This window comes from Glandiceps talaboti, chromosome 5 (genome assembly GCF_964340395.1).
Source record: "Glandiceps talaboti chromosome 5, keGlaTala1.1, whole genome shotgun sequence".
In the NCBI taxonomy this organism is placed as follows: Eukaryota; Metazoa; Hemichordata; class Enteropneusta; family Spengelidae; genus Glandiceps; species Glandiceps talaboti.
The window spans coordinates 13,459,361-13,531,449 of NC_135553.1; the positions used below are offsets into that span (position 1 = coordinate 13,459,361).

Genomic DNA, 72,089 nt, shown 5'->3' on the forward strand with positions numbered 1-72,089 from the left:
TGTTTTTATTTTGACCATATCATTTTACTTAAAATTATAATACGACAACGTCTAAATTAATAAGTATATACTGAATTGTGGAGGTTGTAACTTACAGTGATTGTATATTCTGGAGAAGAGAGGGAGGTTAACGATCAGATTAATGAGTTTACTGTTATTTTGGGGTTATAACGTACAATGACAATGTTACGGAGAGGAAGGATGGGGGGAGGGGGGTAACGATTTAGATGTGAAATGTTCTGTGGTATCTTATCATGACTGAAAACTTCCAATTTCTTAAACAGCCACGAGATCTATTGAACAGTACCTATCAATGGCAATCATTGGTTAAATGTCAACAAGGGATATACGAGATTCGCATTTCGTTAGACATGTCACTGACGATGACTTCACTGACCACAATTCTCACGGTGTTGTTGGCAATTCAGTAGAGGAATCATTCAACTCTGAGATATATTTGACAACTTATGCCATGCCCGGGCCAAGTTGAACAAAATACGGAAAATACACTTTGATCGTTCTACGTTACGACAGCGCGCGCCAATGTCACGACAACGCGTGTCTACGTCACTGGTTCTGCTGGGTGAGCAAAAACGTTCAAATTGACATTACTTTCCCCGATCTCTGTTGATATTACTGACACTGGTATAATTATGTCATTCTCCAATATCCAATTATCTTAGTCGATTCTTGAGTTTTTTAGGCCCAAATAAATTTTAACTTTTATACATTTTCCCTACTTCATTTTTTTTACTAACAAATAATCTTTCTCACCCTACTTTTGTTGCTTTTGGTGACCACTCTATCTTATATTAGTGTGCTCCTGTATTGAACAATGAAGGTCAAACTTCAAATAATTGATAGTAAACCTTCGGGCTTATTTTACAGCTGATGTGCTATATGTAACTGAAGTTGTGATTGATGCGTACATGTACTTTGTATTCTGACTGTCTAGAAACTTCTTACTTGAAGGAATATTGAAAAAAAAACTATTTCAGCGAATATTGAAATCATAGCTTATTGCACATTGCTGACAATAAATATGGCATTGAAAAAAGGTTTCGTGATAATTTTGAATATATTTGTATATGATTCCTTTTTTTTTCTTAAAGTAATGTCCACATATTGATATAATTACCGATACATACATACATACATACATACATACATACATACATACATTTTGAAACTACTGTGCAATCTGTTTTACAATTGGGAACCGCTGAATACGCGAAACTTGAAACTCAAATTACAGACGCATCATAGCTTTGACTTAGGGTGTCGTCCTACCCTAAAAATATCATTACAAACTTTAAGTGACCCATGAAGAGATCTATTTGCCATGTGCATGGGAACAGAGACAAAGGTAATCTCATCGTAATCGCTCCGACCACACAGAGAATAACAACCACACGTGTATCGGAAATGCAAACATACAAGTTCTCTTTTTTTAAATACCGGTACCTAAGTGATCGGAAATGAGATTATCTGTTGTAAGACGGTCTAAGCCTATGATCTTTTAATAGGTACAGTTGACCGCAAACAGATCAATAATTCCGGGAGCGTCACATCAACGCTATAGATTAAGCGACAGACTAGAAGAGTGCACTGTTGCTAAGTATTCATATGACGTTACATGGCTTTTCGCGATGGCCATGTGCTCACCATTTATCCAATGATTTGCATATGTCCTGTGCAGCTATTTTTTCTAAATTGGTTTACCTTTTAAGGGTTTAACTGTACCATATTAGGGATATTGTGAGCCCTAACGTTCAGGCTGTGATGTTTTATTCAAAAAACAATATTCAATATTTTTTTCAGTTACACGCATTTGTTTTGCGGACAGAGGTTATACGATGGATGTCCCTACATTGAAAGGGCTCGTTTAATAAAATTAATTTGGACATTGTGCGGACAGTGTGCAAGTTGTTATTTAAAATTCCTCAGCTCACTGATAAAAATGCACCAATGGCATTAGGCACAACTGTACAGTTTATGAGTCATTTGAAAAATTAAAATGTTTATCTACTTACAAACCATCCCTGTTGTTATCTTTGCTGTAGTATATACAGCATCACATGGCTGTTGCTAGGCATATGTGCATTGACGTTCTGGATGTTTATCCACTTCTCTATCAATCCTGTTATCTTTGTAATATATACCATCATTTGACTGTTGCTATTGGTGTAGTCTTGGTGCTAGACATATATGTGATCATTTATTGGATGTTTATCCACTTATCTACCCATCCATGTTGTTATATTTGCTATGCACACACCAACATTTGAATGTTGCTATTGACTGGGTTTTGTTGCTATGCATATTTACTTACATTATGTGAAAATTATACTGGCATCTGACTTTTCCTACGGGCATGGTCTTGGTGGGTAGGGCAAGTTGTCGGACATCTATAGAATAGTTGTTCGAGCAGCATCCCTATCAGCCTCATCCACTAAGCCGTTTTCGAGATATGTTTAACGAAAATTCGTTTTTTTAGACCTAATTATTTGCATATCATTGATGGACTATTATGTATTGATTAATTCTTCATCTACACACCAGGAGAAACATGTCAAAAAATTTCGCCCAATCAGTCAGGTAGTTTTGAAATAAAAGATTTTTTTCAGGAAAAAGACACGTTTATAGACCTAATATGCATATAACTCATGGAATCATCATGTCATGAACAACCCTTTATCTACATGTTCCTAAGAACATCCCCACTAAATGTCATGCCAAATGTAAGCTCTCCAGTAGTTTGTGAGTGTTGTACTAATGGTCTTTGCCTAAAATCACACACCTACCTAAATGCGAACATATTTATTTGAACAATTTCCGAAGTAAACATCGAAATTAATATTCCCGCAAATTACAAAGGCCATTGGTCTAGCGGCTTTTGATTTTAAGTCGTTTACACATGCAAAAACATATATACATACATACATACATACACACATACACACACACACACACACACATACATACATACATACATACATACATACATACATACATATATACGGACAGACAGACAGACAGACGACAGACAGACAGACAGACAGACAGACAGACAGACAGACAGACAGACAGACAGACAGACAGACAGAGAAACACGTCAATCATTTTTCAAATAATGTGCATGGCGAAACTTAATCCTGTTTTAACATTGCTAAAATCACCGATTTCCAATAGTTCTGCCATTGATGACGCAGCGCAGATAATGACATTAGTATTTTTCATAACATGGTCTACAACATCATTGGAACCAATTACAATTTATGGGGTGATGAGAAATATCTTACACAATTAGGCCTAAAAAAATTGTGTGGTTCTGATTACGCTAAATTTTGTGGGTTAGATGGATTTTTTTAATGATTTTTTTTAATGCGTGAGTGTTTAGTTCAGATAATTATGCTTTCCGTTGTTTTCTATATGGTCTCTGTGTTATTGGTTTCTTCCCATCAGATGTACAGACATTACAGATTGGGAGAACAGTTTTATATTGTCTCTTAAGTTGATGTTAGTTTCTGCGATTTTATTTTTCTCGAATAAAAATGTTAGGGTCTACAGAGAAAAACTAGTTGGGTTCGGGTAACCGGACCGAAACATTTTAGGCCTTATAACAAGTATCTTCACTCACAATACTTTTCGTGGAAAATTACCAGGTATTTTAAAGGTTATTAATCACGACAGAGGTGAATATGTAACTCGGATAATCACTACTTATTTACTATAATTGGATGGTACAACATTTCTCAATGATTTATAACATATGCGACTATCGTCATTAAAAGTATGAATACACAAAGCATAATGGTAAGATCTTTCCCTGTTGCCACTTAAACCATGTACATCTGGTCCATTACAAAATTAATTCAGTTAAATAGAGAGTAAGCTGGATGAAAGAGTTTTTTTAACAAGCTATCCGTGGAGCAGAATTGCGTCAAATGTATCATTCATTCAATTTATTGTTACGAGTAGATGTAATATTAAATTTGTATACCTGTATTTGAGCGTACTTGCGTATTGTTCTGTACTGGACACGGCTCATGTCAGTGTATTACTCCTCACTGCAATTGGTTCTGTTATTCTTATAAGCATCTAGACGTATTTTCAGCCTTTAATATTGGAGTACGGAATCATCAATTCCAATTTCTCAATTTAGGATTCCTACTTCCTTCCCAATGGTTCATGTGTTTTTTTGAAAGTATTGAATTCAGTCAGTAATTTTAGGTATCAAGAGATACACAGATAGTGTAGAAATCAGTTGTAAATAATAAGGTCACTGACACTGTACTGTGGAGCATTCATACAAAGATTCAAGATTTCTCTTTAAGTGTAGCGGTAACGTCCTGAATCACTGCATAAGCATACTAGATTCCCGAAAACTATATAGTCTGGTCTGTCAAGACCTTCACGGTCACTCTAGATGGTTGTCATAGGTTTTCACTATATTTGTAGAGTTCTTTGTATCAATGTCGAATATTCTAAAATAAGAAAAAAAAATAAGAAAAATAAAAAAACAACAGCAAAATCTAATACTCGACAGCAATATACTAGACACATAAAGCAACACTAAAGTTAATGTTAACTTTGTCAGTAATTCTGGACTCATTTTAACAAAAGAATTTGTTTTTATCTTACCCTTTTGAAATATTTCTTTTTAACTTTTTATGGGCATCTGTGATACAATGTTGCGTATAATATGGCGATCTATTCACACTCTTCACTCTACAAGAACTCGCCCACTCATAATGTTTCAACTTGTGTGTTGTTGATATCAAATGGCACATATATTTGATGTACAGTACTGATTTTCAAAATAACCAGAAGCGACCCATACATTCTAAATAACCTGATGGGCAAACTTTTCTAAGACTCAGACAAACAGAAACCTGTCATGAAACTTTGGAGATTTGGTGTATCACTTTTAAATAATGAAATGCGGGTAATAGAATTGTTCTTACAGAATCTCTCTCCTTTAACTAGCTACTTTCTGCAATGTAAGAGAGGGTGGAGTCATTATGGATTTGAAGTAACAGCTGTCTTTTTCCATATCTGTGGAATACATGATCGTGACAATGCCCCTCAAGTTTGTTGTTACAATACAACAGGTGGCATTACCTTTAAGCAGACATCTTTTCTGCATTGATGCGAATTTAATTTACTAGTCACCAAATATTTGGCTATGGCATAATTATTATACTCTCACAACCATTTCCTGATATTATATACGTCTAGACAAGACTTTGATACTGTAGGTATAATACGTTTAAAAAATGACAAACACGATATTTATTGCAGTGGCAAGCATTTAGAGTTTTATTACAGTTTGTTTGTGTATCATCTCTTCAAGAGATGAGAATGACTTCATATATACATACAGCCTCTCCAGCTAATCTCCACGTAATATGTATAATGTATTATATTGACGATGTTTATCAATAACGACCTTCTGGGACAATCCAAACACCCTTGGTATGCTGGTGTGTAACCTTACAACAACAATTTAGCTAGTACGTGGTTTAACACATAACTGATGGTGGTGAGACTTTTCAAGGAAAGATTGTTCAAGATAAAAGATATCAGTTTATCATTTTTTCCTTATTATTAAGAAGACCCAAGGACTTGTACGTTAGAATTTTATATTTAAAATATGACAAATTGAATGATACTTGCATTAAAGGACAACTGGTATATTTTAAACAACCCCATTAAGAAGAAAATGGAAGTTACACTGTTCATGTTCATTCCTGGAGTTGTTCTGAACAAGAACACTTCAAAACACTCAGAAACGTATCTATTTGTTATACTATAACGGCTACAAGTGTAAAGGATTATTTCAATGCTTTAAGGCATTGTCGTCAGCATTGTTGATTTATTACTTTTAAATAATAAAATTAAATATATAAGGAATTATGTGACCAATTTCTGAAGTAGAAAGTGACTGACAGGGGAAGAATGATTGTTAAGCTCTAACGGTAACCGATACCATCCATCACAGATGAAAAAGTCAGTACACCAGAAACCGAAAAAAAAAAGATTGGGTACAAATTAAAACATTTTTATGTTAGCACTAATGTTAAAGCCGAGTAGACCCACTGGCAGCTGCAGCCTGTTGTGGTGATAGTGCCTCGCCTCCACTAGAGTCCCGGGGTGGACTCTGAAAGAAATAATACATGCCATAACAAATATTATCTCTTCATTAAATACATATTTGCTGTATAATTCGTCTATGCACAAACATAGAACCAAAATAGCGATGTGAGGACCAAACCAGTCAACAGTGGTTTCACTCCAATGCAAACACGCTGTCATGTTGGTAGGACAAGCACATAGGTGTTCAGCTGCTTAAACTATAAACACACTACTGTCCAAATATGTGCGAAACACAAATAGCTGCATGCAAAAACAACGTGCATACAAATTAGCTAACGTATGGTATATAAAGAGTATCACAGTTAACGAAATATTCATTACACGTATGTTTATTATTTATTAGTTCATTTGAATATGAAGTCGCGAACAGTTCAACAATACTAATAATTTTATAAGTGGTTACTTTGACAACTGGTTTTTCAACTGTTGAGTTAGACATTCCTATCAAATTGATTTCAATGAATACTTCCAATACCGAAACTGCATCCAAGGCAAAGATATTACGTTGAGCAATTTTCTATTGTACCAGACGTGTTTCTAGACGTACAATCCTACCGTGTACTTCCTCTTTGCGTGATCAGAATACCTGCTTATGCAACTGGGAGAATTTAGACTACCTATTCACTCACAAGAACCCAGCTACCATATGATTCGAATTGTTGTAAATTCTAATTGCTTTGACTGGATCAATGCACTTGACTACACATATGTGCATAACATCATGTACATGAAAGGTTTGTGATGACTTTTAACTAGTCAAAGTGGCATCAACTTATCTACGCAAGAGATTTCTGTCTGGTTTATCTAATAACTCGTTAATATTTAAGTAGGTTTCTTTTACCTTTGTATGTGATATAATGTATCTCAATACATGTGCATACAGTTGCAAGAAGTTTTACTAGATAAGGAATATCAGATACATGACATGTTAAATCACACAGACCACCGGAAAAGATACAGCCATTACCACATAATATAACTATGAATGTCAGGATTATAGTGTAGCTCAGTATGCAGATTGTGTTATTGTTTTGCATTCTGGATTTTAATATATGTTTCTTCACTTCTCAGAAAAATTGTGATCGTGTTTGTTGTCACTTCTTATTTTTTCATTTATTTGTCTTTTGACATATTATATAAAAACCAGTGTTTGCGCAATGTAGTCCGTAAATGCTGTGTACTTTCGATGCAAGACACTGTTTTGACAACAGAACAATAAGGCTACTGAGTAAATTTCCTTGGAAGATAATGAAGGAAGAAGATGGGAACGGAATATGATTTGGGAGCATAATTAATAGTTTTGTCACCTTGGGTATTTCATACATGATATTTATATCCATCATCCACGTTTCCTCGAGAGAAAAAAAAACACGTTTGAGTAACAACATAGTCAACAGTTCCATTTTTATATTACTCTCTCAACGACTACAGGCAAACACATAATACGGCTGTATCAGAGAGGAAATTGTGGGTACAAAACATCTGATAGCTTTACATGAGGAAGCATAATATATCATCAGAGCTTTGACCGTTTGGTTGTAAACACGTTAACGTTACACGTTACGTAGACTTGATTTGATCTTCTATTAATATTCTTAACATGCACAACACACAATAATAAAGGATGATCGTCCTCAAAACTAAAGGTAATATCAAATGACATTTGGTAAATCTGTATGTAAAGATCAAGTGCCGAGTTCAATTCAAGTACTGGTATATAGACATGAAACAAGTAAATGAATGTTTATGCATTAGAATGTTGTCATAATGTGGTAAATACCTTGTGAATATGGAAGAGATAGTTTGGTCTTATACAACCTTCGTGTTTGTCACTTTAAAGGATTTATGACACCGTCTGTATAGCTCATAATGATGAATCCCATTATATTCCTAAAAGTAAACATCTATAACATTTACACAGGAAAAGAAAGAAGTCCAATACACGTCAAATTAATCACTCTTTACGTTTTTTGTTTGTTTGCATAAGTTCGGCTTTAATTACCAAACCGTTTCGCTGTCACTTTGTGAAGTTGATGACACATTCGACAAGTGACGAGAAAGAAAATATCACAAAATTTAGCCATTGACACTAGGTTGTCTAACTTTCATCAAATCTAAACCCATTAGGTAATGGACATAAATGAAGTCCTTGACATTTATCAACACACGTCACGTGGAGAGTTGCCTAGAAAACTATTGGTCCATTCCTGTCAACAATTAGTGTGCAATTACATCTCCAGCAAGGAATGTTGGTGGTAGGCGTACTACTTTATATCGCCAATAATAACCTTTTCATATACACTTAACAAATAACAACTGGTTGCACATGATTGCACAAACACAAACATTCTCTTTCTATGACCATTATCACATTTAATTTATGGCGGTGCCTCTTCAACATCAGTTACATCCCTGTGTTATAAATACTATCGGTTTTACCATTTACAGTACTAGTAATGCTAATCTGTACGAATCTTTCTGATAGTAACTTTTTATTTATGCTGGGCAGTTTATATAAAATTATCTCTCAAGGGCTCTCATGACTTCAGTTTTAATGCAGGAGGAAGCTGGAGTGCCGTGGAAAAATCTGTATTTTTTTAAAGTAGAACCACACAGTATTGTAAATTTAATAAAATTCAGACCTAACCAGGTCTCAACCCCCAACCGCAGTAGTAGGAGCTCCTCGGACAACTCAGTCAACTGCCACTCAGATGAATGTCTAACTCGACATGTCGAAAGCAGGCAAATGTGTATCGCGGGGAGGGGGGGGGGGGCAACTCCCATAGACGGCAATATGCAGAGGGTCCGCGTGAAAGGGGTCGGGTTTGCATGCTGGTTGGTATCAGAAAGGGTATACTTTTCATGAGGTGGTGGTATGAGAAAGGGTCAGGTGAATCAAAACTGGCGTTAATTAACAGAGACTCGACTATGCAGTCCAAACTGGAAGCGTTTCAACCTGGTGTATCTACCTTCAAAACTTCCGTACTCTCGCCGTTCATGCCACGCTAGATCTACGGCTAGCTTCCACTGGGAGCCCTTGCTTTTAGTGACTTAGACTAATTACAATGCAACTTGGTATCAGAAAGTGTATATTTTTTGCGTTACTCATGGAGTTACCCCCGGGTGTGTATCCTTCGAAGTATGTATTGAACCCTTTAAACCACCCAATGGGGTTTGGTTATGTATACATACCTGTGATTGCACGCGATGAAGCAAATAACAAATGCATATTTAAATTTCAAATTTTACACAAAGTTGTCATGTATCATGAAGCATCCTATACACAACTCTTTTTCTTGATAGGTAACCTGTTTTCTGAATGAGCTCAGTAAATGTCACCCAGCATTATACACGGATAAACATCAGATATACCTTCCCACACAGACTATTTTAAACTTGATTACTTGTAATGTCATGTTGTTTCCTTCAAGTCATAACGCATCTCGTCATGAAAACATTCAGAAGTGCTTTTGCATTAATTCTTTAATCTCTTATAGGAAATTTTAATATATTACAATTTTCAGAAAATAGTCATTATAATATTCACAAACACTTTTCTACTGCCCTGTATACCTCTACCATACATCGTCATGTACAGCAAACTATTCTTTCAAAGAAAAATCCCGAAGATGAGGTTATATGTAACATTCTCCAAACCAACGGTAATGTTTGACAAGGTACACAATGATAGCTACCATACCCCTGATTGGAGAAGACGTTAACCATTTGTTTGCAAAAGTGTAGAAAATTAATCTCATCTGTCTGGGCTATACTGTAATGGTAGGGCTTCAAGTTGTCCAAAGATGTAAGTATATATACCTGGCTGCCCTTACTGTAAACGGAAGTTTCTCCAATTAATACATACTAAAAGCTTCACTATCTAGAATCTTGATAAACATTCATTGCATGATAACATAAGTTGATGATTAGCAAACCTGTAATTATAAATTCAGCTGGTACGTCATTCCCTACTTAATAATGAAGCAAATGCAATCTATCCTGCTTAACTTGCTGTTGTTTTGAATGGTAACATATTTGTAATTGCAATATATCTAATTATGACGTTCATACCTGGATGATTGAGAACATCATTACCTACTTCTTTTTTCAATTATTTCAGGGCTGATCCGTTTACCTTGTATCACTTCTTATTGCATGTGCATTTACCTTCAGTGTCTATGCCTATGATTATTGAATAAACCTCCTTGAACACAGAGACACTGTATATGTGCATATGTAAAGTTAACATCTGTGCATATGTGAAGTTAGAGGCACATTAAATACAACCAAAGTAGCTTTTATGGGCTTTTACTGTGCCAAAAAGGTTGAAAAGAAAATTGATCAAGGCAACAACCAGACAATTTCACTTTATATGCTGTATATGAGGTGCATGTGAGATACTGCTACTTATGGAACTACCTTCAAGGCATACAAGTCTGTGTTATCTATGTTAATAACATCACCAATGACCATCCATATATCTGTGCAATGTCTAAATGTCTAATTATTGATAACAATTATGCTTTAGGCTACAAACAAAACTTATCATAAATCCCACGAAATATTAATGATGTTTCACAAAATAACATTTATGGAAAAATATCTGACAATTGAAACAAATTTATTATTCATAACACCTTTCAGTAGATATAAAATATACATAAGAACTGCTGATTGAAATTACTCCGGAGTTCTTAATCTATGCATTATGATTTCTATCTACATGAAGTACAGCCATAGAAAATATTTTTTATTTGTACTTAACTTTTTCAGGTAATAAATGTTTAAAGTTGGTCATTTGAGTAATTTATGACTGTTTCAAACATACTATAGATTTCAATTTCGATGTAGCACTATAGGGCAGATGAGTCAATATAATCGGTGAAGCTAAATGCAGCTATTTACACAAATCGCTGATTTTCAGTACTTATCATGACTCTGAGCTATATACACAGTCATTTCTGAACTAGGCAGGTTTTGTGTAACCATGACAGGTTAACATGAACAAACGGCAAGGTTGAATGATTACAGTGACCAGTTTGTAATATTCGAATTGGTCGACCCAGCCTGGCCACTGCCATTTCTGAATAAAGTCTGTATGCAAGATTTGAACCACAACTATGCCCAAATTGACTCAGTTGTCTATTGAAAACTGTCTACAGTTTTTAGGTCAGTGTTAGGGGTAATAACAACTCAAAAAGAGCTGAATACCTATGAAGCATTATAGTCTAACTGAGGTTCATTGTTATCATTACAGATCAAATATAGACATTACGTACAGACATTGATTACGGATCAAATACAAGACAGTTAATCACAATCAACCTGAATTTACCACATGTTGAAATACTGTATTTTCATGATTTGTTCAACTTCCACAGCTACTTCACAGGATTAGTACATTTTGAAGCAGAATGAACCATTTCATCACATTTTACACCAACATATCAATTTTGCCTGAGGAGCATGCATCTGTTGTCAACTCATACATGTAATGAGAGTTGAAAATTGCTGGAATAAAACAATCTTCTGAATGGAAGATATATGTATTTCAAAGACTTGGTTATTTAGGGCTGTTGAGCAAACGTGCACGCTAGTTTCCTGGGGCTGCAATTATGCTATATTTGAAGTGAATGACTACAAGAGGTTGTGCACACTACTTTTCATACTACAAAGAGTATCAGCCAAATCAAAGTTGACATACTAATCTACATATCACATAGGTTCAATCTATCACAATAATCAGACCTTTTAAATTACACATTCTGTAATAAGCAATTCATAGTCACTTTTTGAAAACAGGAAACTTGAGATAACATTTGATCAACACTGATGTCAAGCTGAGCTTAAATTTTTTTATCCTAGAGTCTCAACAACCTCGAATGGTCCATCTTTATTATACTTGTTACTCGGTCAATCTTGCCTAAAGAAAGTAATACACAGAAGTGAGCCTTCATGATGACTTTAAGTCCATACAAATATCAGACATATAGATGAGACCATCTCTGTGTTCATTTCTCCCATTGGGGAGACAGTCAGTTGCTGGTGAAAAGAGCTGATTACATTGTGATTTTGCCTGTGAAACTGTAATCAGTTAGCAAATACCATGACCTGAGAACTTTCTGCACAATTTGAAGCTCATCAGCAGTTTACATTGACAAGCTATTTGTAGTCACAATAAGGTGAATCTAACCAAAAAACTACATTGAACCCCTTGTATGACCTAGTCGAGTGTAAACATCTGCTGATTTCACTCTCAACCCTATTATTGACACTTATTACTAATGTCAAACCTTTTACCTGTAGTTAAATGACCATGAAACTTCTTGCCATCTGATTTGTGGTTTTATGAAAACCGACAATATAGCCTCAAATTTGTTATGAATAATTTGAATATGTTTCTTTATCATGATCTCATGATAATCCAATTTATGTTACTAGATCAAGTATCGTGTAAAGACATTGTAATGAGGCCTCAACTATTTCATTGCTGGCAACCACAAAGAAATTGCTATAAGTGTAAAATGTCAAAAAGGTGTCATATCCTTGAACAGAAAAACTCCTTTCATGCAATACCTTCAATTCCATCTGGAATAGTTAATCTATTTTCTAGGTCACAGGTCTTCTCTAATACTCTAACAATTGGCAATTACGTGTTTGTACAGTTCAAACGCTCTTATAAGTAGACATCTCCCGACATGAATCATTTCCTAAGTTTTTTTTTCTTAAGAATACTGGTAGCAGTTTTAACCTATTTTCTCATTTGACCCCATTAGATGAACTGATCATTACCTAGGAAGATGATACCAGTATCATGGTTTTATGTGATGATGAAGCAAAAAAAACATAAAGTGAACTTTCTTTAAATTGAAAAGCTTTTAACCAGCATTTTCAATGATATAATGTACTATCTTGTCTAAATTGGTACTGTCACCAGTTTTGATTTAATTTGGATTTTAGATGTATTGATAGATATTACAATTACTGTATTACAAACCTGAGTGTTTTTGTTTCATCATAATGACAAGATAGAGTACACTGAACATTCTTGAACAGAGTAGAATTAACCTAGTTTTAAGGTTACTGTTCAGTGCACTCGTCAACATGTTCTATATAAATGTTCCACTCACTACATCCCTATAAGCAAAAAAATGTATTCAATATATACTTTACACTGGGCCTTGAGCCTGATCTAAACAATATATAAAATAAAAAATATCTATATCTATAAAAATCACATCTTTCAGGTGTTTTATGCTGTTGTATAAAATAGGCACGTTGGTAAAATTACCTGCAGGGGAAACACAACTCATGTGGTTGCCTGAACTTGAAGAGGATGTGGGCGTATACTATAGGAGATCTGCTGTTTCAAAGTCAGAGGTTATAACATTGTGCTAATAGACAGTGAATTGCAAGCAAGTTTAATAATTGAATAGCTGTACCAGAAAAGTACTTGGCAAATCTTACAATAATATCCAGGCCTGTCTGACTAATGCTCCTTTTTAAGCAGGTTATTTGAAAGGGCTTCCTTCCTTGTCAGAGTATATCCTCATAGATATTTCCAGTCACCAGCCATCATCATCCTAAGTTTTCAATATGACACACGCAGTTCAAACAGGAACTATAGAATGTTTTCCTTTTGTCGTTATGACAACCCACGGTTACACCAATGGTTTTGAGTCATAAATTGAAAATCACTGTTAATTTCCATTTCATTAAATTAAGTTTGCACAGGTAGACATATGTACTTATATCATGTATATGATTCTCTGATGTCTTTCTATATACAAGCTTAAAAAAAATTAATTAATTATTTAATAAACAATGTATGCACCTCCAAAGTAGAAGCCTTAATCTTTTTGTACATCATTTTGTTCTAAATATCTGAGAATGGGATGGAATTCCCTTAACATAGTGAGTTGTTTATTTTCCTCCAGAATTGAATTAGAAAGTCATAACAGGATATTACACCAATCTGATTGAACTATGATGTAGGAATACAACTCGATTCCTTTAATTACCTTTATTTCCTTCATATTGTCACTTGGTCATGATTTCTTAATTCTGGGAGTGATCACCTAAGAAGCGATGCCTGAAACTAATTATGAAAATGACATTAATATTCATAGGATGTTTACCAAAACCTAATCAGTTCTTTCCACTATCAAAAGAAAAATGTGTTGTAAATTTCATTAGAATTGATGCAGCAGTTTTGTAGATATCAACAGGCAAAGACAGACAGACAGACAGACAGACAGACAGACAGAGACAAACAGACAGACAGACAGACAGACAGACAGACAGACAGACAAACACAAACAAACAAACAAACAAACAAACCAAAGACAAACAAAACTTTCATTATCCTTCCAGTCAGAAGGATAAATAATGAGCAACACTAAGCAAAGACAATAAAGGTAAATGAAGGAATTGAGTCATATTTCTATATCAGATTTTAATCAGATTGAGAATGCATGAAAGTACAGTGCTCCCACTCCTTTGTTCAGTTAGTCTAAAGCTATACATGGTATCAAATCATCTCTAATCCCATCCAACTCAATGAGAAATCATAAATAAAGAATTCTTCATGAAATGAGTAAACCACCAACTGTTAGAATAATGCAAACAATGTATAAGTAGCATCCATGAGCTGACAAATATACATGTACCATAGTTTATTTGGACATCATATAACTGCCTCAATAAACACTAACTTATTATTGGGCAGAAATCTGTGATTGATTAACAAAGTTATGATGTTAATGGCTGTGTGGGTGGCTTTGTTTGAACTTGAAATTTCATCTCAGGACATCATTGAGCTAGACGTAAAGAGAGATCTTGAGATTTGATGCCACGGATAGCACTAGACTGATAAAGAGAGATCTTGAGGTTCAATGCCACAGATAGCACTAGATTATGAACTACTGATTGTGTTAATACTACTATAGGTTGAAGACTTTAATAACAAAATCTATAAAACTAAGTTTCAAAATTGACATGTCCTTTGACTCTTCCACTCTTTCCCTAATAATATCAACAGAAATCCTACTTATTGAAAAACAAAACTTAACTCCAAATGTCAATTCATTATAAAAAGAATTCAATTATAGCTTTCATATAAATAGTACAAGTTTTCTGTCTAATATGAAAAGTACTGGGGGTTAGTAAGTCAAAGATAAACGAAGTTCCATGCTGACATCTCGATAATCTAGTAAAAGGTTAATGGGGTAGAAGAAAGTAAATATATAATCCCAAAAAGTTATTATTTTATACATATAGCCAGGACAGTGAATAACAACACACAAAGACCTTTAATATTGAAGAGGTGTCAGAAATATATACCTCATAGAAATTTACAAATTGAAATTTTGAAGTTCCTTGGTTATTATCAATAACCTGATAGCTTTCAATTTGTAAATTTCTATGAATTTATGGATTATATCTTTTCATCACAAATATAATTTGCTCCTTAGCAAAACTGAATTAGAAGATAAAAGCAAATACTGTACGATGGATATTATTCTACCTGACCTTCTAAGTTATATATATATATAAATTATATATATTTAAGCCAAGGAATAAGGATGTTATAAGTCATTACTCAGAGCTTCATGCTTCCTCAGCGATCATCAGACGACCATGAGTAATATATATATATATATATATATATATATATATATATATATATATATATATATATATATATATATATATATATATATATATATATATATAAATTATATATATATATTATATATATATACTGTCTACAGTGTATATACCGTTGATGGTCACTTATGTTTCTTTTAAGATATCTTGACATCATCTGAACTACTATGATAACATCTTGAAACAAATCTCTCATCAGAAAACCATGCACAATTATGATAATATTTGTCAATATGACATCATTTTGAGGAAGTAAATAAATGAAAAGAAAATGTCAAAGTTAATTTCCTCTTTGGGCATTGCTGTTATACTGTGTTCTACCCAGATTCACTTCTGAATCAATATTAATATGTTAGCCTTTCCTGTGGCCATCTTACCTTTAGACACATTAGCTTAATATTTGAGGAGGGGTTAGATTTCAACTTCATTCCTGTACAAATTTGATGAAAGATTTTGTTTTCAAAATTCGTCAAAATAAATCATGGTATTCATGATTGTTCCTCTGTTGCAGCTACATCAAGACAACTCAAATTCAATTACTGTAACAGTAAATACAAAATAACTAAAAAGCCAGAATGACAACAATCTCTACTATAGGTAACAGTAATCATTCAATACAATACCTGTCAGGAATGTCAATATCATTCTTGTACACTTTCGCTTTGTGGAACAAGGTTTTGATCAACAGTCCCTGATGCCATTTACCTTATCAAGGTAACATACACTCAACTGCTTTTATTACTAATCAATTTGCCAATGATAGCAATGAAGATAGGCAGACCAAGATATACACTCTGAAGACATGATATTTAGGTTATATTCTACTATTGATCAAAGCCATAGAAAGTAAGTTCGATTTGTATATGTTTAAAGTTAACACTCGCATTGTCTTATGGATTCTTCTATTAGCTAAATGCACAATGGGCAGGAGTTAACCATAATAGAAAATTACACCGAAAATGGCCTACATATTAAGATTATCTGGAAAAAATATGGATTCCATATACCATTATAAAAACATTTCACCTTCACAGCAAGGTCAGACTGTAATTAATCATACACATAAATGGAACACTAAGAGGTATACAATCTGAGGAAACATACGACATCCACTGGGAAAACTGGTATTCACAAAAGAATTGATTTTACCTTAAGTATGCTTAAACTTGTTAACTTACATGTCGATTGACAAAGCTTCACTATATAACACCACTCAAACAGCCAGTACATATTAGGAACTGCTACAGCTGATTGAGCATGTTCTGACATTCAACTTACACAACTGAAGGTCATAAAGACAACAAGGGTTTGGTGTGCTCTTTGTTCAACTTATATTTTTATCCTGAACTGTATCCGACTAAAGTGGTATTTATGGAGTTAACACAACTCATATTCACTGAAGACGCATCGCATTAAAACCGTACTAAAATTAAGACTGTGCTACTTCTAAATATTTACACAATACAGTTACAGCTAGATTGACTTCAAGCTTTGTGCAAAGAGATGTGTAAGTGTATGTATAAATATACAGAGAGACAGACAGACAGACAGACAGACAGACAGACAGACAGACAGACATACATACATACATACATACATACATACATACATACATTAAATCAAAGAGATAAAATCCAGAATATTTTGGCTAATTTAATATTCAGTCTCAACTAATCAGCTTTTCACATTATTCTCCTCATTAAAACATTATCAATACTTGCAGAGTGCTGTCTCTTTCATTAATGACATTTTCATAATTGAGTTAAAATGTAATTTCTCATCTGTAAGATGAAGAAATCTGATTCTTTGAAGTAGTAAATATGCATGCTTCACAAAAACGATACAACAGACTTCACAATGTTAAGATCATCTACCACTAGGTATTGAAAATCACTGAAAATGTGTCAAACAATTTTCTCTGCGACAGATGAACACATTTAAAAGTTACATATTTCAATTTGGAATCCCCAAATGATAAGCCCACTGAGGCACAAAACTACACCGCATTTGTACCCATTTAATGCTGTAATATGTACAATGTATGTAATTACAGGTTTTGATCAATTTTGTTTCGGTAATATTAATATCTTTTCTATATTTTTATTTTTATTTTTTAATCAGTTTTGTAAATATTGAACACATTCCACTTTCTGAGTGTCCGTAAATGGGGTAATCCTGTAGACATCTCGAAAACATAAAAAAGGATAAGACGAAATCAAGAACATATTTAAGTTAATGGTGAAATTTGGTTCAAGGACAAAGTTTTATACATGACTTCCTTTTACATAAACCAGTCATTTCAGTCATTAGATGAATCACTTGCAATCTTAACACATACATGTATTTTTCATCTGAATTATTAAAATGACAATTGATGTAGAAATAGCTCTCTGTTAATATGCAATGCGTGCACCTAGAACTTTAAACATTAAAGTAAACCTGTGTACTGTACTATTGTCTAATAATCACAACTTCTCATTGAATGAATGAGTTACCTCTCCAGGGTATATCTCTTGATCATGAATTTTCCATGAAAATTGACAATCTATATAGAGCATCGTGAGATTTCATGTAAAGGTGTCTGTCAATTAACATGCTTGATCTGTCCTCGAACCACAATTCAACACATGATTATGGCAATGAGACATGCAATTGACTGTTCTGTGCACTACATAGAAGGTTAATTGGAATTTTTTGTTTTACTCTTCTGATTAAACTTGCTAATGTCTGTTTTAGTGATTTTTAACAAAACACATTTAGGTAATTTGAATACAAATTGGGAGAGTGAATTTTTTTCTGATTTGGTTTCTATGCCTTGCTTATCATAACACCATCCACATGGTACACATCAAGCAACTGACCAATGTGTGATCCTTTTTTTTATCCCTGACATGTTGGCACCACACTCTTGTAATGATATACATGTGTGATCTCAGTGTCTGTACACAATGTGTTATTGAAGGAACTGAACTCTAAAATTATATACCACACACTGTTAAATCATTTGTGAAATATTCATCTGGAGAAGTACAGTTCTGTGCTGAATTAAGGAGCTATTTATATTACATAACTTGAGTTTCTATCACAAATGTGGCCAAGTTACATTAAAAGGAGCAATTGAAAAGTAGTGACAATTAACGACAGAGATACAGATGTACATATTAACTTCAAGCTTCAACACATATCATGTATATTGTGTTTAGCTTCCTTTGTTCTATTCACTTTTTTAAGCATCAACTGGCAGTGCCTGAAGGTGGCTATAGAAATGGGCCCTGTCCATATCTCTGTGCTTCCGTGTACATCATTAAAATAACAATTCTGTTTCCCTGACATACACAATTTACAATGCAAGTATGACAAATATATTCAACAAAGTCAGGTCTTTTTTCAGGGAGTACTTCTAGAATTCGTGTATAAAATTCATCATCAGCCTATATCTGGGAGGCACACATGTTCTTGTAGTTTTGACATTTTAAATCAGCTAAAACACTATTCTCATTGTAGCGTACTCACCATTAATGCTGTAATGTTTTGAATCAATCAGTGAAGAATGTGCCTTTTTGTTACTTTCTAACAGGATTACTTACATTTCGACTCACTTCTTTTAGTAAGGTTTCATTTCCATTCCTAATCTTAATTACTTTTTAGACAAATATACACGGTTCATTGATTGTATTTATTCTATTCTATTCTATGAATACAAAAGGGAAATCCCAACTCAACACATGATTTACTTATCCATAGACAATCTATTCACTACAATGTACTAATTTCACATGCATGTAGGATTTAACAGATCTTTCTGATCATCACTAATTTAAGCGATGTCTGTCTGTTTGAAATAAATACATTTCAAGTAGTCTGTTAAGCTTCTTTCATTCAGTCTTTTTCATAACTCAATTCTCATGTCTACAAATTAATGAAACACCAAAAATGACTCTTTTCAGAGAATTTTCCATGGAATATATATGGCGCCAACACGGATTATATTAAAGTCCCCCTATGATTTCTTTGCTTCTTAAAAAGAGGAAAATTAATGACCATTACAGAAAAATCTAATCAACAAAACCTGTCCTTTGGTGTGCCTTGTGGATGACTCACAATAGAAAAAGGGTTCGGAAAACAGCAGTAATAGAAATGACAATGCAAGCAAGTAGTAGGATACACTAGGAACTCTGTTCTTTATATGCATGTGCACTCCAACTTGTAACTGAAACTTACATCACACAAGAATGCACGCACACTCCAACTTGTAACTGAAACTCATATCACACAAGCAATTTTGATTTGATCGTCTGCCTTATCGGCGGGCTGCGTGCTGATTGGTTGATTATGTATGACGTATGACTATATAATGAGTTCATCAGAAACGGCAACAATGTTAACAACAACAACGTATAACACAAATATGAATATGAATCAATAAATGTAATTCACGACATGCCTAAAGGATGGCTATAGACATTTACAAAAGGTAGGTTTCTTGATATTTCGAAGTGGAATAATTGATAAAAATCACTGTAGCAACAAGAAATAAATGTATGCCAGAGGCAAGTTCTGTATCAGTAAACCAACATGTAACATGTTTTTGCCAAACTACACACAAAAAACATGCATCAAGTCAAACTTCAAATGTTTGAATAAGTCTTCAAGAAAATTACTTATTTCATGACATTACTTTGCTATCTTTAAGTCTGTAGGTCTGATGGCACACATTTGCAATGCTTAATACACAAGGCAGGAAAGTGTGAGTTCTGTTGAAGTCGAGCATGTATCTGAGCAAAGTTATAATTTTTGGCTGCAGTTCTGGAAGTTTAATACAATGAATGGTTCACAGTTGCCATCTGACTTAAATTATCATTCAGACTGTTACAGTATGATTATAAAATTGAAAATACGAGCAACATGTACACATGCACTTCCTCTTTAAAAATGTATTAATTACTTTCTTTATTTGTAAATGACTGACTGACTGACCTGTTATTTTTGAGGTGTTGTGAGAAACACAACATAAAGTGTTAAAATAATTGTTCATAATTAATGGAAAATCTCAAAACCCAATGATACCAGACTGAGTACAGTAGTCGCAACATGGAAAACCAATTAAAGCGACAAAAACTGAGCTTACACATATTTTTTCACTTGGAGCATGGGAAAATACATGTTTTGCTTTATACTATACTCAGGCTAGTATAATGTTAAAGTTGATGTCAGCCTTTGATGCAATCAAAATGTCTTCTAGTGTTATTAGCACAGTTCTTGACATGATGGAAGTCACCTCAACATATATGTGACTGTAATTATTATGTTATTCAAAGTGTTTTTGAATTCACATTTATTTACCAGAAATATATCACACTAATATCACTCATATATATTGGCATGTATTTCAACACACATACATGTAGTGTTATATGAAATATATCAGGTTTGCATACAAATACATTATATCGGTGTACTTGTAACAATCCTCATGTAGATACCATCTGAATAATCCCACAAAAATTAATACATGAAGCCTCTGACTTTAATTTGAGTTGAAGGTTATTGACCAAAAACCACACTTTTAACTAATTTTCCAAACCTACAAAGTACATGTTCAATGCGAATACCATTTTGATTTGAACAAGTTCCTGGCTAGAGATCACAAGTGACATTCGAAGCCCATTTACTTTATTATAGTTTATACGTGCTGGTGAATGTCAATGATCTTGTGGCTTTAGATTCAAAAGTATTGAACATGTTGCTAACACCCACATACAGACTCTGCCATACACACACTGAACCACAGTTCAGTTGTGCTACAGAGAGCGACATGTAGATGTGTAGGTTGTATGCTTTGTCTAGTTTAACATTGACTTTCAATCACGACTGAGATTTTACCTCAAAGGCTATACACTGCAAAGAGCAAGTTGATGAGTACCTGCATAGAATGATTTCACCTGGAGGGGTTACTAGAACTGGGTGTATGAGTGCATTTGTTTGTAACATTTGTAACATCTCGTTTCCTGCAACTGAAGATAATTATCTCAATAGTTTTTTCAGAAACCTCATCCATGATATGACCTATGGACATCTTTAAGAAGTCATTTGTCAAAGGGAAGACCTGCATCAATGGACAATTACTACCTGTATTGTCAACCATTTCGTCTATTCAAATTTGAAACACTTTGATGTAGGCGTACATAGAATACAGAAACTAATACACTTCTTGCATGCAGCCTTGATTTTATTCTAAGAAAATGCTACTGACAAGTTAAATCTCAACTGGTGTTAACTGATACTACTTGGCTTCAAGCAGTAACAATCACGTTATTTCTGTTGTAATCCATTAGCTTTCTGATCATTACCAAAATCCCTTTCCCCAATTATCAACCACATTGTTGTGATAATTTCAGTTTTAGGTACCTTCTGATGATGTATACCTGCCGTGCTTTGATTTATTGAATTTGAATACACAGTATTTTTGCTGTAGGTTTTATCCACAATTATGCAAAAAAACAAACATATATGCTCAGAAAGCCTTTTAGTTCTATACGCCAGTACCAGTAACTTCTGCTATAGTTTGTTACCTTTTCTCCCTTGTAAACCAAACATTTACTGCAAATGGTTCAATCTAATATGTAATTAGCCTAATTACTTGTCACTGATTGTGTATGAACCAACAGACTGGACCATTTACCGTAATTGTTTGTGATAACATTATAGTTACATGGGAAGACACAGCATGACCATGGCATGGGCCGATTATGCTTCAGCATGTACAACGACCTAGAACTTGCACTTGACATTTACCAATCGCAATCAAGACTGACAGTCAACATTGTCATGATTACAAGATGGCAGACCAATATTCAAAAAATGGAAAAAAATGATAGCAAAATTATGTGAATTAAAACGTGAATGATCAGTTTGGTATCATTTTACCATAAAAATTATTCCAGTAAACAGTGTTCGAAAATGTTGAAGTTTATGAACTTGAAACCATAAGTGTATGTAGGGTGACCTTTTCTGTAAAAAAAAGCAAAAAAAACCTTGTTTACAGAAATGATATGAGATTAATCCAAATAAGTATGCAAATCAAATGTGCCATTATCATGTTTATCTTTCCTCAATTCAGACAGAGACCTGAAAATAGTTCACCACCAATATCTCTGATATATGCGTGAGCTAAAGATATGCACTTTGTGGAACTCAATGACAAACTCTAACAACACATGCATTAGAAACACAATGTCTGAAGTCACAGTATAAGAAAACATTTCAACTTGACCAGAAATAATTGCTACTGAGCTTTTCAAATACGCTCAGATAAAGTATAAATATGACATAACTTTGGATTGATAAATTTTTTATTCATTCTATTTCTCGGACATCACTATGTATTTGTACGACAAATCATTTGTCCATTTGTCAAATACACATTCAGTATATATATATGGGATCATAGCATGATTACTGTGTACGTGTATTGATCTACATTCAACTATCCATCCATTAGGATATTTGTTGACATCCATCTGTGTCCATACTTTCTTTATTAACAGATCAGTTTCTTTATACTTCTTACAGTATACTAGCAGTTCCACTTACTGAGAGTTCATTAAAGATTCTGATGGGTTTGGAACGACGAAAACACATGCTGTATCAGTCTATTTTGGACACAATGCTATATTCCTAAACCTTTTCTAAACCTTGTCATCTTTACATACGACTCTAAAGGAATGACAAACAGCTAGTTTGTAAGACATTGGTCTAGACTGTGCTTTGAAAGGAGTCTTGTCCATACTAATGCTATCACTAATCATTGCATTTTGTTTATATACTTTTGGTTTGTTGGAGTTAAATTTTGCTGCATATTGAACTTCTCAGCATCATTCAACACAAATACATGGGTGTATGGTTTTGGAGTCTGGTGATATATATATATATATATATATTCTTATGAATGATGGATTGATTGATTTTTTTCAGAGATAACAAATCTTCATAGAAGACACACACACATTTCACCATGCCTATAGCACTACTGAACCTTAGTTCAGTTGTGCTAAAAATGACATGTGATGGATGGATGGATGGATGGATGGACACAAGCACAGATGGACAGGTGGACGGAGCGGATTTTTTATTCAGACTGTTTACAAATGGAAATCAACTCTGACCTGTTAAGCTAATCAGAATGGGTGGTTCATTTCCATTAAATGTGTTATGTACATGCCAGGCAATAAAACAATGGAAAAGAGTTTAAAGTTACAGCTACAAAAAATTTTGGTTTTAAGCTTTTTGAAATGTTGACTTCTTGTCTACACACATGTACAGTTTCACTGTCCAGAATTTAAGTTCTAAATAACCATTTTATATATCCAAGAAGTTTATTGCAAGTTAGTACTCAATAATGCCAATATTAGTAAATTATTACTATACATCAATGTTCATGTACAGCTCTTACCAACATGAGTGCAGCTGTAGTTTGTGTTTGCTGGCCAATAGTTGTTCTGCCATTATAGTTGTAAATGTTTTGAGCCCAAACACAAAGTCCCTGACGTGAGATTAATTATGTACCTGTCTACTATCAACTTGTATACATCTATGTAAATTAGACTAAACAGGAGATTGTGACATCAAACAGACAAAGCCAATTAATATGTACATGCTACACTACATAAACTCATCTAACCTGTCTTGTCAAACACTCTCAAAACTAAAGTACCCTGTCTTGGTAAATTATGAATGCAAATTTTCACAATATCAGCAAGACTGAATGCATAAGACCTAGTATCTATTTATTTCATTATCAAACTTACTTTGTGGAAGGAACGGTTGAAATTCTGTAACTATGGTTTTTGGTGGTTATCTTTCAGTTTCATAATTGGAATATTCTTACTAGATGCTCTTCCAAGTATGGATACGGAGCTAGACAAAAGAAATTAGCTGCTATACATGTATACCACTTTCATCCATGGTCATTGACTTAATTGATAAATGTAAAATTGTGTCTGATGACTGATAACGGACTCATTAGTTATTCATGATATACAATCTACCCAGTAGAAATCAGACTGTTCATCACAAATCGCATTAATTTAGTCTACTATAAAAATTCCACTCATTTTAACATGCAATACTCTAATTATCAAATGGAAAAAAATTCCACTCATTTTAACATGCAATACTCTAATTATCAAATGGAAAAAAATACCACTCATTTTAACATGCAATACTCTAATTATCAAATGGGGAAAAAAAACTTTGTACTTTTGACATCTGGCACTTTCTGGAAACAGATTTCCATCAGAATCGAGGACCTAAATTGTTGAGTAATGTTTTGAAAATAATTCTTACCCACCTTTCGCATCGAAAAGTGGATTGATTCTCAGAGAGTTGAAATAGTTCTACTTTTATGCTTTCAATTAATGACATGTCTTCAGGATCTCCTTAAGTTCTTTGCCTGCATTTATTTGACGACGACTTCTGCTACATGCAAGTCACATTCACGATAACATTTTAGCCCTCATTTTGTTTAATCTGTGACACTCATGCTTGTTTCTCTCACAAATGCCTGCGAAGTAGGAACTAGAATACGGTGTATTTTACACCAAAAAATCTTGATCACAGAACACAGTGAAGCTACAAATATCATGATTCGGACCTTGTCCTACTAGGTAGGTGGTATCGAAAGTATAGGAAACTTAAAGAGATCATTTACTTAACAAACAGCTCCTGTACTCAATACAAGTCAGGTTGCTGATGCTATGTCAGTAATGAGTCTGACACCGACAACATATAGGTACACACAGATGATTATTACATATGACATTTACATGATTTTAAAACTACAGAAGCGAAAACAGGAGATTCTACTTAGTGCATGAAATTTTCTGTTTTGACATCCCAGTGTGTTGAGTACAGCCAGCTGTAGGCTAATTTACTTCAACCTAACTTCTTCTGAATCTAATGAACTTACCACAGATACAACTATATACTTGCCAAGCCATGCATGTGACAGGATGCATTTTCTTCTCGACACAAAATGTCATAAACATGGAGCGGGCATTGTTGGTTCAAAGAAATGCATTTCTCATAATCCACATAATGATGAGTATAAACGCCATCGCTTCAGGCCAAAAGATCCCTGCTTTTTTTGTTACAGGCAAATTAAACCCTTATCCATGTACACTATATGATTTTCTAAGATACATTACAAAATGTTCAGCTTTATATTTTATAGTCATGTGTCTGTGTTGTCCGCATTGTTATTACACTTCAGATCACATAGCAAAAAGAAGAAACCTCCTTGAACGACAAGGAATGTCTATAATATGGCACAGAATTGTAAAACTTGGTGGGAATCCCTTCAGGCAGTTGAGACCACATGTATCTAAAACCTGAGTGGAGACACTGAATCCTGATCAATAGCTACATGTACCTTTGAGGTATGATGGTTTTTAAATGTCGAAGTCGCATGGTACTCCACTTCAGGTCGTGATGCTATACTGCAAGTGATTAAACAGCTTTTTTCAAGTGGAATCATGCCCAGAAGGTTTCACTCCTTACGACAACAGATATATACCTTACACACAACATCTATTGCTGTTAAATAGAACATGTAGGTGGTGTTCAAAAGTACATTAACCATTACCTACCACATAGGTGGTGCACTGACATGTCAACATCCTCGCCCATCCTTAAAAGTTGTACATATAGTTTACTGTACTTAGGAGATACCGGTAGTCTTCTACAGTTAGAGGATGCATGTATGGTTTCCTATCACACACTTGCCATGCATGCCCAGCGAAAGAAAAAGCGAAAGGAAAAGCATTTTGTGCAAGCGTACAGTCAAAATTGTATATTTCTTATCATGTTATTCAACCAAATTTTGTTCTTCACACCACACCTTAGAATTGATAGTGCAACATCTAAGATTAGAGGGTGGCAAGTTTTGCATTTAGACTACAGAAGGAGATGAACATTTTATTCATCATTAAAGGGATCTCACCTCCATTACCTGTCAGGCAGGGAGCCCCCTAGGGTCAGGACAGCAGAGGAAAGAAAGAAGAAAGCTAATTATAGTAATAATGTTAGTTTGAATATCAGTGGACAGTCAACGAAGTAAACAGATTCACAACACAGTTATTTGACAAAGATAGATAAATTTGACGTCGATGAACAATAAGAGAGGCTATAGTCACCACTTTGATCACAACACACGACCAGTTACAGTTATAAAGTCACAAAGAAAGAGAGAGAGTATAGTTTGGAAACACTACAGATTACACCTAGATATCTATGCTCACTATACAATACTTGTCAACTGTAAGTAATGGGTATAAGATGAAATATAACCAAGATGACTCTTCTGTCCAAAGTACAGTCTACTCCACATCATTATCACTGACACAACGGTTGATTTTTTTTTCCATTTTCAAAATTCAACTACGAGAGGCTAGTCACTTGTTTATGAATTTGTAGTATTTGCATGTATTGGGTGTAACTGCAACACTGTTTTCTGAATGTGACAATCAATCAAAAGACACAACACTTACACTACCAGAAACATCTGGCATTTTTAAAGACAACCAACATAATGATGTTGAACAGACTATACTTTAGACAAAATAAAAAGTGATCTTGGTTGTGCTACACCTGTCCAGTGAAAGGTTTAATTTGACCTAATAAATGCACACTACTTTTTACAGTATGTGCAACACTCTATCAAAGCATGGAGATATGCAAAGTAAACACAAAGCAAACAAACAAACAAACAAACAAACAAAAAATAACAGTTTTAAACTACTTTTTTATTGCATGTATTCAGAAAAGCATGTTTTACTTAAAGAGACCTGAGTTAATTTCTCCTCTCTCTCTTCAAAAAGAAATAGCTATTTTGTCAGCAGATTGGATGAAACAATCAATGAACTGCAAAAAAATTACAATTCTGAATAAAACTTGTGCAAATTGTCAATACCTTGTTTGGTAGAAGCATAGACTTTGGAGAAAGTCTTTCTCCAATGTCTATAGTAGAAGAAATGACATATATATTGTACATATCCTGTATGTAGTCTAAACTGATTAATTTCACAGCTGACATAGAAAACAGACACTAAAACAGGCTACTCTGGGTGCCAATTTTACCTCCTTCATTTTCTAAAGTCACTACAAAAGGTTAAAAGCTTTTCATCTTTAGGTATTTTCCAAATGTGTGATATAATGTTTTCTATAAATCTGAATAGCTGCAAAGGTTGATTTCAAAACTGAAGACAATGAAATGATTACAAACTAATCTTACGTCCTTGTATAAAAACTTGAAAAAACATAATTAGATAGCTTCCCATATTTGGTATCCATGACCTCAGATGACACCAACTAGAGCCAATAAGACTCATTCTATCCATGATTACATTGACAAGTTTGTCCAATTTGCAACACTGGCTATGTTGACAATGTATGAACATGTGCAATCCATCGATGAAATGACGCCTTTATGTGCCAGGGGTTGTGGACAGGAGAGAACAAGTCTAAACTACATGTTTCCTTCTATATGCAAAGATGCAAATACACTTGAGGATGAAGCTCCTGTAACTGTCACAAATATATAATACAGGGGAGGGGGACAGTCTGTCTTTGTGTACTGGGAACAACATAACTCAAACAATGCATGCTAAGGCCTCCAGGCGGTGAAGTTTATGAAGTGGTACTTGCCTTCACGTGGATACCAGTCTTCAACATTGCTGATCTCAGAATCAGTGCCTGTGAAGGAACACAATCTGGTATCAAGTGGGGTTAAGATTCAAGGTTTGGGAGACAGGAACATTCAGTACACAATCAAAGGACAAGTCAAGTGGTATGAAGATACAAGCAAATGCAATGATAATGATATCCAATGAATGATATTCATAAATAACTAGAACATATTATGTTTGTAATCTCTCCATTGCCGACAGAACGTGTAACACGAGAGAGAGAGAGAGAGAGAGAGAGAGAGAGAGAGAGAGAGAGAGAGAGAGAGAGAGAGAGAGAGAGAGAGAGAGAACTACACAGAACTGTGACTGACCTACATTGCACTACACTCAGCAAAACTAATGATCATATAAAAATGTGAAAGCAAAAGATTGATTGAAGCTATTTAGTCCTCAATTCTTAGGCAATCATACTTTGTTGATATATGCACTTCAAAACCGATAATGAACTTTGTCGTTTTTGGAAATTGCAAAGAAAATTAGCTAAATTTCATCATCTATTCCTGTTACAAAAAAAAAGACAAATTGTCTTCTACATGTATTTCTTATGGCACTGACCAAAAACTAAGATGCTCCCCTTTTGAACTGTGACCTACATGTACTTATTAACCTAAACTGTGGCTGATTTTGACATTTCATCATTTTTCACAAGTGCTGGTTGTGGAATCACCTGAAGAAGATATTATGCAATCATCCATACTGTTCTTTTGAAAACGTTACTAGTTGGGCATAACAAACTATCATGTTTCAACTGTAAGGAGAAGTAGGTCATGTCCCTCGGCGTATGACATGTTATTTACACTAAACAATATAGCTACTTAACTTTAATCTTTCAAATGCACCTTAGTACATGTACTGCATAATCAGATGATAACTTCTTGTGGCACAACCGAGCTGATAACACATGGGAAATAGGTGTCATGACCTACCTTTGTTCTGCGTTTGTAAGCTTTGCCCATGGCCAACGACTTCTCAAAAGTGGTGCTACGCTGATCTACATCCCTGGCATACAGGATCTGCGGAGGGTAAAACAACGAAGGATATCTCATTTTATTTGGCAAATCCAAAGAATTCGGTTTGACTAGTCTAATTCATTGCAGTATTTATTTATTTTAATTCTATAATAATGTTAGTTTTATATAACACTTTCAAACACTGTGCTCAAAGCAATTTACAATTAAATGTATTACTTCTGGCACAACAGCCCTTTATACTTAAACTCCCTGGAGGGAATAACAATCCATGACATTGCATTCTGTGTGTAGTGTTAGATAGGGAAAATGAGATATTAAGTTTTTGAATATTTTTTTTGTTGAGGGCAGGAAAAAGGTGAAGAATATTCATACCTTAAATATAAAATATTGCTACGTACACTCAGAGAGTAAGCAAATTACTGACAATAATCCCATGTTTTCCAAACATCTTGTCAGCATCATCTGGGCTGTACTTTAAAAGACTGACAACACATGTTTCAATAGAGGCAAAAGAAACAAGTTGGAATAGCACAGCAGGGATCACTCTACCAGTGTTATGATTGGGGTCAACTTTCCTTTTTTTGGTTTCCTTTATGTAAGTGGTTTCACTTAACTTTTAACCATTGTAGTACACCCCTGACAATGCTGACAAGCTATCAGCAAAAACTTAGGATAATTCCCAAATTCTGATTCTAGGAGTAGCAATATTTTATGTTTAACATGAACCAGGAGTCAAAAAACATTCATTCTTTGACTTGTATTTGTACCTTGTTATGGGAATCAATCCTAGCACTTATCTGTCCATCTAGTATGAGCTGCATAAGTTCATCTTCTAATTCATTGACTGTTGTATTGAATGCTGTGGCCATCTTTCTCATATCTGCTGACATATATGGACTAAAGTACTGAAAGAGAAAATAATTGCTAAAATTTATCCTTGTTTTTTTTTGTTTGTTTGTTTGTTTGTTTGTTTGTTTTTTTTGGGGGGGGCAAATGATTTAGATTTATTCATTTGGCAATATAACACTGACATACAATAATACATATAAAAGTACTGCTCAGGATAAAGAAAAAAAAGCATATAAAACCGTTTTCCAACGCGGTCTTCATATAATACATTCTATAACATATTTCTGATACATTTCCAGGGTTCATAATATCCCACTTACAACAAAAATCATGAAACCTGAGACAAAATGTTTCCTGGATGGACAAAAAATCTTACTCTTAAACATTTTAACATCTTATCATCTGCGACAAAAAACTTAACCAACATTGCTACACTTTGTTTGCACTGACATGTCAGTGATGAGCTACCATTATCAGTTAAATGTATGAGGACAAAAATGAAGGTAAACCTAATGTAGGCGCATATATTTTCATATTTTTGAAACAGTCAATTGACTAAAAATGTAACAATTCTACTTCAATTCTTGTCATGCCAGATGATAACATGTGGAAATGTTAATTGGATTTTTTTGTTAAGACAGACTTTAACAACATCTCTGAGATATTTGTCTGGCCAGATGATAAAATGTAGCAATGTTGTCAAGATTTCTGTCGAGCATGACAACATTTTGTATCAGGTTTTATGATTTTCTTTGTAGAACTGTGATCAGATCCACTTCATCAAGGCCCCATTATCACCTATTTATTTAATGTACGACATGTAAAAATAACAGTTTCACTATATATATATAGTTCTCTATATATAACATCTATTCTGACAACACAAACAATGGAAATCTCTGAGGATGAGTAGTTTGCGTCAATCTTAACCTTGTGTAGAGAGTATCATATACCTACTTACCTGAATTAAAGCTCTATTTCTTATTTGAGTATACAGGGTAGATATGTGTTGTGCTAAGTACATATCCAACAGAAGGTTATCTTTGATTTCTTCAAGGAGAGTTAGACAGGATGCATACTTGGATTCATAAAATTTGAAGATGATGTCTCGTAACTGTGGTTCCAACTCAAGGAATAACTTAAAAGAACTGCAAGGGAAAGTAAATATATGATAAATAAAACAGAATGTCGAGTAAACCATACAATACTAACCGTTCTTCAAAATTGGTACCGTACATTGCCCAGAAACAAGCAATCTTGACATACAGGCTAGCATTTATATTTATTACATACAGGTAATTTAGTCAGAAATTGATGTCCACTGTCTATTTAATGTTCACAAGATATTTAAATGCCGACGTTGCAGAATGCTCTTTCCATCAAATATTACTTGTTGGGAATAATATCTGTTCCAAATGTTGTTGTACGGACAACGTGTTGTACTTAGTACTATGAGGTCTGATTTTTTTCATAAACGTGTTTGTGTTGTTAATTTGTTGTTACATCTACATAACACATTGTATGGGTCAGGTTGGGAATACGAACACTTTTTTTTTTATAAATCGTTGACCAAATTAATGAGATTACTTTGAATTCAAACACTGTAGTCCACATTCTTATTCTCAAATAAGTCTGAATTTTGAATAAGATATTTCGCTTAATTATAATACAGCAATTCATTCCAAAATATACTATTTTTACTGTAAATAGTGTAATAGATTTCAATAAAATGACATAATGATGGACTTTCAGTAATATTGACCCAAACTTGCAGTCTCTGCATTTCAAAGTTCATTTTCATTGAATCCTCTCTCTACAAGGAGGGTGTTTGTTTGTACACAAATATGTACTAGTTGAGCAAAACATAACTGGTGTGAGTTTCTTGATCAATTAAATATAGCTAATCGTACACCTGATCCTGCTGCAAACATCACTATTCAGTGTTTAGTACTTACTGTATATTTCAAACCTGAATAAAGCAATCTACTCTCTATATCTTGTCAAAGTAGCTGCTTTCTCAAGAAAGCCAGCATACACTACAGACCTGGTCAGTGAATACATACCTACTAGAAATGACATTTTTCTGCAACTCTTGTCTGTCAAAGGATGCCAGGGCACACAGTCCCCCATACATGGCTACATTGTTGGCTGACAGTAGCTGTCAAATGTAAGAAAGAAGATAAATTCATTTCAAAGCAACAAGGTGTGTGAATTGGAAGTCTTTGGCTTGCCCAAGAAAAACTTTGACTACCCATGAGAAACAGAATGAAAAGTATGAATTAGTGCTCTCTCTCTTTCTATCCCTCTCGAAATGTTTCCTTCCTAAGTTGTTGGTTTGAGACCTGGAAAACAAAATCTAGGATGTGGTGGTTGCTTGCTTTAATACACAGATGCACATCACATGCTCACAGCATGCAGACTACATGTACAATGTACATTGCATGCAAACTACATATGCACCACATTCAGATCACATGTACATGTACATCACATGCACACCACATGTTCACCACATGCAGATCACATGTACATCACATGCACACCACATATTCACCACATATAGATCACATGAACACCACATGCAGATCACATGTACATCACATGCACATCAAATTAAATATACATAATATACTTACATCTGGAAAGTCAGTATGATCAAATGACGCCTGTAAGAAATACTTTGCAGCTGCCTTATACTTCTTAGTTGCCAGCTCTGCTAGACCAGCAGCACATTTTAACTTTGTCACTACAGATAGATTGTCCCTTGTATCTCTATGTTGCTGTACATCACAAAGATAGACATAACAAATATTTCAGTCATTTGGTGAAATTTTCAGTCCAATGATAACAAAGGCTTGGAAGGTTTAGTACATTGCTATCAGATTCCTTTAAACTGGAGGTCATGTGTTCCTTATCTAAAATAAAGTATACCACGAGCATGGTGTTCTTGCCTTAGAGAGAAAGGATATGATGCGAGTTCACTGCAAAAGTTAAATGAGATAAAAGACATTGTTTCATTTGCTTTCACTGATCAGTGTAGAGTTGGCATCAATCTGACCTCAGGTGGAAGTGATGTATGGACTGGGCCATACGAGGAAACTTTCGTTAAACGTATTGTCAAGAGCTTGTATTGCTAAATAATTACATTAACAATGAAAACAGTCAATCAATCAACAACATGTTTAATGGAAGTTGCCTAGCAAGGCCTATATGTCGTTTCCACCTCGGTTCTGATCGATGCAAGCTCTGAATTGAGAAACAAAAGTGGATGAAATCAGCACATTTGATCTCATTTCATATAAGCGTTTTTATCAAACAAAGTGAATTCATAGGGTATCATTCCTCTTTGATGTTTTGGAAGCCCAGAAATAGACATGCAAGCTGGTAAAATTTGCACATGCTATTTGTATTTTTAATATTTTGATGCGTACCCAAATAAAAATAACACGTGTTGGGGTCAAGTAGATTTCACCTACTTCCTGCCCTAAATAAAAACTGTATTTGGTGTCACAAGAATGTAATATCTCACTTTCCCTTTCTGACACTCACCTCTGCAATTTCGGGTGTTGCTTCAGCTTTGTTGACATAACTTAGCACATGAGACCAATTTTGTAAATGTACACTGACCTATAGGAAAGACAATAGAAAAGAATATTAATGTTCTTGTTTAAACTACTGGCAGCTGATACTCCTTTATATAGAGATGTAATTACATATGTACCGGTAATATAAATTTCATTTCCAACAAATCTTGGTTGTTTTTTTCATAGCTTGTAGAAAGAAATGAAGATGCAATCAGTCAAACAAATACAGTAGAAGTTCATTACATGTACACCTCAAATATCCTATGACCCTAACTTAGGCTGTGTGATCATCAAAGCATGCCTCTCATAAATATTGATCATTTTTGGAATAAAAACATTCGGTTTTAATAAAATTTTATACTAAATTTGACAACACGCAGGGAGTATTTGATTTCCATAAATCATCATAAATAGTTCCATAAATAGTCATCGATAGCTATTGACACATACATTCAGGTATGAATGTGTACATGCCAGTGTATCCTTTCTTTTGAGGTGCCACTGATGGAATTTCTTGTGAGCCACAAAATTTGACATTTCCCCTATCCCTTGCCTAGTAATGACATACAAGAAAACTAAGTTTTTGATAATAATTCCTACCCTCAAGTTGTCATAGATCGGTATTAGTATCAATCACACGCTTTGCATTTGTACAATGATATAGGGAGTGTTTGAAAGCTTAGCCTCATGTTTCTAAGGTATGGGGATTATCTGTTGTAAGCTTACGACATTGATATAAAATACATAAGACTCCCTAGCTTGTTGGTGCATTTGGAAAGTGATACATAGTCACTTGACATTGACCATTTTTGCAATAGACCTGTTGCCGGTTCCAAAATGTATTGTGTGTCTCTCCATACAATGCCATGTATTGTGTACATGCTGAGGGGGTTGCATGAGCTACATTTGTACTCAGGGGGATGGTTGTCACCTGACCGTACCCTGGGTTCACCTGTAAAATCACTGTCTGTTATTGATGGCGTTTAACCTTTGTTCTATAAAATCACTCATAATCAAAGAGGTCAAGACATGTTTCCATAATTTCCTGATGTAAGTGTTATTTCAAACATAATATAGACAAAACAAGACTAAATGTAATAACATAAGCGACATCATCTCGCGCAATGCATCTTGGAATCGGAAAATTGACTACTGTCCAGGCTTCAGAATCTGACTCTCATTGCATTTCAGTGAGTACATGTATATTGAACTGTTGAATGCAATACAAACTGTTTTCAAACTTCTTATGGATAGAAAACTCAAAAATATAACTTGGTCATATTTGCAAATAATGATGAGGCACTGTAACTTCAATACTTAGTTAATATTATGGTACCTTAATGATATTATGACACGTGTTGATAAAAACTAATATTTAATATTACAGTACCTTGATGACATTAAGACACATGTTGACAACATGTTTCGGGCTAGTACAGTAATCCCTTGCCCTGGAATAACATTTCAATGCATTACTTAAGTCACCTTGATCAAGATAATGATCCCCTAGATCATCATGGCCTCTCCTGGCGAGAAAAACAAAACAACACAGCTAATTACTGAGTCTATATTGTTAAGAATGATATCTATATATGTCTGTTGACATCATGAAAATCTAGGTGTTAATCTTAATGAGTGACATCCTTCCTGAGCTACTCTCTGATGGGGAGATATCAAAATAGAATAATTATATTACATGTACACTAGTGTTTTTGTCAAAGTATAAGAACACTAGTACAGCAGATTTCAAAATACCATTCAGCAGCTCAGTTTGATACAACCATACAGAAATCAATAAGAAACTGCACATGCTACACTTTCCAACAAGATATCTCAATTATTGCTACATTTAGTCTGAATGAAATAAACCACTTAAACCAATGTACTGCAACAAGACACACACATGCGAGCACCAATGTTTGACGTGCATTTGATGTCTGTACGGCGGCACATCAGTTCATTTCATATACTAGACAAAATGTTGCTAGAAACTGTATTCATTCCATCTTGCTATCTTAAAGTGTAGCATGTGTAGTTTCTTATTAGTTTCTATGTTGTTTTATCAAACAGGGTCACTGAACGGTATTTTGAAATCCTCTGTACCAGAGGGTAGAGCATGGAGAATGTATTATTACATAAAAACTAGTAGTTTTTGCTCAAGTTTTGGAAACTGGGGGGGGGGGGGGGGGGGGGGAGAGAGATTGTGTAAAACTGTTTTTGCTGTGGTTTTTGCTTTGAAGTATGCTCCATAGGCAAATCTGACATGCCATTGACGCACAATAATTTCTTTTGATACATAAAAATACCTGAGAAAGTAAGGTGATTTTTACAAAATCTTTAATTAAAATAACCATAATTCACTATTTCATAATTACTAGCACATCTTAAATGTACAGTTACATGTAATTTGTCTCCACTGGAGTGTATAGTGGCTAAAACAATCTTGAGAATAATCACATGGTAATTATTTTACTTATTTTTTTTTCATGTCACAAAAAACCCATCACATTTTGTGTTTTCATAAATATACACATTATCATTCTGTGATTATAATTTCTATAAAAGTTGTAGGAAAAGTAATAAGATCAGACAGTTATATTGTACTTGTAGTTCAATATTACATTATACAGCAATCAGGTACAATGCATTGCAGGTTTCTATTCACTTGCTCTTTGATACAACCACACAAAAACCAATCAGAAACTGCACATGCTAAAGTTTAAGTTGGCATTGAATGAGTACAGCTTCTTACTATATTTTGTCAAAATGAAATGAAATAGTGTGCCATCATGCAGACATAAAAACATTGGCACCCACGTGTCTGTAGTACATTCAAATTGTTTCAATCAGACTAACGTAGCAAGAAATTGCAATCTTGCTATCTTAAGTTACAAGTGTAGCATATGCAGTTTCTCTTATTGAACAGAGCCAGTGAACAAGTAACTTGCAACGTATGGTAATAGTTTCACCTGCAGCGTGAACACAATCATAGCATCTGTTATACAAACGTGAGACTTCAGAAGGTGAAAATGATGCCATGTTCTACATATGTAACTTGGATGTTATCATGTTGTGTCCTAGTATAAGATGGTAATCCACTGAGTACTCTCAGATTGCTATCATCTAAGGGTGATTATACCGCCCTCCTTGACAGAAGTAAGTCATCAACACCAGCTGTAGTGTTGTTGCAAGGTGTTTGTGGTTCAGATGTCTAAGTGTATTTCATGTTGATGGCAATCTTTGGAACCTGATAAATGTAATGTACTGTCTGTTAGACCTGCACACTATATTACATGTACTTTCCTAAAGTTGTAAACTTCAGACCACAGACTGAAAAAGATATTTTCCTATCAGCAGGGTTTTATTGAACAACATAATTTGTATCCTTTTTTTTATCAACTCAGTGACTTTATTTCTGACAGTGTTTTTGCAAAGACCGTGCAACCCCAGTAACAAGAGTGGGGAGAGGTCAGGTAAAACTTGCATAAAGATTTCCATACCTTGTAATGTAAATTTTGTGGGGGAACCCTTGAGCAGTGACAGGGAACTAATTAAGTTGTTACCAAATTACTACCCTTAGTAAAACACTGTCTAAGGCTAACAGCAAACGTTAGGTAGTTGTAACACCTCACCTTGGAGTATAGCCAAATAGTTACAAATCAAAATATACTGTATCCATCCTACATGTACTTATAGACAAGAAAATCTCATAAAATATATATACATACAATCCAGTTTTACTAGGCCTGCATGGTGTAATATATGTAGCCATTGTTTGAATTTCAATATCCTAATATAGTAATAACCAGTATTTTGGACACTGACTATACACATAATTGCCAGTGAAAAGTCACAACTGAAACTGATTACGGAAATGGTGACAAGAACCCCTAGGAAATCATAGATAATTAATTGCCTCTAGTAATAGATGGATTGGCCATCATTTTGGAGGAGTTTGTAGTAAAATACATAAGGAAAACTTGGTGGCTACCTTTCTTTTTATTCTTCAGAGGACTTCTGGCTTTTGGGGTATGTTTCTAGGAAAACTCAGAACATACCATATACAGTACTACACTCAGCTCAGGTATGAAATTTACATGTAGGTTCAACTATAGATCCTACATGAAAGAGACACATTTCTGCTGGCCTTTCTTTGATGTAACCACTGAAATAATTCCTGTAACACCTCGCCAGTAATGAGTTCCTGTGAGACATACAAGTAACATCTCACTAAATGTCTCATTTTGCATGGTGTGAATATGCAAAATACATCAACGTCTCTTGACTCTAAAGATGTTATTTCAGAAGACCGTCATCTATGAGCTTGTAAACAAAATAAAGCATCATGACGGCGTATTCACTTGTCGATTTGGGCAATGTTTTCAATGACTTGTCATCAAACATTAAAGTATGCGATCTAAGCACAATAATGGTAGCGATAATATAAGTGGATAGGAAACAATATCTTACAGGTATGGTTGAAATATGAATGGTTCAAACACAGAATGTATTTACAAGCTCAGAAAACTCGCACTTTCTGGGCAGCTATATAGTGTGGTTGGGTCAGCAGCCACACATGATGCCCACTATGTGGATGTCGGAAGCACAGATTTTATTTTAAATATTAGATTTTCATTGAAGGTAATATGCACTTAGGAGTCATAAATATTCACTGTTTACCTAATATTGCATACATATTATGCATTTCTGCAGACTCTCATGAGGCAAAAATACCAGAAGTTCACATTTGTGTTTCTCTGAAATTGTCGGCAACATAGTCACAGTAAAATCATGAAATGACTCTCCAGAACGTAAAGTTTATGAAAATGCCTTTATTTTTAATTCCTGGAGTGGCATTTCCCTTAAGGGTAGTAAGTAGGTGCTGCCATTAAAGGCCAGGGATTTAGGCTCAGGTTCCTACATTACCATGAAGCCATACACATTACTTATGATCATTCTTTTGTTCCAGACCAACATTTTCTATAGCCTCTGTCAGACAATTGTTTTTCTCACCTAAATTTTAATCCCTAATTTTGAACTGCGCATGAGAGTAGTAAGAAGGTAAAATCAATTGCGTTCATATGGGTAGTATGGAAATACGTGGAATTAAGATTTGCCTGAGCTCTCAAGGTATTTCAACAAGGTTAATTCCTTTCCAAATGATAAATCTAAATGGAAATTTTACCTGATCTCTCCTCTCTGTCATGGGTTTTTCAAGTCCTTAGTAAAAACATATTGCATGCAATGCATGTAGTCTTCATAACTAATAGACTCTAGAAGTTTAATCCATCACTTCAATTTTCAAGTTACTCTTAATATGACCTTCAATTCTCTGCAATCCACTTACCTTATGCTTTCCTTGATGGAATTGCCTTTATAATTCTTCAGGTCGGTATCTAGTTTCTCAAGCTTCATGGCGGCTTTCTTTTTCGTGGTTTCAATCCATTGAGTATCGAGGCCTGGTACGCTGTGCACTAATCCGGCAATTGCATCCGGTAGCGGTGAAGAACTGTCAAACAGAGAAAGATAGAATCACTCTTTGGATTGTACCTTCATCAAGACACTTTTGTCACCTACATGTTTAAAGTTGACACTTTCAGGTATGCCACAGATGGGGATCAGTGTCACTGATCTCCATTACTTAAAAACATTAGTTAATTACATACGTGTATATATATATAGTGTATATATATAAAAACAGTATTCAGAGTGTTGGGGTTTTTTGACAGGCTAGTGAAATACATTATGTCTAGCTGTTTGCCTCTCTTTGTCACTGTGTGGCTGCATAATCCATGCCTATAATATATTATACATCTGACTGTTAGTACTGGGAAAGAAATAAACTTAAGCCTTTTCTTTAGTAATTATTGAGTGACTTTTTCTTCCCGTATATTATACAATTCATGGAAATGTAAAGTTAAAACTTCTCCATTACGTTCACACACAGCGAACATTAAGTGTTTCTTTTACCTAAATTCTTTGACTGATACATTTATTTGTACAAAGTGTCTCCTGACAAACACTTGTCACAAGTGATTTCACAACTCAAAATGGCTTGTGACAAGCAGTTGGCATTTGCAAATTCTATATGCAAAATGGCTTGTGACAAGTGTACTTTATTCTCTTTAGTTTCACTGCATTCAGCCAGGTTCCACGCTTCATGCCTTGCAAAACTCTTGCTTTGTTATTTAGAACCAGTGCATATGAAATAATGGCATGTAGAACATGATAATTTGACACAGTTTTAGTATATTACACAAATATGAATGTATGTAAGAAGGGGGGGGGGGGGGGGGGGGGGGGGGGCAGTTTGAGAAGACCAAAGTTCTATAATCATCCCCATGCAGCCCCAGCCAGTTAACAAGACCGGTATCTAAGGTTGAGCTTTTTTATGTGGTCTATGATAGTTTCATTATGGAACATTTTGGGGAAAATCACTTGTAAATGTAACTTGATAGGTTTGGTTTACACCATCAAAACTGGTATCAAACACCATAAACACAGTGAAACCACACATGCACAATCAACACAGAGACTGCCTAGCACATGGGAAAAGTGTATTATCAGATTAACATTATGGGATTACGACAGATCTTGTTGGCACTACAAGATCAGATTTAGTCTCTGTACAGGCTTTATTGAAGTCTTTCTAAGTGGACATCTAGTAGCAAACTAGATATCCAATCAAAAAAAGAAAGTCCTTTTTGGTTAGCCATTTTTAGAAAATGCCACATTTTATTTGTCAAGACATTACCTTTAACTTTAAGGACTTGGTTTTTTGTATGAAAGTCTATGTACGTGTAATTACATTCAAAATTAAAGGATTCGGATGCCTCTTTTTAAAAATGTTAATAAAGGTTTTGAAATAAAACTTATTTAATAATAACTATCATACCATTTTTGACAAAAGTGCACAGGTATGATAATATATAATTTGGCAATGTTTGAGTTTTTGACAATTTTCTATGCAAAACACTTTTGACAATCTTTCTTTTCATTTCTGGCTTCACAAATTTGGACAATACTATTTCAAACAGTTCTGCCTTACTTTTGTAATGTAGTTTTCACCATAAAAGATCAGAATAACAGTCAACCTGTTATAGTGTTAGCCTATGTCATGTTTTGCATATTTGTTCCATTATAACTGTACATCACCTCTATGAAATACAAGTGAACATAGACAGCTCACTCAAAACCATACTCTTTTCATTTTCATCATAGACACGCAAGTATTACATGTCTCCTTTAAAGGGTTTACATTTGCTCAAACTTTTCCTTACATCGATAATTTATTTGAAACAAAAGAAATTGAACAAGCAACTAGGGAGGGCGCTCATCATATTCAAAATATGATGATGTTGATGGTACATATCACATTCAAGTGCTTTTATTAGATGTTCAAAGATGTTTACAACCGAACAATTTACATTTTTAAGAAATAATGTTGTCACATTGATTTGCTAAATATGACCAGTTGTGATTGTAACACAGATTCTTGACAAAATGTCTAACCCCTACTGTAATGTTCTTTTTAAGAACACAGAAAATTTATTTTGTTCACAGCTTCATGCAGTCATATGATCAGTGGCCATAATGAAATTTTAGCCCTCACTAGCTTAGTCAAACTTGAGGCGTCCTCTTGCAATGCTTGCCATGAACTTTAGTAAGCGGTATATGGCATATCAAAAATTAGTATTTGCATCATTACTAGTAATAGTAACTTCAATCTGTAACAAATTTCAAATTTAGTGCCAACTGCCGTTATACCATTCTGCAGACAGTTTGGATATTATCTGTTACTCATAGTAACTTGTCAACTGTATTTGAAACTAGTATCATGGCAATCTCATTAAAATCTGATCAAGTAGAAAGCTCAATTTTTTTCCTTGGCTAGAAAACGGTTACCCAAAGTATAAACAAAAGAGAATAGAATAATCATTTTATAATATCAAGTAAAAGGTTTATATGATGCACAGAATGTGTTTTGATTTTTGTAAATCAATTTTCAAAATTTTGCTAAGGCAGCACACAAATCAATGTGTATGTCATCACACCATATACAATGTAAGCTTGACAAATGCACAAACTATCCACAATGGTCCTAGGCTCGATTCTATCGGAACAATGTCAAGAGTACATATGGATATTGCTCGTTATACCATGCACAAGACAAGTTGATCGAAAAATATGGATTATATATGATGGACGTTCTACGTCACGAGAACGGGATCTACATCACAACAATGTGTGTCTATGTTACTGGTTCTGATGTGTTTGAAATATGAGCCAAAACGTTCAAAATTGCCATTACTTTCCCCGATTTTTCTTTCATATTACTGGCGGTGGTATAATTATGTTATTCTCCCAATATTTTTTTTCATTCAGCCAGAAAATAGCATGACCTAAGGGTTAACAACTCACAGTGACAAAGGCCCCTTAGGTCACTTGTATTTTCCTTGGCTGAATGAAGAAAAATACTGGGGAATAACATCTAATGATATGTAATATTAAACTCTGAGGACAGACATACCTTGCAGCAGCTTCTTGTAGCTTCCTATGTATATGTTCATACATTTGTGTATTAAATGTAGTCTGTGTATAGGCAAGTGCCATTTTCAGTGCTTCAATCCTGTAACTTGGACAATGATTGGCAATAAACAACAACCTGTTGACTTTAGCTAAGCCTGAATACTGTGCAGCATATGCCTCTAGATCCTGTCAAAAAACATCATAAATAAAGTTAACTTCATAGTTTGGTTTATACACAATCTGATGAAATCTGATCAAGGGGCTTGATTCATGATACTACTTATAATTATATCCTTGTACAGCACACGGCAGGTTAGTGTTCACTGCTCTGTTTCATACAACCCTGCAATAAGAAACTGCACATTTCTACAAGATTGCATGAATACAGTTTCTTTCTACATTTTATCCAAATGAATTAAACTAACATACCACCATGCAGACATCAAATACAGGCATCAAAATATTGGTGCCTGTGTGTCTGTGTCTAGTTACAATAATGTTAAAATCATTTATTTAATTTAGACAAAATGTAACAAAACAATTTCTATCATGTTATCTCAAAATGTAGAATGTGCAGTTCTCTTATTGGTTTCTGCATGGTTGTATCAAACAGAGCTGGTGAACAGTCACCTGCAATGCGCCATCTGTAAGGTTTCACTCTTCTCCTTTGATGTGAACAACCAGCCTAATCTAATGCTGAATTATTATACACTGAGAAGTACGATCTTCAACTATTCATACAAATACTGACTAAGTATGTTGTATCAGTCTGGAATATCTTTCCCGATTGGGATTGGGATCGGGATAAAACATACATGTATAATGTACATACTTTCCATATTTATCCCAATTACGAAAAACGGATAAATTATTTCAGATGAAATAATCTTCAAACATGTGTATGGACAAATTGTCATGGACAACCTATATATCCGACCCCTGGTGTGTTTTTTGTTAGTCTTTGAGAATACTTGTTTCCGCATGCACCATATCATAATTATGTGCAGCACAGCATTCAAACTTCAAAGATTATTTACTCGATTGAAATACAAAAATTTATCCTAATCAGGATAACCATTTCTCTTGGGAGATATTCCCTGACTTTTACTGTATTTTGGTGAAGTGGAACATTGAACACACAGACTGATCGACTGCTTACCAGGGTAGGGTTGTCCACAGTGTATGTTGGTTCGTGACTGTTTTCATTATCTTCTGGTTGGTCAACTTGCATGGGTTCCGCAGGACCCTAATAATATAACAAAAATCAGACTTACAAACTACAGTGATAATTATCATTTATTGCATGCCAAAAATACCATTGCATTATCAAAGATGAAATACCTGAAACATTAACATCGACATAAAGTTTTTGTAATCTAGACTACATCATCTATCCTAGGCTGAAAGAATCTTTGTTGTTGTTATTGGTGTAGGTGTTGTTGTTGGTGGTGGTGGTGGTGGTGGTGGTGGTGGTGGTGGTGGTGTTGTTGTTGTTGTTGTTGTTGTTGTTGTTGTTGTTGTAAAACAAAAACAGTAACATTTAGTAAAACTAATGCTGATTGAAATGGGAAAGAGTTCAAATTTGTACCTGGACAATCGCCATGAAGGGGGGGGGGGGTGAAAATTGAAATGAACTACATACACGTACGATCTATTTCAAAACATTACAAAGTAAGCAATCATAATTTATAACCCTATAAAATCATCTGAGATCATGCAACATGATTCACAAAGTTCTAATTTGTCGCAATTTTCAATGTTATAAATTTCATCATTAATTTTTTTTTCAGTCGGGTTTTGGAGACGGTAAAGTCTAAAGAGGGGGAGGGGGTACATTGCAAGGCCTGTATTTAGTAGCTTACACCCTCATATTTTAAAAAGACTGGTATCTAAGGTCTGTGTAGTCCTGCTTACATGACGGTGCACGAGTCTGTATTACTGACTTGACTCTGGAGTAGGAGGGACAATTGTCAGAATCGAGTCCCGGATTACTCCGCATGCAAGCAGGACTAAGGTCTGTGGATCATTTTTAAAGCAATGTTACTTTTTTTTAAAAACGGACATTAATTGACAAAATTGTAATTTTTTCATCATGGTCATGGATAATAAAACTGCTGGGTGCAAAGAGACGAGTCATAGCACATCTACGGATCACTGATGTATGATAACTGTCAAGTCACTTGGCATGCATACATGTAGCTAGCACTTCAACATGTGCAAAATGTACACGCCTTTGACAAATTTTGCCAAACGAAATCCATGAAAACGAAGCAGACCTGAAATTAAACAATTCACTGATACTGTGCTGTTCTCATAAAGTTTAAAGCAAACATAACGTTCTACCTACCTGCAAAAACGGCACCTGCATCGGTAGGGGCATGTTTTTATTTTCGGGATCTCTCTCTGTCTACAAAATGGCTGACGGAAGTTATCGTTTATAACGCATGTCCTGATTGGCTGATGTTTTACGGCTTTCAAGTGAAGAATATCTGTACTTTTTATCTTTTCGTTGAAGAAATTATTAATTTTCTACGCAATTTCAGACCTTCTTCGTTCATTATATAAAGTAGGTATTCGAAAGGGAAATTTTAAGATAGAAGTTCGACAGCCAATCGAAAAACGCGACACTTCAAATATTAGGGCTGTCTGCAAAGTCTCGCACCGGCCGAGGCGTTACGCGTGATCCTAAACAGCTGTTAGACCGCGGGAAAACTGAACGTGTCTTCAAGATCGGCTCACCTGGTAGGCGATGGTGGGAAGATTGGTTTCCCATAACCAGAGTTGAGGTAAACAAATGTTTACTGACATGTGTTGTGTCAGACGTACACTTTCTTCGATTTGTTGAACATTTTGAACTTCATGACCATGTACGTCAATCAGCTCTAATAAAGTCAGTAGTGGTTTTGATTAGCAAACTATTAATTATGATTATTATTATTATTATTATTATTCCTTTATTTCAGGTCACCAAGATGTCCCATAAAAAAAATTAAAAAACATACAAACACAAAGATAAATACAGAGATATTAATATTAAACTAGCAACTATCTTGTACTGTACGTGACAATCCTATAATTTCTCCAAGCGTTTGAACGAAAATATGCATCAGAGTCAATGCAGATTCGAATTAAAGTATTGTGACTCTCTACAATATGTCTGTTAAATGTATACAGCAACTTTCGGTGGAGCGATGAAAAATTCAAAATATCACTGGTTACACAGATATTACTACATGTACTAATGCTGACTGCACCTCTTACGTCAAATACTAATCACATTGTGTTATTATTGTATGCCACAAACTGCAATGATTGTAATTTGTAGCTCACTCGTTTTGACTTTGTGTTTTTTCTTCTGTTTTTGAGCTTTTTTCGTTCTGTCTTTTTACCGATTGTTTTTCGTTCGAACGGAAAAAGCTCAAAAACTGAAGGAAAAAACTCAAAATCAAAACTAACACTACAATCATTGCAGCTATGACTATCTATGAGCAAAGTGATATATTGTCTCACAGCAAGTTTATTCTTTGTCACAACCAACAATTGTTATTAAATTAAATAATATAGATTGTTGCCTTGCCCCACATACCATAGTCTAGTTCCTATACAGTATCGTTACGATTTACACCTACAAAAGTTAGAGACTACATTGGTATCCATACCACTAGTACCATAGATAAGTACTAGTTTTTTTCTCTGAGTGGCCATACCAGTCATACTTTTTATTTATTTCACTTGATGTTTTTGGAAATTTATCATAGCCCAATAGCCCAGTCCATCATTATAATATAATCTAGATGTTATCCGTTTGATTTGAATCTGAAGACCTCACCACTCAGTGTCAAGATCTTCAGATTGATGATAATTAAAAAATATAGAGGCAACCAATCACCTCAGACTGCAATATTTTCCTGCAACTACCGGGTGTTAGTTAAAACTTGAATTCAAGTGGATTTTATCAATAATATCTCAGTCTGTACTTCCTCTGAGCATACTGTTTTACAATAAAAATGAAATATGTGACACTGTGTATTTACTTGTATGCTATACTCTTATCAACAGAACAATTGATCTCAGCACCAGCCATGGCTGCCAATATATCAAAAAAGATTTTCACCCTGGTGTTTGTCAGAGAACAAAGCCGACTGTTACTAGGACTGAAGAAAAGAGGATTTGGGAAGGGAAAGTGGAATGGCTTTGGTGGTAAATTACAGGCCAATGAAACTATTGATCAAGCAGCTGTAAGGTGAGTGACACTCTGGATGGTAGCCTACCATCATCGTTGTTGTAAACCTAAGGCCTCTTTATGGCACTCTCTGAAATGTACCCACCAGTTGTGCAATGAAAGAAGCCAGACCTTCATATTTCGTTGTTTCAACAGAAATATGTGGTCTGGCTTGTGAGGATGACCACCTTAGCCTACCTGTAGTATTGAAGAACTACAACACTATTTAAATTATCCTAACTGCCAGTGTGATATTTGGGAGAGCAAAAATTCAAAAAAATCAAAAAATGCAGTTAGTGTTATAGTATCAGTCCTTCAAGATGACAGTTGGGCTAAATGTACAGAGTAATTGAGGTCAGAGTTTAAAACCAGCTAATTCTTTGTATACTCAGAAACAGCCAGTAGACATATGCCATATATATTACTCTCTTTGAAACCCTTTTTCAAAAAAATAATAAAATCACGAAAATTTGTTAATTTGTTTTTTGGTGTTTTTTTTTCATTTTTCTCTTTCTGAGATAACCATTGTGCCTTGACCAGTGTTTTTTGTTAAGTGACTTCCTTCACCATTCACTGAAATTCCCCATCAATGTTATGATAAAATATTGGATACTAAGTCAGTTTTACCATATTTCCCCCTTCCTGTTCAAGTGGCTATATTGATGCAAGAAAAGCCCTCTGTAAGTCTGTTTTATTGACCAAAACAAAATATTTTTTCTATCTTACTTTAAAACAGAGAATTGGAAGAAGAGTGTGGTATTGTTGCCAATAGACTTGACAAAGTAGCCTTGATAGATTTTGAATTTCAAAATGATCCTGTCATCTTTGAAGTACATGTCTATAAGACAGATTCATATCATGGTAAAATAACAGAATCAGAAGGTAAACAGTATACAACTGCCGACATCAGACCATGGACAAACAGAATCTGTTACAAATAGGAAAAGTAAACAAATGAATTGGATTAATAACACTTGGCACAGCATGTTGGAACTGCAATAAGAACAGATTTATGGCCTCTTTATGTGTACATGAAATGCCAGAGGAACTGGAAATTTGTTTGTGAACATGAACCATTATGTAAAGTGGCCATAAAACTGTTCTTATGAAATAATGGAATGTAATACAAGTCTCTGTACTTCCAACATGCTGTGCCAAGTGTTATTAATGCCATTCAGTTGTTCACTTTCCCTTTTTGTAACAGGTTCCATTCATCCACGGTCTGATGTCAGCAGTTGTGAAACAAAATATTCATTTCCTTTCTTTTGATTTCATTTTTCTCAGTTGATCTTTTCTGTGATCAGTGTTGTAGGTGCCACTTTCCTGTAGTACATAGATAAGCCAGACTTAATATTAATTACATTCATCATGTGTTTAGGAAATGATTAGCAGGAGCAATGATAAATCTCTAAGGCCTAAAAAAAAAAATTATGTGGTTCCGATTACGCTCAGTTTTAGAATAGGTGGGGTAGGTAGATTTTTTATTGTAATTTTTAAAAAAAAAATTTCATATGTAAGTGTCTAGTTCAGTTAGTTCTGTTTTCCATTGTTTTCCATATGATCTCGGTGTTACTGTATTGGTTTCTTCTCTTCAGATGTACAGCCATTACAGATTGGAAGAACAGTTGTTTATTGTCTTTTTAAGTTGATGTCAGTTTCCACATCCACCAGTTCTCATGAGACTTCACAGTTTTTGTGATTTTATTATTTTTTTCTTGAATACGTAAACAAATGTTTATGGTCGGCAGTGAAAAAATAGGTGGGGTCAGGTAATTGGAACCAAACAACTTCTTTTTTTTAGGCTTGATATGAGCAAGACTAAGACGATAGAACAGTTGACATAAGCTACTTTGTAACATTGAATTAAAGAAACAAAGACAGTTAACTGCAATTCAAATGTTATATATATAATTTAAAACGTGTACATAATACACTATATATTTTGATTCATGTGAGTACGTTGCTGTGAATTTCTGTATATTAATATGTGGGGAGACAGGTCCAGACTAGCTGCCTTGTGTACCCTCTAATGATAGCCAAATTTTGTTGTTGTGAGTCAAAATGAGAAAAAAAAATGGGATTTCTTGTGAGTCACCACATAGTAAGAGATATGGAATTGTTAGATTGGTTACATTATCAATAATTGACAGAATAAAGAAATAGTGAGTAATAGTACATAAAGCTGTGATGAATTTATAGAAATTTCTAATGAAGACATTTGAAAATGTTTGTCTCATCAAGAATATGTGTCTGTAACACATAATTTATATTTAATGGTGGTTGCAAAGAATAGAGGCATATGTGTAATCTATAAACAAGACTGTTTTGCATATTTGCATATCGATAACATCATTTGCATACCTAGGACATCTTTTTATTATGTATGACATTTGCATATATCTTTTCACTTCAGAGATGCTGCCCCAATGGTTTGATCTAGATGCTATTCCTTAGGAGAAGATGTGGCCAGATGATAGTATTTGGTTCCCAATCATGTTCCGAGGTGCCAAGTTTTACGGCTATTTCCTGTTTAAAGACTTCAAAACAATACTCGACTATAAGTTAAAAGAACTGTCAGAAATCCAAAGTTATTTCACAGAATTTAGAAACAGTACTAATGGTGAAACAGTTACAGTGTCTCACTGAGTTAGAAGACATCATAGTATTTTGTTGTATCAGCTGTAAAAATGTTGTTATATGATAATTAAGAAAAACTTTGATAAATATGCAAAGTAAATGTGTATTGAGCTCAAAGGTATTCTGATTGTCGTAGTAATTGAGTTAAAGTAGTCATAAGGATGAGGATTAGGTATTTATGTTGGATTTTTAATTTATAACACAATTTTATTATGGCTTCCTATTTGAAAAATCAATGTGAAACAACATATGCCAAGTCCTTGTTTGTCACTCAATACATTGCAAAAGATTAATAAATGCCTCAAATATTTGTTATTGTACATACAGTAATTAAAAACAAATTTTTTAAAACTTTTTTGCAGTGTATAAAGTTACAAACACAGGCTTTGTTTATGGTTTTCACATTGATTTTTCAAGTAGGATACCATGGTAAAATTGTTTTATAAATGAAAAATCTAAAATAAGTATCCAATCCTGATCTGTGTGGCCACTTTAACATGCTGATTAGAATTCGCTCATTATCTGCTGTTATATAAAATATCTACCCTTCTTTTACAGGGTAACATCGTAAACCACAGGCCTCTGTGCGTCACTGTCCAAAATGTACCCTATGTGCTCTGGCTTGCTAGAACATCTTACAGGGCACACAAGAAATAAACAACTCACTATAGACACTTACGTACGTAGATTGCTAACTAATATTAGGACTATATAGTATAGACACCATTTAAGAGCACATTGGTAGTGGGGGCTATGTCTTCATACTTAGAAGACTTGTTCTTCTGGATTGTAACTCATGATAGGTAAGAGTCTTCCTGGAACAGAGTAAAAGCAACTGGGAAATTTTAAGATTTTTATTTCTGAGGCATACAGTACGTTGAGGTAACAAACGCCTGGCCTGGAAAGTCACACAACAAATCTTATAGACCACCAGAGAAAAGACAAAGGAACAATTAAACAAATAGTAACTGTATTGTCGAATATTTTCCCCATAAATATGTGTTTACACAAATTATGTATATTTTGTTTATTTTTTAAGAGTACCCTACTTTGCAGACTAAATGTATGCAGATTGTTGTTGTTACACATTTTTATCAAAATTTTAGAATTCAAAGTTATAATAAAGACTAATTTCTCTTAAAAATGTACTTTCCTTAATCTGTTTTTCATTTCACTGGTAGTGAATCAAAAATATATCCAGTCAGTCGTCAGAAAAATGTGTAATTGAAGAACATGGAAGAATAAAGATTGAGTGAAAGCAGTGTACTTGAATGAAGGGGGGGGGGGAATCAGATTGCTACAGTCATGTTAGGAATATAAAGGTAGCTAGCCTTATATATATTTCTTGAATCAGACCAAAATAGAAGAAATATTGCTAACTCTGACCAGATCTGAAAAAGTGTCATGGCATTGCTAGTAACTTGTATTGGTAACAACACGTGACAAATTTGAAATATATCATTTATTACTGAAATTCATAACCTTTAAGTTGAAAATTCCGGTCATAATTGATCCGCTTATGTAAACTCACTACCTGGCCAAAGTGGGCACTAACATTTCGGTTGGAAAGCTCGTAATCTTTGGGGTGTTTTACTTTGAAAAAAGAAAAGTACTTATCGTTGTGGTGATAGGGGGCGCTATATACACTGACACACGTGGATCGTGCGTGGATGAGCCTGAGGGATCGGGAGGACAACACCCGGGACAACACTGCACTGACGCTAGAACGATCACATGGATTGAGTCCGGGATTGATGACACGAGAAGTCTTTCAAAAATTTAGACACCAGTCACTCTCATAGCTAGCTGAGGCAAGTTTACCATGTATCTATCTATAACAATAATCTGTAGGTGATCTCATATTGCTATTTACACGATTCAGCGGGTGAAGCACGGTTCATCCCTGGGGTTCATCCTGGATGATGATGATGATGATGGGGGGGGGGGGGGGTAATCCAGTCAATCCAGCGGAAATTTAGGCTGAACCATGGCATAATTGCAACAGAAATAATTTTAATTTTTAGCGTGTCTTGCTCAGAATTTTATGCTGAATAACATATCAAAAGTCTAGAAAAATTTAAGTGGTGGAACATGGTGACTAATGACGTTTCTTTATAATTAGCGTAATTAGTGAAAAAAATAACATTCATGAAGTATCATTTGTTCAAAAACCAATGCAAGTAACATGTCTATAGGTAGGTCTGAAGGTCATGAATTACTTTTGATTCACTATATGATGGTACAAATATTCCTATTGAATTCAAACAGACTTAATGTGTGTAATGTAATCACTTTAGTTAAGGTTACAGATTACATGTAATGTACAATAAGTATACATTTTTGTGAATGCCCATGTGAGTAGTATATAGTATGTCTATCATTAGATATTGGAGTACAAAAAAATGTACCTTCATTTCATCACTAAATATCTCCCTTGTTGTTAGATGAACATGCATGTTAAAACAAGTGTTAATTAGTGTAATTAACATATAAAACAATACATTATAGTATGTCTACATATTTTTGATCATAAGTAGTTGACGCTTCATTTTGAGTGAACTTTTCAATCATCAAACTCCTCAATATAGTTAGTAAGCTAAACAATAGTAATGCAGATTACTTGTAATGTACAATAAGTATACATTTTTGAATACCACTGTGAGTAGTATATTGTCTGTCATTAAGTATTGGAGTATTTGAATAAATCCCTCTCAATTTCTTTCATCATTGAATACCTCCCTAGTTAGATAACCATGCATGTCAACCCATAGACCCTTTCAAGTAGGCTCTATGGTTAAACAATATAGAGAAAACAAAGGTATTAATATTTAAATCAAATAATAGATTATCAAAACATCAATTGGATATCAAGATCGTATATATAGCTATAAGTATCTAGGGATAGAATTTCAACCCAAAGGTAAGTCCGCACCTTGACTATGCTTCCCCAGTGTGGTCCCCACATGCGAATGGGGATATGTATTATTTCCAGCGTCGGTTCACCAGGATAATTCCGCAGCTTGGTGGAATTATGAGGATAGGTGACGCATATTGAAACTGATAACTTTAGAAACCAGACGGATCAGAGCAGATTTACTGGAAATGTATAAACTTTTCCATGAACATATTCTCCTTGATCCAGTTGTGTTTTTTCAAAGTATCTACTTCGACAACAAGAGGACACAGTTTGAAATTATTTAAGGACAGATCCAGATTGGATATATGTAAATATTTTTTCAGTCAACGTGTCATAGACATTTGGAACAGTTTACAAGAAAGGGTTATTGCTACTTCATTAGTTAATCATAGCATGTATTGATAACCACCTTAGAACAGTAAGGGGTCTTTAAAAGCCTCAATGGCTTCCTACCCCACATTCATGGTAAATTCACTGTAAGGTTTGAACTAGCAAATGAAACAAAGGCGTTCTACTCTGTTAGAAAATTCATCACTTCATCCACTAAAATAATATTAATAATATAAACATTCCAGCATGGCAATTTTTTTGATCATGCTATTAGACCCATACTAACATATGGTTGTGAAATTTAGGGAGCAGAGAAATACACTGATAAAACACCAATAGAGAAACTAAACATCAAATTATCCAAAATGTTACTCCAAGTTAACTCATGTGCAACAAACTTAGCAGTAAGGGAGAACTAGGTAGGCAACCACTGTCAAATTTTGTTAATAACATGATGGTGAAATACTGGCACAGAGTGTGCACGAAAAAAGAAAACAGTCTTATTGATGAGGCTATCAAATATAACATAGTTAACAAAACACCCTGGACTACTGCTCTACAAACCATAAGTGGATCTGAGAACATAGAAAATTACTGGAATAATGGAAACAGACATAACATGAATAACATAATAGAGAGGATAGATAAACAATACATTGCTCTATGGGAACAGGATATTAATGCTGATAGGACTTCTGTGGGAGACAAAAAATTGCACACCTACTGTAAATTTAAAACTAAATTCAAAATGGAAGAATATTTGTATAATGTTACAAGTAATTCCCATAGGAAACTTATTTGTAAATTGAGAATAAGTGATCATAACCTAATGATCGAAAAAGGGAGACATATTAGACCTAAACTAGCAATAGAGGAGAGAATATGTAAACAATGTGATACCAACACAGTTGAAGATGAAATACACTTTATTTATGGACTGCCCCTTTTTGTACACAAAGTAGAGACAATTTCTTTCTTTCACTATCAAATTTAAATACACAATTCCAGACCATGGGTCATACTACAAAATTCTACTATATTATGAGTAATTATTCCACTTTTACACTACTTGGAGCTTATATTGCTGAAATGCTACATCTCAAGAACACTTTTAAGACAAGAGAATGGCTCCTTTGAATTTAACCCCTTTTTTCTACTTTGAATTATATGTAATGTGTGTACTTGTATCATGTTTGTGTGATAACGAATTTGTTTTTGATGGTAATTTTATTTTATGACAATGTTCTCTGTTTTAAAGAATAAGTCAATAAATGAATATGAATATGAATATGTTAAACAAGTGTTAATTAGTGTAATTAACATGTTAGATAACCATGCATATATGGTTTTAAGTGCCCGGATGTAGATAGCTTCTTTCACTCCCCATTCAAAATGTCTAGTTTCGATGTCCCGAATATTTACAAATGAATATCCTGGTGATTCGATGTGGATGTACTGGGAGATTTCAGATGTGCTGGAACTTTGGTCTTCTGTGTTCCATAAATCTAGTTTTGAGTGATCTCTCTGTCTCCCCTAGGTATGATTTTTTGCATTTGCCTGTGTTGGTCTGACCCTTTGCAAGGAATTGCATAGATCACTCCACACAAATTTTCCTTTTTTGTCTTGTCCTTTGGGGTATAAATGTTTGATTGTGGGACATATTGGATTGAAAAAAAAATTACATTGTCATGTCATTGTGGTAAATTGACACAAACAAGTGATTGACTGAAATGATACTTTCAAACTTCATCCTTAATGTTTTGTCAAATTATTTTCCTACTTCAGATAATTTGAATATTAACTGCTCAGATGTGTCTTTTTTTTCTGAAGAATAATGAGTTCTGATGAGATGAATAACATCAAAAAGAAACTGTTGACGATCGTTTACATTGTGAAAGACAACAAAGTGTTACTCGGACTAAAGAAGAGAGGTTTTGGTGTCGGTAACTGGAATGGGTTTGGTGGGAAAGTACAGGCTGGAGAAACTATTGAAGATGCTGCAAAAAGGTGAGATTAGGTGCTGTGAAAAAAATTAGATTAAAAGAAAAGAAAATATTATTATTTTTTAAATGGTAAATTTTGTTCAAAAATGACATGTTTTGTATAATTTCACATCATCGATAGGGAACACAAGCTTAGTTTCTCTCCGTAACACTTTAAAAGTGACCGGTATGGCAGTCTGTAAAAACTAATTGTTAAAAAGTAAAAGAAAGTATGTGCACATGTTTCATAATCATTTCAATTCGTACTTGTACTCTGAATGACTTAGAAATGACAAATTAAAGTCAGAAGGAAACTTTGAACTATTTGTTTACTAAAGCTTCCAAATTTCAACAATAAACTATCATTTTTGTACAGGAGACACCACCATACAATCAGTGACATAATTCTATTTCTAACTCTGCCATAGAGGGCATCATTTTTCAAATTATTTCACCCGATTAAAGACATAATATAGGGTTGGTCAAGTCATAAGAAACAGAGAATTAAGTATGGCTGCCTTTACAATTTCTGGTATGTAACATGATATTCTAATGAAAAAGGTCTTGTATGGGTATGTCCCAAAAAAAAAAGCAAAAGATTTTTACAATTTTTGGTATGTAACATGATATTCTAATGAAAAAGGTCTTGTATGGGTATGTCCCAAAAAAAAAAGCAAAAGATTTTTACTCGTCCTCTTGAATGAAATAAATTTGATATCCCATTACCTGTAATCATGTTTACGTCTGGAAAATTGTCACTTGTCACTGAGACAGTTAAGCAGTAATCCCAAGAAAAATTTAAGGATACACTGGTGTAAATTCAACTGTTGAGGTAGACTCATGAGTACTAAAATTTTAACAAATAATCACAGCATACCTTTGATAAGCTGAGAGCTTATCTTGTCTATCATGGAGTGAACAAGACTGACAGTTTTCAGTCAAAAGCTCTCAGCTTATCAACAGCGCCCTCTATCATGGAGTGAACAAGACTGACAGTTTGCAGTCAAAAGCTCTCAGCTTATCAACAGCGCCCTCTATCATGGAGTGAACAAGACTGACAGTTTGCAGTCAAAAGCTCTCAGCTTATCAGAACTATGGTTAACATTTTAGTACTCACGATTTAATGTTTTTTATTCTGAAAATTGCATCATCAAACTTAATTACTTACCTTTCATATTTTCCAGGGAACTAGAGGAAGAGTCTAGTCTAACTGTGGATCATTTGGAAAAAATCGGGGTTGTAGACCAGGAATTTGTGAATGATTCCACAGTACTTGAAATGCACATCTATAAAACAGATAGTTACCATGGTGATCCAACTGAATCAGAAGGTAATTATCCTAGTCTTGGATACCTAGGCTCTCATCTTTATCCTTTTTTCTTTTCTTTTTTCTTTTTTTTCTTTTTTTTTTTCTTTTTTTTTTCTTTTTTTTTTTTTTTTTTTTTGGGGGGGGGGTTCTTGCTTAACCAACACCAGAGAGACTGGGGAAATAGTACATAAAAAGCACTTGTGACTCCAGATATCAGTTAGGATACACAATCTAGTCATGCGAATAAGGCTGTGCATAGATTGAGTTTGTAAAATTATATTATCTCAGAAATTAACAATTGCATTAGACTGTCAAATGTTTCACAAAGGAGCTGACTGGGATTATACTTGTGTCACATTCTTGGCAGTGACCCTTCCCATGATGCATTTGTTCTAACCAATAGTGGAAGTCACGTATACTTTGTGTAGTATTTCCCCTAGAATGTCATTGATTCATTAATGCTGTGTTGGTCCCAATCAGGTATTTGCTTAAACAGGAAAAAATTGCTAGGTAAAATCTATCTGAGTTTCCAAGGCATTTGACCAGGGTTCCCTACCAGTGTTTTGCTCGAGGTTTATATGAAGGTGAAATCTCTCTAGTTCCTGAGTCAATTTTAAATTTGCTACAATGCCAAATAATGGGACAATAGTTTGGGAGACTATGCCAGTATTAACAAATCTCACTCTGTGTTACCATAGTTTCCCAACTGCAGCAAAAATGCTGTCAGTATTGCAGTGATTAACATATTAAGTCAACAAATCTGTCTGTATTGAAATCTGACATGCATAATAGAAATATCTATGCTAATTACAAAACTAGAATAACAACGACAGAGTAAAATGTCATGATTCTATGACCCTTATATCCCGCAGAAATGAAACCACAGTGGTTTGAAATTGACAGCATTCCGTACGACAAAATGTGGGCTGATGACAAGTACTGGATTCCATATATGCTAAAGGGAGACTATTTCTACGGTTACTATCTATTTGAAGGCCTCCACAAGATACTGAAGGAAAAACTGGTGAAGGTCAAAAGTAATGAAGTGAAAAGCCACCTAAGTCAGTGGAGAACATGACATTGGATTAAGTGTAAGACCTGAAATTCGTGCCACATTATCAGCTATGTACTACTCACTTTAGAAGCCTGATAGAGCTCTACATTTAAAACCTACAACAAAATCTTTTGTAATATGCAAGAGGACATACTGCCATGTATGAAAGTTTATGCATCAATCAGTTCTTTATTTATCACATGTATTCACTAACTTGATTTACATACTACCAAACTAGAGAGAGTATAGCGTTTCCACAAATTTTTTCTCACACCACCTTTTTTAGTTATAAATTACACAAACAAAATAGTACAGACACAGATAGCATGCATGCATGCACTTAAAATGTCAAACTTTATCTCACTATGAACAAAAATGAATAGTTTTGTGTTTGAATCTTCCTTGCCTCATCCAGCAGAAATACTAATTTGTGAGATAAATGTATGATTTTATAGACTTTCACACCATCAGACTGTCTGTATTTTGTTTAATGTCATTCATAACAAAAAACGTTGTGCTGCATAATATTGAAACTCTATACTCCCTCTAGTTTGGTAGTAACACAAGCAACCAAGGACTCTAACAGAGCAAGACGTCAGTACTTTTTTTTTTTAATCACTTTTATTATTATTGCCCCTACCAGTATTCATATACTACCCCTGAATGTGTAGTAACAGTGAAATCAATTGAATATACTGACCAAAGTAGATACAAGTCACTGCAACTTTAAACAAGCCATGGCTATACATGTGTTTCTCATCACATAGACCTTCCAAAAAAAAAAAGTTTTGGTAAATGTTTGTTAGAGTGATGTTGTTTATTCACTACTGTTTACTATATGTACCTCAGTACATCTGAGTGTGAAAACCTACAAACGTAAACAGCCACAGTAATTTACAAAATTGTAGAAAAATTGTAATACATCAAATTATTTTTCTTTGATTTTCTAAAATTTGGTATCACCAAATTTCATCTCTTGAAAAGTTTTTGAAGTAAAACTATGGCCACTTATTGTGGATGATACAAGTAAATTGTAAACTAAGGGGTCTTATCCCTCAGCTATTACCTAACCCTAACTCCCTAGCTTAATATAGATATGTATGTACCAGCCAAACTGTGATGCGGTAACTTATATTTCATCTTGAAAAAAAACATGTGCTCACAGTTGGCAATAGAAGTTAGGTTAGGTGGTCTAACTCTATTCCTATACCCACCTTAGCCCTTACTCCAACTCCCTAGCTTGATGTCTTTTATATACTGTTGTCTTGCAGACTTTTAATTGGTTTTTAGCCATAAATATACAGTAATAATTGTAAACTAGTCCATAAACCTCGTAAAAAGCAAACTAACATTTCTTGTGATACTGAAATTTGAAAAAAAAAATAGTATTTTTACATTCCAACTATTATGTTATTGGTGACATTTGACAATTCATATTCAACAAAAAAAGAAATCTATGTCACATTTAAATGATATTACAGCTCATGGTGGAAATAAAATATATTTTTTGAACTTAAAATATTTCAATGGTGCTGAGTGAATATGTGTGATACTTCATGTCTGTTACAGTGAGTTATTTTCATCAGAGTAAAAAAAAATGCCAATAGCTATAATTGGAACTATATTTTCCTTTGTTCAGCCAAGGGAAATACAAGTGACCCTAAGGGGCCTTGTCACTACGAGTCACTAGATGAGTAGAGACAAAACCCTTACGTCACGAGTATTTTCCAGATAAATGAAGCCAAAAATTAGGGAAGCAAATAAGTATACCTCCTCAAGAATAATGAAAAATCGGCTATTTGGACCATTTTGAATCACATTTCTTGCACCACAGAACCAGTGACGTAGGCACAAGTTGTCATGACAGAACAACCAGGGTATATAATCCATATTTTCTGTTCAAAGACAATAACTTGGCTTGTGCATGGTATATGATACCTATTGGGGGTTTTTTACAGTAGACTCCATCAAAATACTATGATCAATTATTCTACATTAAAGATTCTGTACTTGGAACACCCTTCCAAAATCATGATTAATATAATATGATGCTGTAAATATGATACATTACAGAAGATGAAAGAAAAAGGTTATGATGAAATGCAGTAACGTTTACAAATGTAAGAGTTAAATAATATTACTATATCAGTGTAGTAAGTGGGTAAAATCCAGGTATATTAGGCATAATAAAAAAAAGTTGTGTGGTTCCGATTACACTCAATTTTAGAATAGGTTGGGTATGTAGATTTTTTATTTCATTTTTATTGTATTTTTTTCATGTGTGAGTGTTTAATTCAGATAGTTATGTACATTTTTCATTGTTTTTCATATGGTAGCTGTGTTATTGGTTTCTTCTCATCAGATGTACAGCCATTACAGATTGGAAGAACAGTTTTATATTGTCTTTTTAAGTTGATGTCAGTTTCTGCATCCACTATTTCTAGTGAAACTTCACAATTTTCGCGATTTTATTATTTTTTTCTTGAATACGTAAAAAATAAAAGTGTAGGGTTGGCCTGAAAAACCAGGTGGGGTCGGGTAACTGGAACCAAACAATTTTTTTTTTGTAGGCCTTACTGGGGTTACCCATGTACACTATGGAACAAGTTACATTGTATAGAATTGTATGCAAATTCTTACCAGACTCCTCCACCCCCACCCCACCCCCCATTACTAGGGTTTCCAAACCCTAGCAAAAAACACTGTTTATTCACAACTTTGCTATGTATTTTAATCTATGTAGATACAAAAATGGCTATAAAGCTGCTATAATTATTCTAATAGTTCACACATAGTGCTCCTGTTTTGTTTTTTCTTGTTTGATTTTCTGTACTGCATTTCTGTAGACTGTGAGGTTTAAACCTGACAGGCAAATTATCACAATTATGTAGACAATTCTAAACAAAGAAGCTTACTACATATTATATTTCATCTAATTTTGTAATTTCATCTTTTTTTGTCAATATGTAAATTGTCATAGAAATTCATTGTGGCAAGTTAATTGTGGTATAAGTTAGTTATAAATAGTAATAGTATATACAAATAACTAGATGTAGTAGGAGATCTCACAGCAACCATTTCTTTCTTCTCGAGCGAGGTCAGTGTTTCGGCTCAAATATGGTGATGATTCCGTTGCAATGGTATTTGCATATGGGATGAGTTGTATATATTTTTCCAGTCCTATTTCCTTGTTATGCTACATGCCATCCTACTAGACAGCCAGAAGTATTGTTAAGTTGTCCACAGGTCATGCACGTCTGTTAACAAGGAAAGACAAAAGATTGTTTTAGAGTGACGCTGGGGGCGCTGTTTCACTGATATTTATTTACATAGCGAATGTTATTGATTTTCTAATCTAATCTAAGCAATATCTCTTCTATAGCAATTTATCTGATGTCTCAATACAGTAACTACAGAAAAACAAAATTGCACAAGTGTACACAAAGCTCCGAAGTTGAAGAAAAACCCATTGTAAGGAGAGACAAAAAAACTGAAGTGAAGGAGAAACTACAAGAGATCATGTGATGACAGGGTAATTTTATAGCACTGATAGAGGGCACCATGTCACCATAGCATAGAACATTACTGAGCTGTTGATGTAGATAGCTTTCACCACTGTAACTAGAGTGCTGCGGATGGCAGGTACCAAGCCTAGCTTTCAACCCAACATCTTCATGTAAAACCTCAAACCGCTACAGGTAATGCTTAGTAATCACCATCATGTCATGAAAATCTCTTTATCACACACATTATTGAGAATATGTCTTTGATAGTATGATATCATTATCAATATACTATTATTATCATTATTATTAAAACTTCAATCGATAAAACACATGGCATTAAACTTGCAGTGGGATAGAGAGTGATTTTTATAAAGAAATGGTTGAAAGTCAGATGAACAGAAAGATGAATAAACAATATACTTACTCCCTGTAATAGTTGGAGGAAACAGCACATGGAAAATAAACAAACACACAATAAACATTAGCAATTCTGGTAGTTAAAAAACAATGATGCAAAGATTTTACAAGCTTGTGTCTATGATTACAGTCATTGAAGGTTTATGTACATGTTTCTTTTTCTCCTTCAATTTTTTTTAACCCTAACCCACCCACCCCACCCCCACTCCCACCCATTTCCACCCCAAATTTGAGAATGGACCCTTCCATGTAATACAAATGTTAACACACAAAGGGTGACTGATATTGTATTGCTTCATCCTATGTGTGGTCTTCACTGGCGATTATATAATTGTACTTACCCCCTGTTCATGGTCAACAGCAGAAGCAGGAAATAGCAATGGGGGGAAAATATAAAAACAATGTTATAATAACTGAAAAGACAAAAATAACGAATAGCGCCCTCATGTGATTGTATAACTAGACTATTCTTTGACAATGTTTGGTTTATCGCAACATTCATACATAAAACTTACTACATTCGGTACAAAATGCAAGGAAAATGTTATTACTGAAATGAACTAAATTGAATAGCGCCATCATCGTACCATTTACCTAAACTTTCGTTTTTATATAATATTTCTTTTATATCGATATTCATCCATACGCAAAATAGTACATTCCATAAAAATGAAAACGTTAGCGCCCTCATGTAACGCGTAGAGCGTGCTTTTGTTTTTATCATGTTTTGATTTATCTCGCCATTCATTCATCCACAAAACAAATATATTCGGTTGCTAGGATCAGGGCTGTGACCTAGGAACACGTTTGATCTACTCGAAACGTCACGTGTCCAAAACATGATACTCTCAAAATGACAATAATTTGATTTGAATTTATGTTCACGTGATTAAACGACTGGAAAGACACAATGCTCCGATAGAACTTGGTAACCTGGCAACCACACATTTAATTGCGCTTGGATTAGAGTAATAGTGATAATCTGAAAATACTTACGAAGAGCTGCAGCTGTAAGAGGTATCCAAGTAAGCATAGCAACCATTTTAAATGGAAGAGAGGAAAAACAAACGTATTTATAATTATTTCGTCAATCGAGAAACCTAATCAAATCACTCCTTATTGTAAAATTGGTGGGTGTTTTTTTCTCATTTATTTATCAAGGGAAACCTTTGATATTTTCCGAAAGAATGTCAATATTTACAACAGTGTCTGATTTATTTGATTCTTTTTTTTTTTTTACATTTTGTCATAAACTGTAATATTCTCTTTCATCAAAGCCATTGATTCACTGCAGTGTATTGTTGTGTAATAGACAAGAAGTTAATAAGTTGCTGGGCTATTAGAAACAAAATATCAAAAACAACCGACTGCGTCAACCTACAGCCGCATGCGTCCAGCCGTTTTGCATCAAACTGAAATGGACACAACAAAAGCCTGTGTTCATTTCAGACAGAGATTTCAAAATCGGCTATGGCTGACACGCCGCTATAGAAACAGTTTGTTTTCTTAATGTTATGGGTCATTTGATCCGGACAGCTCCGTGTCAACATGTTAAGACATTCTACACCTGTATGCTCTGCAAACAGTAAATAATGGAGAAAATTAAAATGTAGGTTTTACTTACGATCTGTTGACGTATCATTCAACCACCATGACGAGAACAGACATACACAAAGGGAAAAAAATGTTGTAAAAATGCGGTTAGTTCTATTTCATACCACAAAATCGCATAGTTTTGTGTTCGAAGTGTAGGACTAATCTAACCCTGTAAACACGCTGTTAGTCTTGTTTTGTAGATTTCTAAAGAGTGAATGGTGCTAATAGGATGTGAAATGTACATTTCAGTATAATTGTACATGTACTTGTGTTCATTTCCATCCCCATTCAGTCTGTTAATAGTCTTGACCCTATTTTAACCTTGTTCGTATAAACCATACAACACATGGATAATAGATTTAATCCCAACAAAGGCCAAGACAGGGTAATGACCTTGTCAATGCATGGACAGAGGCATTCAATTTGATCGGTATACTATTACCAATACCACATATGCATATGTGTGTGTGTGTGTGTGTGTGTGTGTGTGTGTGTGTGTTTATGTAAGTGTGTGTATGTATGTATGTATGTATGTATGTATGTATGTATGTATGTTTGTGTGTATGCGTATGTATGTATGTATGTATGTATGTATGTATGTATGTAATATGTATGTATGTATGTATGTATGTATGTATGTATGTATGTATGTAATGTATGTATGTATGTATGTATGTATGTATGTATGTATGTATGTATATAATATGTATGTATGTATGTATGTATGTATGTATGTATGTATGTAATGTATGTATGTATGTATGTATGTATGTATGTATGTATGTATGTATGTATGTATGTATGTATGTATGTATGTATGCATGCATGTATGTATGTAATGTATGTATGTATGTATGTATGTATGTATGTATGTATGTATGTATGTATGTATGTATGTAATATGTATGTATATATGTATCTGACAACTTAGCAACGCATTAATATATTACACATTCAATATGTTCGTAAGTGTGTGCATACATGTGTGTTTTTCTAGTTGACGAATGTCTGCGTATGTGAGTATATGTACATTACATGTAAGTACATAGAGAACTAGAAATAAAGTACACGTATTACTACAATATACTTACAGGCTGATGATGCGATGAAGATATATAGCCGCAAGTAATCGCGATGATTGATGGAATACCATGAAAGAAAGAAACATAACAAAAGTACTATTAGTTTAATTTCAAATCCTTAAAAAGTTGAAATTTGAAGAACCATAATGAATCACTAGGGATGTGTTGAATCTAACACTTATGTTCCAATACAATCTAAGTAAAATCAAGCAACCATTTTTTTTATTCGGTTCTGTTTTAATTGTTTGGTTTTTTTTGTTTGTGACCTTTCTTTTTAAGAAGTTGCTAAGTGGCCATTCCAAACGACGCCTCTTCCCTTTCGTCTAAAGTTGTTCGTGTAATTCGCATACAATACATACACATTTTTTCCGTATAAATCGGATCATTGACCAATCATTGTCTACTACTAAGTGGACTGATGTTCGAGTTTGGCGTGTGTGAACATGTCCTAGTGTGTCTCACTGCTGGAGATTTTTTTACTGCTACGTACTCCCCATTAACATCGTGTTCAAGCGTCGTAAATTCACACAACATCCAATACAGTGTGACCTTTGAACCAGGCAGGGAACTGATAATCAATTTATTGAATGCTATTCATGTCCCCATATGTCTGTTTTTTGTCATAATTCAACCACCGATACAACACTTGAGGCTATTCACGATGTTGCGCGACTAGGGGTCACAAAAGTTAATCCCTTTAACTGAGAGATGCTTGTCGTTTCAAGGGTTTTTTGTAGTGAGTAGATTTTTTTTCGACTAGGAGTATGGTTAAGAATGTACTATAGCTAAAATGATGTAGGCTTGGTGTTTCACTCATGGGACATTACTTTTTCACACACAGATAGACATATTTCAACTCTAGATCTAGACTACTACAATAACAATAACAAAGACACGATAAACACAGCAGGATCCTTTGCCCAATCACAGTGAACACTGATAAACATTGCTATTGAGTGCAGTAGGCTTCTAATGAAAACATTACACATGGACTTGATGATGATCGGATTTTAATGGCTTCAATTGTCTGTTGTTGTTTTTTCTAACTGATAATCAACATTTCAACTTGACTACTTCTACACCCCCACTGTACAGCACCTACATGTATGTAATTGTTTCTTTTGAATTAGAAGTTGTCTGATGGTCATGTCTCATGAGTGAAAGTACGTCCAGGCCTACATCATTTTAGCTGTAATATTGGCCATCTTGTACTGAAGCATTAAAGGGATCCGTTCCCCAGAGCTAAAGAATTAAGGTTAACAACGAAAACTAAATCCTGCTATCATAAAACCTATATGTTTCTAAACCAGTCCGTTAGGGCATGGATCACGTCTGGCCCATTTGGGCTGTCTTGACACCGAAACATTGTTTCCAAGGTAACGTGTAAACAATCCGGTGTTGCCCCGGGCTGGAGTATTCTTTGATTTCACTGTGTGTGGGAGATTGTTGTATCCACTACAAATAGGAATTGTTGAAGGGTTTGGCAAATCAGAGTGTGTTTGTTCAGGTTGTGTTTGTGCAAAAGAAAATCCAAAAGCCGTGTTGAGTATTTAGTGAATGAATTGTGGCAACATTGCGGATAGATGCGGCCGGTGGCAACTCGATTTTTCATAAGACATATTGTGGAGGCTGACTGTTTACAACGGACGTCGAACTTTTATTTTGATTATGTAGTAATTAAACATAACGCTCTTTACAGGAAATTTGAATTCAGCCACACAGTTTACTCAAAGAGATTGACTAAAAAAATCGATTTAAAGACCTCTGTGTAAATTTATATTAAAACAAAATTTGAAAAATTATAAGCTACATTGGAATCTAAAGATAAGCAAAGTACAATGACAATGTATATGGCGCGTTCAATTTATCAAATCATCAAAGTCATTCTTATCATGGAAATTTTTTATCTGGTTGCTATGGAAATTATTTAACTTTTGAATATTAGGCTAGTTCGATGAAATAACTTAATAAAGGTGAATTTGTGTCATGAATTTAAACATTTCATGTACTCATAAAGCTAGGAAGTGCTTCCTTCGTTCGCGAACAGCGGGATGTTTGTCGACGAGCTAGACAGACTATTGTGTTTTTATTGGGTATACTGAAATCACGGGTGGTACAATTCGACTGTAGTCAATTTTTTTCCACTACTGATCGCCTTTAGTAAGGACACAATATCAACAATATAGGTTTAGTGTGCCCAGATTTCTATTCTCTGTCTCACGTGAGGTCGTAGCCGATTTATTTATCAGTAATATATACACTACAGGCAATTTGGAGAAAATGGGGGATTTTGTAAATTTGAAAACATTATACAAGCGTCCTTAGTGCTAACTTTCTGAGTCTAGAACATACAAGCTTGGAAGTACAACATTTCAAATTACGAACACGTCGAGTTGGGTTTTTTTTCGAGATCTTTGCGATAAAAGCTAATACGAGTGCCAACCACGATTGTCTACTCAATACTAACTTAAACACTTTCAGAAACATGTTTGACATTTTATTTTATTCCATTTTGAGATTTTCCGCAATTGTAAATAAAAGAAAGCTTTCAAATGTGATGCAATGAATTCATCGTGTTGTACCAGGCTCAGATTAACCATTAAAACATTTGACCAGCTGGCTAAGCTGTTGTTACATTCTTTCTGTTCAAAATAGGGCATAGAACTTTACAAATGGAACAATTTGAAATGAATGTTATCCCAAATACAATATAAACCAGTCAAGCAGACACAGAAAGTCGTCTAACCCGACATAAATCCTACTAACATATATTGCTACATAAATTATTTTAACGTTTGGCTCAACAAAAACTCTTTCTAACATCGGTACATCTTATCGTCTAGGGCAACAACAATATAATCGTATACATTTGCTACAATTTTCTTTGCGTTAGTAGCCATTACAATGTATCCTAGCAGACCGTTGCCGAATACTAACAGTGGAACAACGCATACTTTTATCCGGTTTATATCGTACTTGGCGACGATCTGCTAAAATAAAGGCAACTCAAAGAAACTGAAGCAACTTTTGTTGTGTCAGACGATAAAATGTTGTAGTTATGGTAAGAAGATATTTGTCGCGACAAACTTTAAGTACAAAATACAAATGTACATCTAATGTTAGATTTTTGATGAGTCTGACGACATTCCCTTACGTGAAATGGCATCTATTGTACTATTCATATAACATTCAACTTTGTATAAAACTGTTAGGTAATAATAAGCTTTAGCCTAGGAACAAAATTGTTTGCTATTCCATCATTTAGTAGATTTTGGAGTATTCGCTCCAGGGTTTAGAAGATAATAAGGCTGTACAGAAAACTTGTTGTCCATGTTTAATTTCATTTTTCTTGAAATTTTACTGATTTCTTCTACACACATCATTTATTCTTTCAAGAAAGCGAAAGATGACGTGTACTCACCCCTCTGTGCCAGGAGCAGGCCTTAGCGTGGTTCTTCACCTGTTTAAACTTTCGTCTACATCGACTGCAATTTATAGGGTGGTCGCCGGCTCTGGATGGTGACGGGACCGGTAGACGTGCCAAACTACTTGCGCTGTGTGTCATTCTAGGAGGCAAACCTTCAGATCGAATACTGTCAGCAGTAAACGCACTTTGCGTCCGTATCGATCCCACCTCTCCGTTCGTTATAGCCAACGTGTTGTTGCTACTACTACTAGTTTCATAACTATCGACACTTTCATTCTCCGAGTTGTATCGTTGTTCGATGCTAGCCCTCTCAACTCTGTCAAGTTCTCTCTCCAACGCGAACCGATCAAACTTTATCTCTATTTGATGTTCTCGTATATCTTTCCTGGTTTCTATAACACTTCGAACTTTTTCGTTAGCCAACTTTCTAGCCATACACATCTTCTTCTTCTGATGGGTAAACAGCTGGCATCGGTATGTTTTAAACCCACAAGCTTCGCAAACCGCCCATCTATAATCACACCTCTCAATGTGCCCTTTCAGGTCCTTGCGGAGAATTCGAAACTTGCATCCCCGCAGAGAATGTGGGCAATTGACGTACGTCAGCCCGCAGTCCTTCTCAAGATGTCTCGGCAAGTCTTTTAATTTTGTACTTGCACCGCAACCCTGGTTGCATGCAATTTCCAACGACAGCAATCGATTCTGCAACCCGAGTGACGGTTTCTGTAGAACCTCCTTCAATGGTTCGTCGCATATAGGACAAAACCGAGAACTTTCTGAGTGTAACCGTTTACGAATACAAGCAGAGCAATAGATATGTGAACAGTTTGGGAAATTGGTAACAGGATCAACGTAAACACATCGGCAAATTGGACATATTAGATCCTTCTGGATGTGGCTAACAAAACGTTCTACTTCCAGACCCATGTTTCGTCGCTATGATAGCCAACAGACCGTTACGGTATGTCGCTGGAAAAGAAAAGAAAGAACACGAGAATACAGAAGTTAACAGGCGTTAAGAAGAGTTTTTTTTTAAAACGTATCTAGAACTCATTATGTAATACAATACATATTATCATATTGCACGAACAAATGTATCATTCCTAACCTGTACACATTGTACTAAGCAAACCACAAGATGGATGGATGCGACCAGAAGACACAGACGAAGAAAGCTGTGACAAAAGAGACAAACGAAAACGCTCACAAAGATCTTCTGTCTTCCGATCTACATTTTGTTCAGTGCCTGAGGATAGATCTAGACTATTTTCACCCTCAGTCGTTTAATATTCACTTGACACTCAGACACATCGACGTATTTCCATGCTCACCTTGAAGGCTACTATAAACGGGGTTTGTATCCGCGAGCGTCGTCGTGTTGACTGTATAAATATTTTTTCGTTTTATGTGTATGACGTCTGTGATCTTGTCCCGTTTGAGATCTGGTGGCTGATTGTTTTCGAACTGTTGTATGAGGATGTATGTGATGACAACCAATACAGAAGGTTTGCAGTTCAGTTTGTATCCGATCTGTAACATGTATGTATGTATGTATGTATGTATGTATGTATGTATGTATGTATGTATGTAAAGATGTATGGATATAAAGATGGATGAACTTGCGCCACTTCATCGTTGTTACCCTCCACCCCTCTTAATAACAAAACTGCCCCCCCCCCCCGCATTTCCTATTTGAATGGAAAAACAAATTACAAAGACTAGCGAAATTGTTTTTCAAATACCCACCAATATGAACCGTCACGGTGATACATACAATTTGAGCTCTCCTGATTGCAAACAATCATCATCCTACCGAGCAACGCAACATTACCTAACTGTTTCAAGATTTATCCGTTCATCGCTAGTTGTTATGTACTAGCATATAAATGTTTGAATATTCTAATCAGTAAAGAACATTTAATGGCATTCCGTCATTAATTCTGACGTACAGGGGAATCCATTTCCTGGAAACTTTGTTGAAATTGACAATAGTTGATATCCGTACATCTATTTTAACATGCTTAAACTGTTTGTCACCTGCAACATCGTTTCGACCTCGATGAAAATTTAATGTTTCGATTTACAGCTATAGGAATTATTAGATTTTGTGTGTTTCTGTGTTATATTTTTTATTCATGTATTTAATGGCTCTGTCTGAGCATTTGCAATATACGCTTAATTTTGGGCATGATTTGCAGTTTTATTGTTAAAACACATAGATTATATCCCATCGCACATGATTCGAGCTGATTGAAAATAACAAATTGTATCACTAGCGATATGATATAGCCATATAGCATGTACTGTCCATTTTATTTGCATTATCTACCCTATGAAATACTGCACGTGATATAATTTATGTGGGTTTTGTTTTTCATTTTCCCACTTTTAAATACTGGCGTTTTAAAGCCGATGTAAGTGTTTGTCATTTGTCGTTAATCACTGTACTCGCGTTGGCCTAAACATAAACACCGTACTTTTACTGGAAACTTTTTAGTTTGACTAGCTGAATTAACGTTCTCATATGATATCATTGAGAGTTACGTGTGTAACGTCTTCTTTTCAAGGAAATTGACAGCCTTTTATTTTTCCACCATTAGGTAGCCATTTTTGGATTCTAAAATATTTAGTCAGTGGACTGTGTTCACTAGTCTGGCTAAATATTTGTTCGTAAACACTGCATGATTTGGGTACAAACCCAATAACTTATTTGTCAATAAATTGTCAATTAAGTGAGATGTTGGATATGGTTGATCGGTGGACGATTATGCATGCGTCAACGTGTACAGCATAAATAAGACAAACATCTTATAATAACAAAAAAGTATAATTTTGATAAAAAATAAAATACTTTCAGTTTGAGATATTTGGGTCTAGTCTAATCCAGAACATTTTCTCTGGTCACCTCAGGTTATAATTATTCGTAATAAAGAAATCGCCGCATACAAATGCTTCACATGATAAGAAAAATCGAGATTTATCGAGAAGGATGTATTAGCATTATTTTACTCTACAAAATGACGTCATTCGAATACATATTTTACACCACAAATGTTGCATTTTATCAATGCATCCATTTATTCGACACATTATTGTGAGTTGAATAGTGTAAGCATTTTTCGAATGGATTTCACAAAACCTACAAGAAGAGCTATACAGTTGGGTACCTTGTCCCTGTAATAAAGAGTAGCTCAGACTCAAACCAGTGGGGTACGTACCTACTTGTACGTGTGTATACATTCCTCATAGCGTAAGGTCATGACATCAATCTAATTAGCATATTTGCATATGTCAATCAAATCTAGCCATGACTAACAAAGTATTCCTGATACATGCCTTACATATCTATGTTTGAAATATAACACAACGGAAATATCATTTTGAGAATTATTTTAGCAAAATATGATCCTCCAAAGTTCGTTTTGGCGAACAGTCGGGGACTCGTACAATCGAATCAGTGTTAGCCTTACCTCACGTAAATATTGCCAGGGTGTTAATACGCTATTTCTAATCAACGTTGGAGTGTCTTTCAAATCGCAAATGTATTTAGGGGTTTCGCCCCCGGGGCAAGGTTGGTCAGTCAACCGCCCCTACTGCAAATAGTATACATGAAATCGACATGGAAACGGACAACAAGGGTTGGTATCTTGCGTCGAAACTATGCAGTGGTTTGTGCTTGGATATCTCAATAAAGTTTGGCGTCAAATGATAGAGTGGTGAATGTCTATGAACACATTTCTCAATTACACGAGGGTGTCGTATATAAAACAGTTATACAGCATAATACTTTATACGTTTTCCTTTTCAAAAGTATATACGTAGGCAAACATCTATCGACCATCAATGGGGGCATATATTGCAGAGACATTTTAAGTACGCAGTCATGAAATACTTTGCTTTTGGTGGCAGTGTGTATAAAAGTTCGCCCTTATCATGCCGAACTGTCCAAACTGCTGCTAGGTATGTAAGGCGACATAATTCTGAAAGAGCACGAGTTGTTAGACATTTAATCACGGTTTGTTCGACAGTATCGAAGGACTCGTTTGAGTCTCCAATCATCAACTGATCTATGGGCACGACATGTGAAATTATCTCTTTCGGGTAATTAACTATCCTGGTAATAGGGGTCAGCTAGTTTTTCGGTCGAAATGGTAATAGCTTAATTGCGTAATGTTTGCAAACAAGGTATTGTCCGTACGGAATGCGTTGTGAATTTTTAATAAATTTTGAAGCTAAGCGTGTCGAAGTTGATAACAGTTACTTTTTTTTTTCTTTTTTAACTTAAAGTGCTTATGGAACATGGTTTGAAGGGGGTCGAAACTCCAACAGGTGGTTTGTATTGAGTTGTCATGCTAAGTCGTTGTGAGTCTACCGTTAACTACAGACACAAATTTGCTTTTCTGATAAAGATCGTTTTGCACACAATTAGGGGTATTGAAGCAAGTTCACATGCAAACATGAATCTGTCTCTCGTCCATAGCTCGAGTCGTCTGTACGAGCTGAAAGCCTGGGAGACACTTTTCGAGGCAGTGTGTACTGTGGTCGGCGGACTATCTAGTACTATAGCTTCAAGATCTGTTTGACGCTTGACGGACAAGTCAGGGAAACAGCGTCAGATTACGGACAGAGAAGGGAGAAATGCACGTTGCTAATACAAGTAGCATTGTCTCCATCACGCTTTGTTAACCATTGAACAATAGCATAGTAAACTGTCTCCATGTAATTCTTCACTCTACTTCGCACCCTTCTGACACCGCTAGTTACCCAGAGTTTGAAAGAACACACTACACTACTTCGTACACTGTCAAATATGTTACGCTCGCTTCTACTTTTACCTTAAACATTCACCCTTAGAACCGACAATAGACCAATGCTGTCAAGGTTATTTTCAAAATATCAAACACACCCGTGAACTTACCTTAATGAAGAGGTGCTTGCACAACGTCTCTCCTGTCACCGTGGACCGTCCGCCATATTTGTCGCGTATGACAACAATGGTTTCTATGAGTGCAAAGATCGCTCCTCAACACACTATGGTATTGCCAATGCACTGTACAGCTGATTGTGGTAGTTAGCTGGAGGGAGGATCCATTACTTGTATTAGGT

At 34.7% G+C, this 72,089-nt stretch overlaps 4 protein-coding genes across 5 annotated transcripts; 2 read left to right on the forward strand and 2 right to left on the reverse strand.

Moving 5' to 3' along the window:
• Nucleotides 1-5,335: 5,335 nt before the first annotated feature.
• On the reverse strand, nucleotides 5,336-44,902 carry LOC144435998 (COP9 signalosome complex subunit 1-like). The gene is made up of 14 exons (XM_078124665.1): nucleotides 44,852-44,902; nucleotides 43,664-43,750; nucleotides 42,506-42,690; nucleotides 39,323-39,484; nucleotides 35,366-35,501; nucleotides 33,941-34,018; nucleotides 33,028-33,171; nucleotides 32,455-32,549; nucleotides 31,353-31,539; nucleotides 30,310-30,447; nucleotides 29,498-29,584; nucleotides 28,531-28,578; nucleotides 26,828-26,855; nucleotides 5,336-6,163 (listed from the first exon to the last, which is right to left on the reverse strand). Exons 1-14 carry the CDS (start codon nucleotides 44,882-44,884, stop codon nucleotides 6,144-6,146), a joined length of 1,428 nt encoding a protein of 475 aa, XP_077980791.1. The 5' UTR covers nucleotides 44,885-44,902; the 3' UTR covers nucleotides 5,336-6,143.
• A 286-nt stretch (nucleotides 44,903-45,188) lies between these two features.
• Nucleotides 45,189-50,478, forward strand: LOC144435748 (oxidized purine nucleoside triphosphate hydrolase-like). Of its 2 annotated transcripts, XM_078124362.1 has the most exons (5): nucleotides 45,189-45,290; nucleotides 46,564-46,747; nucleotides 47,463-47,608; nucleotides 49,140-49,229; nucleotides 49,922-50,478. In XM_078124362.1, exons 2-4 carry the CDS (start codon nucleotides 46,587-46,589, stop codon nucleotides 49,178-49,180), a joined length of 348 nt encoding a protein of 115 aa, XP_077980488.1. In that variant the 5' UTR covers nucleotides 45,189-45,290; nucleotides 46,564-46,586; the 3' UTR covers nucleotides 49,181-49,229; nucleotides 49,922-50,478. The 2 variants fall into 2 exon arrangements, with proteins under 2 accessions (XP_077980488.1, XP_077980487.1); XM_078124361.1 differs by having other exon boundaries at nucleotides 49,140-50,478.
• Nucleotides 50,479-54,453: 3,975 nt separating this feature from the next.
• LOC144435377 (oxidized purine nucleoside triphosphate hydrolase-like) lies at nucleotides 54,454-56,979 on the forward strand. The gene is made up of 3 exons (XM_078123973.1): nucleotides 54,454-54,617; nucleotides 55,777-55,922; nucleotides 56,774-56,979. The coding sequence occupies exons 1-3, from the start codon at nucleotides 54,460-54,462 to the stop codon at nucleotides 56,977-56,979; spliced, it is 510 nt and encodes a 169-aa protein (XP_077980099.1). The 5' UTR covers nucleotides 54,454-54,459.
• A 9,393-nt stretch (nucleotides 56,980-66,372) lies between these two features.
• Nucleotides 66,373-68,854, reverse strand: LOC144435378 (uncharacterized). Its single transcript, XM_078123974.1, has 3 exons — nucleotides 68,730-68,854; nucleotides 66,978-67,952; nucleotides 66,373-66,543 (listed from the first exon to the last, which is right to left on the reverse strand). The coding sequence occupies exons 2-3, from the start codon at nucleotides 67,908-67,910 to the stop codon at nucleotides 66,373-66,375; spliced, it is 1,104 nt and encodes a 367-aa protein (XP_077980100.1). The 5' UTR covers nucleotides 67,911-67,952; nucleotides 68,730-68,854.
• Between the last annotated feature and the right edge of the window lie 3,235 nt (nucleotides 68,855-72,089).

Bases quoted from the DNA above. Each gene is read 5' to 3' on its own strand.
- LOC144435998 (XM_078124665.1), bottom strand. From the start codon at position 44,884: ATGCCCCTACCGATGCAGGTGCCGTTTTTGCAG. The intron at 43,751-44,851 runs GTAGGTAGAACG...TTATATTATTAG, and splicing joins TGCAGGTGCCGTTTTTGCAG to GGTCCTGCGGAACCCATGCA. The intron at 31,540-32,454 runs GTATGTATTCAC...TTTCCCTTGCAG, and splicing joins AAAAATGTCATTTCTAGTAG to TTCTTTTAAGTTATTCCTTG.
- LOC144435748 (XM_078124361.1), top strand. From the start codon at position 46,587: ATGGCTGCCAATATATCAAAAAAGATTTTCACCCTGGTGTTTGTCAGA. The intron at 46,748-47,462 runs GTGAGTGACACT...ACTTTAAAACAG, and splicing joins ATTGATCAAGCAGCTGTAAG to AGAATTGGAAGAAGAGTGTG. The intron at 47,609-49,139 runs GTAAACAGTATA...TTTTCACTTCAG, and splicing joins TAAAATAACAGAATCAGAAG to AGATGCTGCCCCAATGGTTT.
- LOC144435377 (XM_078123973.1), top strand. From the start codon at position 54,460: ATGAATAACATCAAAAAGAAACTGTTGACGATCGTTTACATTGTGAAA. The intron at 54,618-55,776 runs GTGAGATTAGGT...CATATTTTCCAG, and splicing joins ATTGAAGATGCTGCAAAAAG to GGAACTAGAGGAAGAGTCTA. The intron at 55,923-56,773 runs GTAATTATCCTA...TATATCCCGCAG, and splicing joins TGATCCAACTGAATCAGAAG to AAATGAAACCACAGTGGTTT.
- LOC144435378 (XM_078123974.1), bottom strand. From the start codon at position 67,910: ATGGGTCTGGAAGTAGAACGTTTTGTTAGCCACATCCAGAAGGATCTA. The intron at 66,544-66,977 runs GTGAGTACACGT...TTATTTTAGCAG, and splicing joins CCTGCTCCTGGCACAGAGGG to ATCGTCGCCAAGTACGATAT.